This window comes from Pollicipes pollicipes, unplaced genomic scaffold (assembly GCF_011947565.3).
Source record: "Pollicipes pollicipes isolate AB1234 unplaced genomic scaffold, Ppol_2.1 Scaffold_4881;HRSCAF=5763_pilon_pilon_pilon, whole genome shotgun sequence".
NCBI classification, from domain to species: Eukaryota; Metazoa; Arthropoda; class Thecostraca; order Pollicipedomorpha; family Pollicipedidae; genus Pollicipes; species Pollicipes pollicipes.
Window position 1 is genome coordinate 20,436,106 of NW_023596576.1, and position 72,089 is coordinate 20,508,194.

The window sequence follows — 72,089 nt, forward strand, 5'->3', positions numbered from 1 at the left end:
CAGCCACCTTGGATCGGTGCCATATCAGTGAAGCATTACAGAAGGACGCCGTGGCTTACACTATCGAAGGCACGAATCAGGTCATTCGAGGTGACGGCGGCGCAATGCATGGTGCATTCCATTTTGAAGGTAGCAAGGGTAGTAGTGCGATAAAAGTACGCTGTTTTCTGGTTATGGGTGGTGTTACGGGCTGTGCAGGAGCCGTCTTATGTTGGCAGCTTTATCTTGATCGGCGGGGTAAGAATTTCAGTGAACTTCCGATATGAACCACGCGTCTTGCGTCACGCGTCGGGCGGCGCATCACTGACAGGCGTGTGCATGACAGCAGATGGTGATTGGTGATTTAGGAGAGGCGGAGAGCAGCCTCTCAGTGTTGGGCCAGCCGAGTGGCGCCGACCGTGACGAGTGCACGACGGTCTCGTTCGTGCGCGAGATTCTGCACGAGAGAGACGCATGTTAACTCTTGTTAGCAGTGGTCGTCCTGAGGCGGCCACACTCCATGAAAATGCACCAATGAAGGCCGCGATACATTATTGAATGCATACGAAAATCGCAGCCGAGAACTTTCACGCTAATGTGGCTTTATGCGCTGTCACCGACGAAATTGCACTAAAAAGCCTAATAACATTAGCGGTCATAGCTATCATAACTGTTGTTGCCCAGCAAATAAGGTGAAGCGAGCCGGTCTCTGCCTTATAAATTAAAGAAAGCGCGTCGCATCCGGCCAGTGCGCGAAAATAATGCACTGACAAAACATATTTTTCAAAAGAGAACCACTCTTCCCTGCGATGCTGCCCAATGCGTACCAGCAAGCATATGTAGTTGACTAACACGCGTTTGGGTAGAGCAGGTCAAGTTTACCCCAATCCGAAGGTTTTCCAGAAAGATTTCCGAACGGTTAACTCTGCACGACTGTAGGCACTGAACAACGAATCTTCTGGTTTACAAAATTAGGTATACCTTTTAAGGCTGCTGACCTATTGCAAGTCAAAGTCAGAACATGGCTGTCAGCGAATGCATCTAGGGAATCTTTAATTCCGACTCGACGGCAGAGTGTTAGATGAAGCCATGCATCTCTGAGATAGTTGTTTGGGCAATACAAAATTCAATTTAGAATCACAACAAATTTCGTTGATTTTAGGTCAGGTATGTAGGTCATCCCTAAGTCAAAACTAAGCTGCTTTTTCCTCTAAAACTACTGCAAAGGGTAGTTTCTGGTGGTCATTTAGAATATATTAATAACAGGGATCACAACAGACATGTTTCATAACCTTCTTAAGTCAAAGTAGGTCGCTAACCTAAACGATCCAGGCCAGCATTTTGCTTTTTTTTAGAAACATACCGCCTAGCGTTATTTCCGTTGTTTATTCAAATGAAAAATATAAATAATCTTATAGGTTTTGAATCGCCTTAACCTTCAACAGATAAAAAGGCTACTGAACTTAAATGAAGGTAGTGAGTTTTTGCCTGGAATAATTGTCTGGGTTCAAAGCGGCTGCATGGGAGGTCCAGGAGCATTTTGGACACCAACCTGGAGTGTGACCTCATTTGACCTTATTTAACCCCAATGACACGTCTTAGCAGATAACATTTTGAGACAAGTTAGTCCGCATACAGTGTAACCCATCCTGTGAATAAGGTCCATCTAGCTCTCCTAGTTTTTGACATCTTAGGGGTCAACCTGACCCTCCAATAGAGCGAGAGACACTTAACCGGCTACCCGGGTGCATGTTAAAACCAGAAACGGACAGAGCTGTGTTCAAAACCAAACCAGAAGCAGCCCTCTTTCACCGAAGTGAGGACATTCGAAACTTATCACGTTTTTGACAACTGAACCAGATTATGGGCGTGAGCACGTGCACGTGCGTTTAGAGTAGGCGAGCCAACTCATAATTTTAGGGAAGAGTTTTGATGGATATTAGATATTACGAATTACCATGGAGCTTTTCGTCGCACCATTTTCACAGCACGTGTAACACATTTGTGTTGTGCATTGTAAAGTTAAGTCATATTAGAAAGCAACACTTATTATGGCCGGGCTGAATTGCCACAAAACAATGACAAAAAACGCAGCCTAACACAAAAATCGACACTTTGTTACGCATTCAGACCAACAAGCCGAGCTCGGGCATTTTGAGTAGGGCTAACCCAGCCCAGCAACGTAGGCGTGTTGTTAAAATTCAACTTCGTTTGTCACAATTTCCCGTCCACCTGTTGCACACAGCACAGCGCAAACACATCCTAGCACTACCACACCGCATCAAATGCCGCGTGACCCTCGAAAGCCTTTAATCACTTCCATAATATGCCCAGTAGACCACATTGAAGGTAGCAAACAAGCAGGCGTAACAGCGAATGGACCACTTCTCAATGTTCCTGGCTAGTCTCTGGCTGTCCCAGGAGCAGGGCCTGACGCTCTGGCCCAGCGGCTGGACCTTGACCCCCCTGACACCGGTGGTGCTGGCACGGGCGGGCGCGGACGGAACTGCGAAACTCTCTTTCAGCTTCTCCTCCTGGCTCAGCCCCAGTCTGCGGTCAAGGGCATAACTCAGGCCCATTGGTGACACACTGCAAATGGGAGTCTAACCAGGGAAGCTTACAGGTGATGAACAGTATATCTGGATATGTCTACCCTAGTGGCCCTCAAGCAGTGGATCGCCATCCAGGCTCGGGTCGTTTGGCGTCTTTAGTGCGGCCGCGCGGGATTTAAACACATTACAGGAACAGCCATGGCAAAATGGTGTGTGCTATTGGCCTTTACAATGAAGTTTCCTGCTTCGCAACTTACCTGGAAGGGTGTGCACCGCGGAGAATCGAACACCGTGCCTTCGGTTCACGGGTGTCAATTTCTCAAAATGAGTGGGGCACACCTGCTGTCGGGTCGTCTGCACACCTGCTGTCGGGTTGTCTGTACACACGCTGTCGGGTCGTCTGTACACCTGCTGTCTGGTCGTCTGTACACCTGCTGTCTGTTCGTCTGTACACCTGCTGTCGGGTCGTCTGTACAACTGCTGTCTGGTCGTCTTTACACCTGCTGTCTGGTCGTCTGTACACCTGCTGTCGGGTCGTCTGTACACCTGCTGTCTGGTCGTCTGTACACCTGCTGTCTGGTCGTCTGTACACCTGCTGTCGGGTCGTCCGTACACCTGCTGTCTGGTCGTCTGTACACCCGCTGTCGGGTCGTCTGGACACCTGCTGTCGGGTCGTCCGTACACACACTGTCGGGTCTTCTGTGTGCCCGCTGTCGATAATCTGCACGTTTGCTGCTAGCGTCGCACCTGATGACCAAGGCGTATTCCACGGTGCTGTAGAAGCAGAACACCATGCAGCCGATCATCCACACATCCATGGCCTTGATGTAGCTAACGCGAGGGCCCGCCTGCCTGAAAACACGCCGCGTAACATGAGTTTTATGGAACCTCCAGTTGTGTTGCCCCTGCTCTGTCAACGAGTGTGAGCTGATGCGATCAGTTCAGGTGTGATATGTGAGCATAACGCATGTCCTTCAGGGCCTCAGGCTTGTGGCGCAGGATGGCTACAAAGTCACGTAGGTTCAGGGAGTGCGAAGGTAAGTTAACGCGCAAAGATGACTGCGTTTTAAATCACGTCTAGTTCCACACGACATGCTCGCAAGACGCTCAGTTAGAAGGACGATCACCACCCGGTTGCTAACGGGTGCACAAAAATGACCTTGATGTCTCCCCGTTGTGAGTGACGGGAGAAAGGCCTGTGCCACTGCCCAGAACAGCCAGAACAGTATTGGGCACAACGGACAACAGCAAAATCTACATATCTCCACTGCAGACGACAGTCATGGAAAACGTCACAACAGCCCATGGCACCGTGTTTCGTCTGTTTGATTGGAAATGGTATGCTGAAAACGCTTGAGGCCTCGCATGTGGGAAAACATGATTTAAAGACCGAGAGCCTTAAAGCATAACTCATTGGAATCCTGGAATACCATTAAGTCCGAATAATGATTGACGCAACTGCTATTAGATAATTCACCGCCACTAATCCTTTGGATATGCATTGCAGCGGGTGGCCGAATTTGACCTTCAATATGTATTATACTTCCCTATTATGTTTTAACACCTGCGTTAACGTCCTCCTACCCGAATTATTTTCTGCCCTGGCTCAACACAACTGCTGCTAATTAGCATGGATTAAAAGGACACATGAATTGTGTACGTTTGCAGATCGAGTGTTTTCCTGCCCTAGCACTTGAAATACGAGGGAATGTCTACTGTTACCATTACGGCTTTAAATCAAAGGCCGCATGCAACGCCAGTGTCCATAATTTATGACAATCGCCAGTCAGAAATGCGGAACAGCGGCTGAAATCCACTTACTGAGCCACACTGCCAGGTACAATTGCTTTCTGATTATGTAAAAGGGCCCCGCTTCTGCACGCTAGTTTAAGTAAAAAGGAATCGTAACAGAATGCATTAGATGACTGGCGCAGAAATTACATAGAGCAGGATGGAAACACTATCAGACAGCGTCGTTAGAACATCTGTATCCATGTATCACAACGGAATATCAAGAAATCATGAATGATCGTTTTATTGAAGGAAATGTTCCAATAGTTGAAGATATAGAAACAAACAATGTGATGTAATAACCTCAGTTATAACCAGTGGTTAACTATTTAGCTATTTTACTGACGTTTTCAGTTAAAAACCCAAACCACTATGGAACAATCTCTTTAACACATGTGGTCCTGTACCTCTCGGCGGCGAACATGGTGGTGACGGCGAGCAGGGTGGTGATACAGAGCACCATGCGGCCAGGCACTGCTGACGCCGGCACCAGGAACGACACGCCGGCCACAGCCACGAGCAGTGCCGACGGCAAGTACGTCTGCAGCAGGTAGAACTGCACCTTGCGCTGCAGATTAAGCCGGAATCCGACCGCCGCGTACGTGCCTGCAACAAGGTCGGACACGGGACGATCAATGCCTCATGTTCGGGAGCAACAACACGACGCTGAGCATGCGTGGCGAGAGGGTGAGTCATGTGTAAACATTTCGTTGTCGTAAGTAAACGGACAAAGCTTTAGTCCCGCCTCGTCCGCTCCATCGTCCGCGTATGGCTTAATATTCATGTCAAAGTCAGCCAACGCCTACTTGACGACGTTGCCTATCATGGCTGACGTACAGATCCATCGAAAATGTTTGATTTTGAACTGGCCGCCGCAGAGAATGAGCTGGAGTATTCGCTTATGTGAGCCAAACGATGGGCCTCGGTCGTAACAAAGAGAGTGAGCTGGAATATCCGTGTCCGCCCATGTGAGCCAAACGGTGGACCGCGGTCATAACATCCGGACATGAGATCATACCGACGGATGTCTTCAGAGGCTTCGCTAACATCAGATGATCTCCCAGATGCCCAAATGAGGCTATGGTAACATCAAGGCTCAACGAAAATGAAGACCTTCACGATATCAAAGGGAGTTTTCTTATTTATATGGGGTTTTGAAATGAAACAGCCGTCTTAAAAATCATTTGTTGCAGATCACAGCCCTGCCCCTCTTAAAACCTAAACCACTCTAGTTGTTCAGTTACACGACCGCGAACATGTGCTGACTATTTTGGGAGACTATTTCAGGGTCAGCCAGGCATCTATGACGCCATAATAACGTCATTCAAACTCTGAAATTTCATAAGCCTTGTGGCGACCATGGCCAAGAGAAATATAAGTGTTACTCGTTCATATCTGGCGTTCGTAAGCACGATTTCCAAACATAATGGCCGTCAATTAACTCTCAATCAATGTCGTGCAGGGTGCGATGACATAGCCAAGCAATGCTATATTGAAGAGCCCAGCCACAAAACGAAGAAATTTTGATGTCTGAAGCATCTTTTCAACTAAAAGTATATCAATAATTGTAAGTGAGCTTATTCATCATATCTGACGCTTGTGTCAATATCTTCAAAGGCAGAACATTGCCTTTATGTGTCAAACCACGCATACTGTCGTTAAGCCTGCAAACGAACTAAGTGCTTAGCTAAGTGAAGTGAGCGCCGTCCAATGTTCGCTTTAAGTAGTGCATTCCCGAGTGTGTGGGCCTTGCTGTGCTCACCACACACACACACGGCGCGTGATTACTCAGTGAGTGTCAAAAGCCAGTGGGCGAGGGCGACCGAGTCGCAGCCTTACAGCAGATTTCGCGCACGGCATAGACAAGAGCAGATTGCAATCACCAAGGGTCCATGGCAAAGGTGGCTTTAGGCCTGGAACATCATGATCATATAACACAGCAACTGGAAAGGCCTGGACATTGCCTCCGCCAAACGCGCCGTACACACGATGAATACGAGCACACATAAAACACTTCAGTGACACCTAGAAAATATTGCACTGTTACGGCTGACGCAAAATGACGGATTATGCGAATCAATATTGGAACGGCTGAACATTGCGACTCTGCCACTACGCAGTTGGCTTGCAGCCCACCGGCGCCGGCTAGAGCGCCAGGCTGCGATGAATGGTGCGTTTGCCGCATATTGTGGTCAAGTTCTGTTGTAATGGCATTGCAATGCACTGGTGGACTTGGGACCACCTGTCGCGAAACATGCCGCGCAACGCACACGGTATTCTACTAGTTCAGTCGCTTGCTCCCTACCGAAATGATTGGTAACAGCAGAGCTGTGGTCAAGGTGGCACCTACTGCGAACGATGTTGGCGCAAAATTTGGTGATGTTTTTGCACTTATAGGATTTAAGCAGAACTGCAGAACACATTTTATTCATTAATTCTAGCGTTTTCGCAGAAAAGGTGTCGGGTGAGACTGAGAGCGATAAGAATGTCTGCGCAATTTGTAGTCGTGAGATCTGTGGTGTCACTTTCTTTAATTGGTAAGGGGGGGGGGGGAACTAAACTGGGACGTCGACCTAGCTTACCCCCGCAACCTAATTCATCCCCGGATTTCGGCCGCCCTAATTTGCATCCTAAATGTAAATATCATTAAAACAAGCATTTGGTCGATTCTAAGATCGTTATGCTATTGAAAGCTTCCGTTTTAGGCCAATGGAAAGATGCATTAAGTGAAGGCTTATGATGGTGCATAATCACAGAAAAAAACGTCTTGGCAAATCGGCTGGCTGTGATCAGAGAAACGATAGTGTTTTTCATTCAATAATGGCGGCCAGAGGCGCAGAAAGGATGGTTTTATGCAGAATGACGTAACCTGGCCGTACATACTACGCACTATAGTAAACATTTCGTGAACACCACCAGGATGTTCTTATATATAAAAGTAAAAGTGGGCTTCCCTAAACCGACACAGAGCTATTCGCTATTGATGATTCCTAACCGACACAGACGACCTCATCGACTGAGGGGTCCAATGGGCGTAAAAGCTCCTCGATTGGCCTTGGAAGGCCCGATACCGCGAGCAGGGCGGCCCCTTACTACAACCTCCTGTCACCCTTTCGGGCCCTCAGGAACACTGCCCCTGGCCGACTCGGGGCTAATGCCAACACAGGACCCCTGTCAGGCACGATCAACAGAGGAGGTGTCTCATTGCCTCATTGGTCCTGACCACCGTAGATCGTGGGCTTCTTCCTTGCCCATACTTGTGAAATGGGCCTCAACACGCGGCCGGGTGACCGGCTAAATACCCTTTGCTCGGGTGGGGGGGGGGGGGGTCAGTTATACCCCCCTCAGGTCTCGGTGTACGTGAACTCACTTAGGTCAAAGTTTGAGATCACTAAGTCAGGACCTTTGGGTCAAATAAGGTCAAACAAGGTCAAATTTCAGGTTGGTCTCCAAAGTGACTCCAGAACCCAGATAACTGCTTCTTAGCAGGTCACAAGCTCATTTAATGTCAGTGACCTTTCTTGACTTTTTGAAGGTCATGGTGACCAAAATCATGCTAGACCGCTCTGAGTTTTGCATTTGAATAAGGGACAAAGATTACGCTCGGCAGTATGTTCTTTAAAAATGTTAACCTAGGTCATCTTAGGTCAATGACCTATTATGACATGTAAGAAGTCAACTGAATTTGTATAATGCGGTTCCTGCTATCAATGAATTCAAAATGAGCACCGGAAAATACCCCATACCGCAAGCCCTACAGCAATAAAACAGGTTGGTTTTTGCCTTAGTCTGACTTTCATACCTGACCTGAGGTCAACTTAATTTGCTCATTCAATGCCTGTGTTGCCTAATAAAGCACCTGAAAGATGTAAAACTTCGTCAAACACTCCGTTGTTGCATCAGATTGAACGATTCCTTAGAAATTGACTTTGCTGAAACCATCGCCTGATTTTGACCTGTCATAGGTTAGTGACCTTACAAGGTACACCTAAATTTATTACACCAAACGATCTGCTATTCAATTGTACATAGCTATGCAAACGTTGGTGCGGCTACACCGCACCATTCGGAAACCATTCTGGAAAAACTTTCGGGGGGGGGGGGGTCCCCACCCGAGCGCGTGTTAAGGCCCAGACCGACAGGAGCCGCTGGTCCGTGGTAGTGGTGCCTGACCGACAAAGACGCCCTCCCCGGCTCAGGTGGGCCCGGTTGGAAATGTCCCTGCGTTTGGTACTGGTAATGTCTGGCCAAGATAGAGGCCCTCATCGACTCAGGGCCCTGTCGGCGCAAAATGCCCTCTGTTAGGCATTTCAGGGTCAGGCCCCGCGGACCGGAGCCTCCTAATACGACCTCCGATCAGCCCTGCGGGCCCTTAAATCGGGCTCTTGATCGTCTTTCGTGCGGGACCGTTCAAAACCCTCGCGAACTGAGGGAAGGGGGCACTGCTCCTTGTGCCCCTCCCCCTGCCTGCGCCACTGGCTCAGAGACTTACATCACAACCGCTCTGATGACTCTCTGGACGGCCCCGAACCGACTCGACGCGATCGAACAGGACGGAGTGTGATTCCCGCAGAACGGGGGTGACGTCACGCACGGCACGGGCCGCATTGAATTGGTTGGAGGAGTATTCCCTTCGAATGCACGTGAGCATAAGACTGCCGTGTTTTGGCTTCTCACTCACCCGGCCTGTCGCCTCTGGGTTTAATGTTGTAGGGTAACCTAAAAACCCCCGTCCACGTGGATAAACCAGCGAGCCTTCAAGAGCTCAAGACCATCTTCTTCAGACTTGAGATGGGAGTCTCATCTTATCATGCCTCATCTCCCACGTGGTGCTTTTGTGTCTATCACTAGAGCTTGCCGTTTTGTCATGTTGTCGTGTGGGTTTTTGTCATTTGAACAGGTAGCCATTTTTCCATGTCGCCATTCATTCAATCAAGCCCCTGAAACAGATCTCCGTTTAACCGTTCATCAATTTGGCAGGTCGAATTTGTTATGTATCGCCATGCTGCAGTTCACCACGTAGCCGTTCAACGTTTCGGCATGTCGGCCTTTTGGAATATGGCCATTTTGCAATTCACCTTTCAGCTGTTTGCCACTCGTCCATGTCACCATTTTGCAGTTCGCCACTGGCCGATTCGACTGCTCCGGCCGGCACGCCAACTTTTTTACACGTCGCCAATGTGGAAGTTGTCAAACAGCAGTCGACAAAAAGGCATTTGACAAAATGCGAGTCGACTTTTTGGCCGGACATCTTCCGAGACCATTGATCTTCTTGGTGGCACCTGAATTACTTGTGCTACATCGCACGGATACCGAACACATCACTCCATCGAGACAGCCCCTAGCACCGTCACTGGTCACGTCCTCAGTAAAACATGACGGGATGTTGGCTCTTCTGAACCTTTCGTAATGTGTCAACGCCGTGCCTCATGACGACCGCGGTCAGACTGTGTAGTATTGATACCGCCTGGTTTGCTGGCTGTTTGGCAGGACACAGGCAACAGGTGCCAGTGCTAGGTGCTGATATTCCACACATTTTGTCTCGGCCGAAGGTGTGAAAAACTTCGCGATATTTCGAAGAGGGAGCCTGGACTGCATATTGTACGTGCTGTTTGTGAGCGACCCGAGTTTCCACAAGCCCGATGGCGTTCCATTGGTCAGTTGGCTGACGACACTCAGACTTGGTAACTGGTGAACAGCAGATAAGGACAAATATGCATCTTATGATAATAGAGCAGAATTTCCTCCCCAATGGTTTTCGCACAACGAAACGAAGGTCAGCATCACAGCAATCAAATGCTGGTACTTGACGCGTTAGCTACGTTGAGAAGCCCCCCGTCTCGTCCCCCCCCCCCCTCCCCCGCCATCCCGCACTGTAACTTTTGTGATACCGTGCCCGCAGAATCCCAAATGGCCAAGATTAAAGCCCTCCAAATGGATCGCCACCTCCATTACCAGTACACATTGATTTCGTCCAGTGCAGTGTCGCCTCTCAGATTTGATCAAGGAGAGGGGCACGCCATGTTGTGCCCTCCCCCCCCCCCCCGCCACCGCCACTGCCTGGAATTCGGGATCCCCACAAAAATCATCCTACTGTGACCATTCAACTTCAAGATTCTTATGTATGGTATTTGTGATACCGAAACCTACCTTCCTGTGCGCAGCCCAAGAAAACCATGCACGCTACGTATGTACAAGCATGGAGCATGCTCATTTTTTCCAGATGATGGCGGTTCCCGTCATTTTGTCCCGTCCCGTCCCGTCAATTCACTTCTGCTATTTTTCGATAAAGTCATGTTGTCGAAATATCAATTCAACTATATCTCAGTTCTCCTGGTTTTTCCCCGAGGAATAAGGCTAACACTACTGTCTTATCTATGTGAATAACGTAGGCCCTTTCATATAAGGGAAAAGTAAAGACTAATGGGGACGACACCTGAGCGATCGAGGGCGCCGCGGAAGACCAACAAAAAAGCTTCTGTGAACAGTGCAAGTTTTCAGTTAGCAATTGTTGGTCATTGGGTTTTAGGGGCGCGTCAACTGCATTGGTTATTTGTGCCAACGGCAAGTTTTCTCACAGCAAGCGGGAAGAGCACGAGACCAGTATAGTGGGGTCCCTGAACGATTGGGAGTTTAATAAGTGATAGGAGGTTTTTTAGGGTTCTAGATCAATGATCAAATGCCCACGGGCACATTGCGAGTGTAAGGGAAGGTTGACCGAGACCAATGTGAAAGGCCCCTGAGCGACCGTGATCATCCTGGCAGCCCCCGGGGCCCCGGGTTCAGCGTATAGGGCCTCTCGGACGGGGGGGGAAAAATCCGTGGATGACCTCTGGTCGATAAGTGTCCCAGTAACAGCGTTAGGCCTCTAGACAGTTAAATGGGCCTTAAAACCTCCCCAATCACCACCCTAACAATCAGCGAAAAATTGTTTTTGTCTGTTCATGTGACCTTTACCTGCGTTTGTGACTGTTCTTGGTCGTCTGGAGGCTCAAAGACGTCCAATGTGGTGGCATTTTGTGTAAAAAACTGCGTCTTTTCAGCCGGTTTTTGACCCCATCGGAGCCTACTATGGCCCCCTTCGGGACCCAAGGGGAGCCATGGCCCCGTGGTCAGGGCTCACACAACAAACACTTCTTAGTGTGAGCTCTGATCTTAGAAGTCCATCCGTCAAAAAGGGTGCGGAAAAACTCTTTGAAAACCTTTTCTAAGTATGCGTTGAAGAAATTTATCATTCTGCCTGACACCATTAAGGTAGGGTGCGCTTCGGCTCGGCCGCCTTAGTTTTCCCCTTGCCTTCGCCTTCGAAACTGTGTGGAAACACACCCTTTAGCTATTGGTATAGCTAAGGCGTGTTTCCACGCAGTTCAGACGAGCCGGGACTCATGCTGTTGTTCACAATGTCAAGAAGGGTGGTCGAAGCCGAGGTGGATTTTTTGCAGCTTTGTTATACTCATGCCATCTCACGCCGTTGGATACCGATGGCTTTATGCTAAGCAGTCACATAAAAATTGACATTATCTGTTGACTGATCTCAAAAAAGCACGTGGATACTGTAGCGGCCTGACTGCAACAGGTGCTATTGGCGCCGGTATTCTGGAGACCATGGTTGATCCTGTAATGACGCGTTAGTCACGAAGTGCATCAGTGGAACTCCCCCCTGGTGACCAGGCGCCATACCCCGCTCCCCTGGTGAGCAGGCGCCATATTCAGCTCCGCATGGTGAGCAGGCGCCATATTCAGCTCCCATGGTGAGCAGGCGCCATGGTCAGCTCTCCTGGTGAACAGACGTCCTGGCCGCTCCCCTGGTGACCCAGGCGCCATACTCCGCTCCCCTGGTGAGCAGGCGCCATATTCAGCTCCCATGGTGAGCAGGCGCCATATTCAGCTCCCATGGCGAGCGGGCGCCATGGTCAGCTCTCCTGGTGAACAGACGTCCTGGCCGCTCCCCTGGTGATCAGGCGCCATAGTCAGCTCCCCTGGTGAGCAGGCGCCATATTCAGCTCCCATGGTGAGCAGGCGCCATATTCAGCTCCCATGGTGAGCAGGCGCCATGGTCAGCTCCCCTGGTGAACAGACGTCCTGGCCGCTCCCCTGGTTATCAGGCGCCATAGTCAGCTCCCCTGGTGAGCAGGCGCCATATTCAGCTCCCATGGTGAGCAGGCGCCATGGTCAGCTCCCCTGGTGAACAGACCGTCCTGGCCGCTCCCCTGGTGATCAGGCGCGATAGTCCGTGCCAGTGGCCGCCCGGCACAGCCGTTTAACGCTTTGATACACGTCGCGTGACTCGTAAGCTAGCGTTTTGCGGCGGCTCCGCCGTAGTTCGCGTGTGTTAGCCGATACATGACGGTTGCCGTTAGATGTCCAGCCGCCATTCGACCCCCAGACGCAACAGTTCCAAATCGGCAGTCTGACCGTTGGTGTTGCATGTGCCTTTGACCTGACTGCGGATCTCTGAAGCCATACCGCAATAAACATGCCGATAGGCACGGTACCACGCCAAACATGTTGATGTTGCCATGGCGATCCGACCAGGGGAGGGGGCGTATAAGCGAAGCCCCGTCAAAGGAGTGGTAGAGCATCGAAGCCCAGTAGCGCGTGCATTTGTGTCCGACGCATGGAACGGGGCTCTGGCGAGTCTCGCGATCAATCTTGCTGGCGTCGGCTGCAGAACTGGCTTAGTAAGGTCGCTCGCGCGAGTCTTTAAATAAGGTCCAAGGAAACCGCTGTTCCTTGTTATCAACAGCATGAACATCTGGACCTCTTGAGAAGAACCTGACGGTGGCCGGCCACAGAATCAGATGTAACCATCAGGTGTGATTTTGTCAGGACTTGACAAGTCATTACGAAGCTTACTGAAAAATCCTCGTCCGTGAGGTATGAATAATTAACAGTACATCACTGTTTGCCGTCTCGCCAGTGTGGCAGCGATCAGTGAATTCTAAAACGAACACTAACGGCATGACAGCGATGACGTACGATACCCAACTGGTAACTGCAGAGACAGATCCAGCATGCCGTCAAGGGAGGGGCTACGCTTCATTGTGGTGCCGCCTGAAACTTGATGCACACCACAAAAAGTCCACGAATTTCAGCTCATTTACTGATAAATTTCCATTGTAAATCGGTCAACTATCTTCCGCTGGAATGGTCCGCCGGATTTGGCCCCTTTAGTCTTAAAAGGTGAGTTTCTTTTTATATTTATGTTGCACTTCTTTAACTGAAAGAGAAGCCAGACTAAAGCTACTAAAATGTATCGCTAATCGCGTATCAAGAAGGAATAAAATGAGATTAAGCAAGAATTAAATGATTGCATCAAGTAAACAGTGAACGTTATTCACCTTACAGTGGTTCATTCGTGCCTTTCTATCAACAATCATAGGCAGGGGCGCTGCTGGATTCTCTCTGGGTTTTCCAAAAATGTTGGGCGAGGGACGAAAGGGATGGATTATATGGATTAAATATATATAATAGGTAAATATAATGGATAAATTATATGGATTAAACTCCAGCATGCATAGAAACAGGGGGTCAAAGATGTTTGTTTAATATGCCCATCCCGTTTGCCTGGGGAAGTTCATCCTTTCTTTAGAATGCTTCAGCGAACAAAAATATACCAGTACCCAAAAAGCTCGAAAACGGCATGTGTGAAACCATTTCTGAAGCCAGGTGATCCAGCTGTACCGTCCAATAAAACGCCCATATCCCTGCTCAGTGTGCTCCCTCAGATGTTAGAAAAGTTAGCCTGCACACAGCTAACGGAATATTTGAACGCGACAGAGCTGTCTCATCCATCCTAGTGCGCCTGTAAGCCGCACCACTTCAACCGAGGATGCCGTGCTCACCGCTGTCGAACACCTGGTCACCAACACCGACGACGGTCTTTTATCGCCCGTGACGACGATCGATTTGCCAAAGGCGTTTGATAGCGTTGACCCAACAACCTCTCCACCAAACTGTCTGGGTATGGCGTTACCGATGCGGGATGGTTTAGGAGTTATTTGAGTGGTTGAGGCCACGTGGTGCATGAAGGCCGGCTCACTCTCCCCATGTCATGCCGTGTGCCCCGCGGCTCGACCATCCGTCCTTTTTTGATCATTTTGTTTACCAACATTTTGTATGGGTACTTGACTCATGGTTGCCTCATCCCCTACGCTGACAACATCGCGCACGGGTCTGTGTCTCGCCGACGTCAAAACCCGACTGGCGCTTACTATACGTGAGAGATTCAGGGCTGGTTCAGCGGCGATTCGCTCCAAATGAACGAACCAAAATACCCGACTGGCGCTTACTATACGTGAGATTCAGGGCTGTTTCAGTGGCGATTCTCTCCAAATGAACGAACCAAAAAACCCGACTGGCGCTTACTATACGTGAGATTCAGGGCTGGTTCAGTGGCGATTCGCTCCAAATGAACGAACCAAAAACCCGGCTGGCGCTTACTATACGTGAGATTCAGGGCTGGTTCAGTGGCGATTCTCTCCAAATGAACGAACCAAAAAACCCGACTGGCGCCTACTATACGTGAGATTCAGGGCTGGTTCAGTGGCGATTCGCTCCAAATGAACGAACCAAAAACTGCTTTAAGCTCGTTGGGTCAAAGTAGAATTTAACAAGTCATTTGACTTCCACTTTGGAATAGCGGTTCGATTGTGCATGCCTAAAGTGACATCAAAATTATTGGCGCCATGGTTGATTCTATTCTGCTCTGGCGTGCCCATGCTTCAAGCGTCGTGAAAAGTGCAGTATCCTTGTTTTGTTGCACAAAATTCGTCATTACTTCACTTCAGACCTTCTCAGATTCATCCAGGCGTATGTTTTCCCTCATATCACGCACTGTTTGTGCGTATGGGGTGGGTGACCGATAGCCAACCACGCGCAGTTAAAACAGCAATCAGCTTTACTGCTTAGGTCATTGCCGGCCCTAAAAAGCACCATCACATAACTCCGGCACTAAATTCCCTTGGGTAGCCGAAGGTCAAGGTCGCGGTGGCGCACCGCGACGTAATTAAAGTGTTTAGTAAAGTGTGTAAACACTGAACGTAATTTAAGAGTTTATGACGCTGAGGGAAGCAGGCGCGCCTCACGATTGTGCGCGCGCTTTTTGCCCCACGCGCCGCTATTTCGACCCGTGAAACGCGCGCCTCGGACAGAGGTAGTCTGCACCTGCGCAAACACCGATTGACCGCCACGCAGCAGACGTTATCGCTTCGGGCCGCAGCTGTCTGGAACCGTCTGGGCATCGCACGCCGATGATGCCATAACAATGAGGGCGTTTTAGCACCATGCGTGATGTGATTTTGACACACTGACTACTGACTACTGACCACATGACCACCGACCACTGACCACTGACCACTGACCACTGGCCGCTGATATGATCCGACTCATAGTGCATAGATAGGCCTGTTTTAACCCTTTTACCATTGCTCGCACCATTTCATCGCATGCTTCTGGTTTGTACCTTTGTATACTGCATCTTTCTGGTGGATGGTTTTTTAATATACCGATACTGATACTGATGCTTTTACGCATGTGCGCCCCGCCGTAGACGGAACATCGATGCTCGGCGTTGCAATCTCCATGGGCCGCGCGGTGTGGGTCACATAGCCACACCTAGCGGCGGTCAGTGAACGGACGACAATGGCTACGCATTGGAGCGTGGCACTTCTCACTGCTTTCTGAAATCCATTGCGATGCGTGTAGAAGAAGAAGAAGAAGAAGGTACCCCGGTCCGCGCTTTTTCACCTGTGCGGCCTTCAGACTGACACTCGGAGGTATTACCACGTACAGCACCACAAACTCATTACGCAATGGCGTAATGTTTCATGCTCGTGTTACTGCATCTGCTAATTTCGTTCAGAGCATCAACTTCGAAATTACGTCGGAAGCACGCTCTGACCTGTAGCTGAAGTTCGTTTTGTCTCATCCCGGGGATCCCCAGAGACTATCATCCTCGCAGGACGGGAACTGCGGCCCGTGGTTGGTTGGAGACTCTCAGAGGGATGCATCTCACACCGGCCCTCTCCCTGATGTGGCAGGCCCTCTGACTTGGACATATGGCGCCTAATCGACGCAAAAAGCCCTCACTGAAGCCGAAGGATCCCTCACCGGCGCGGGGAGTCCAATGATTAGTGCTGAGACACCAGCTCGGCTCATCGGCCCCTGGTTGTAGCGGTGCAGAAGCCCTCCTCCAATACTGGTGCCTCTGACTGACGCGGGGCCTTCCCGCCGTCTCATTGTGAATGTGAGCCCTTGCATCGTCATTTCCTTTCCCTTCATTGCCAAGAGGGTCCCGACCTGCGCAACAGGCCCTTCGACATTTGGGATCCCATATCTGTCCCTATTCTGCAAATGTGCTCCTAGACGACCTGGGGCTCATTGCCGACACAGGATCCCCTGTCAGGCACTACGGACCTTGACCGACACATGGGGTCGTTCACTGTTTCAGGGGTCCAAGTCAATACAAGAGGCCTTCTGCTTGAGCTCTGCATGCCCAGCTTTGCCCCTGCTTGGGAAAGAGGCCCCCTAAGGCCCAGACCGGCACGAAACGGTTGGCCCCAAGGGGCCCAAAGTACCACCCAGGACTTTCGGGCCTAAGGGACGGGGGAGGAGACGGGCTTGTGTGTCCCTGTGCCCCCCGCCCCCGCCCTCTACGTGCGCCCGTTATGGTGACGCCCTTGAAATTTTGTTCCTTGTGAAAATAAAAATATTGAGATCATTCGGGTGCCCCGGAATTTACAGCTTTTTTAAATCAAGGTTTGGAGTTATATGTGGTCCCGCCTCCACCACATGTAATTTGTTGCCGCCTGAAAACCAATATTATGACGCCCCGAAATGGAAGTTTTTGTGCTCTATTACCCCAGAGTCCGATCCAGGACTTCATCAATATGAGAAGATTTCATTTCGAATGTATAAAAATCAACGTTTGTGTAGCGTCATGTTACCAACAAGGTCTTCATACATTTTCGCATGGAGTGCTGTACCTGAAATGTCCATAAATCACAAATTTACGAAGGCACATGCCACTTAAGAGCACCTGCTTAGAAGCGTGTAATGTGTTGTTGCTTGAGGCAGGGCATGCTGAGATTCTAAGATTCCCGACGACCAATAAAGAAGCCGTCAATGGCTCCCCGGCGAAATGAGACGTCAAGCAGCGAGCCGAAAGCAGGCAAGACACCTCCAAAATTTCCCCATCTGTGCAAAACGGACTCGTCCAAGCGATCTGACGGCAGTGGTCGAGCTAAACAACCTATGAGCGAGCTCTGATAGTTTCTCAATACTGGAAAAAGCCATGACTTGGGAGCTACAACATAGATGTGCTGCTTAAGTTCATGTCCATTAAAATGAAGGCTCGGAACCGTTTGTGTACTCTCTAGCATTAGGTGCTTGCTGAAAATAAAGGATGTGGCCCCCGAAATAAAGAGTTTGGTGCTACCTCGTCGAATAGACAAATCCAGGATTTCGTCACGGTACATGGAAAGGACGTTGTGGGCTTCTAAGACTTGGGGAGTCAGAATGAGGATTTGGGGCCATTTGTAGTGTCCCTTAGATTTAATGCTTCATGAAATAAAGGTTATGTAGTTCCAAAATGAAGGTTTTTAGCGTCCCTTTACTCTTTGGTGCTTATTCCTGCCACCATATCCCCATGGGGCCCAAACGGGAGGGAAGGCCCTTTGTCTACCCTCTGGATCCACCCGTTTTTGGTGCCCCTGGAGTTGGGCCTCCGGAAAAAAGCGTTTGTTATGCCCTGAAATGAACGCCTTGGTGGCCTTTCCGGTAACGGGCCGATCTGCAATGTCATCAGGTTAAAAGGTATATAGAAATTGTGGTGCCCCTGGATTTTGGCCCCCTTTAAAAATCAAGGCTTTTGGCCCTTTAAATGACCCGTTAGGATACAGTGTCTCTTCAAAGTAAAGCTTCCGGTGCGCCAGAATGAAGGTTTTTCGCGCTCCTTAGCCCAGTGGAGCTGATTCAGGATTTGGTCAGGATGGGAGACACAACATTGTCTGCGGGATATAATGCCCGTTGAGGATGAAGGTGTGAGGCCATTGTGGTGCCCTGAACTTCGGCACCTCTCAAAAATAAGGATTTAGGCCATTTGTGGTGGCCTGAATTTTAGGGCTGTGGAGAGATGAAAGTTATTTAGATCCAAAAGGAGGATTTTCGATGTCCCTTCGCCCTGAGATTTTGGAGCCCCTTTTGCCCAAGGCAAGGGCATGGCCCCATGCCGCCTTTCTGATTCCACCACTAGGTAAGTGGCACGCTGCTGAAAACGGGCACTTGATAGACAATTATTCGCAAAGTACACAACTTCCTCGCGTTTACTAGCATTTCCGTATGGATATCCTGAGCTCAATTATCTTATTCGTAGACAAGGAAACGGAAAAATCGAAAACTGAGTGGGTAACGCAGAGAAAACAAGACAAAATAAGGCGACCCTTGTGAAATGAGCGCTATGTAATGATATCAAATGAAAAAAATTGGGAGAGAGAGTAGTACACTAGCTAGCCAAGTCAGGAGGCTGTTTTAAGGCTCAGCGGGCGGACAGCAGCCGCTTCAGCGGTATGGGCTAGTGGGTCCGCAGCGCTGACAGGCGGTCGACGGCCGACTGCGGGCCCGCGGCCCCGTACCCTGACGGGTATGCCGTCTGGCTGTTGTAGCCGCTGCTGACCGAGACACCGCGAAATGATGCTGAGGAAGTCAGACGGCAGACGCACGCCGGCCGGGTGCCAGCTGACGTTGAGCCGCTCGGACGGGTAGCCGCTCTGAGGGTCAGCGGACGGCCGGCTCTGTCACACACCGCCCGCGCCCCTGCGGCCCCGCTCCGCTGCAGTTTAGTACGGCGATGGCACGACCCTTCCTTGTGCTGCCCCCGCTCGCTAGTGCACTACTCTGGACATCACTTTGTAAGCGGGGAACAGAAGCAGGAGGTGTGCAGCAGGGGCGCTCGTCCTCCATTTTCTTTTGAACTAGAGGATACTGCCCTCCTCTCCGCAACTTTGACGGGATCAACCTTAAGGATGAGATGTTTAAAAAGGTGATCGTCTGACTCCTCGCGACGCCCCGCTTTTCCGAGGTAGGCTGCATTCGCCAGTTACGAGTGAGCCGAGAGATCTCCTGGAGGGAGACTCAGAAGGAAAACTTGTGCCGAATGTTATGACTAGCCGTTCCACGATCGGTTAATACACTGAAAAGTTTTAGCATGCTTTTATACAGGGAGCTAGAATCGCTTTTGAACTATTGTGGGAGTGAAAAATTTCCCCTAAAAAAGACCGTGCAGGAGCGAAAGAATGAAACCACAAAAGATGCAACTTATGAGCTTGTGATTGATGCTTCGGCAACAAAGGCATTTATTTCAAGTTGGCATGGATGTAATATCCTAAACCTGACAAAACTGTTTTATTTCTTAGCATCTTAGGCGATTAAAGTGAAACAATACATACACGCATAACAATTTTCATGACAGTGTAATGGGCATAACAGTTATTTAACACCAATAATTTGATGCTGCACTTTGCACTTCCATTCCACAGCATTTTTAACACAAAACAAAGCAAAGGAATTCGACAACAGAATAACAACAGAAAATTCGAAAAGCATGAAGCATTCAAACAAAACATTGGACTCCTACACATCAGCATATCACCAAGTCAAACACAATAGATACACCTCTGGCTTCTGTTAAGATGGAGTCAAGGAAAACAAGCATTTTGTCATTGTTTCTTCCAAAATGCCAATGTTTATTTTCATGAAAGTAGCACTTTGAAAAACACTTTCAATAACTTTGAACAACTTATTTTGATTGTCATGGTTAACCTATGTCAATGGCAAAAATGTGTAGAATATGCTCAACAAATATGTTCCACAAAACAATCTCTCTTCTCCAAAAGTAACATAACCTTTGAATGACCATGCCAGTATTGCTGCTTGCCTTTTCAGCTGCAGCAAAGGCATCTATTTAGGCCTTGTGGCAACATAATTTGTACTATGCCGAGAATCGATGGGTTAAGACAGAAAATGGATAACTCCGGTCATAAATAATGTGCTGAAGTAGGTAAGGTAAGCAATTACTTGCTCCATAAAATACTTACTGGCTTTTTTCAGGGCACACCTCCTTCCTCCCCCCAAAACGAACTCAGTATCTTTCGCACAGTTTGCTGACAGACAGTCATCCCACTCACCCCCAAATATAAATATCAATCATGTCTACCAACCTACGAGATTAAAATGCGAAACAAGTAAGAGGTGTGCATGATAAACATTTCCGGAGGACAGAATTTTGCCATCAAACATTTCTGTAGTAGCTGCGTCAGGTCTGTCCCCAAAGCTCTATATGGCAGCATGAGGACAGCCTTGTCAGGTAGCCTGGTGAGTTAGACACCCGGAAGGCTAGATTTATAAATATCAAGCACCGCCATGAACCAAGAAAACGACTAACCGAGGGCTTAACAGGGCAAAATGGCGGTAAAAGTAAGTTTCGTGGTTCAAATTGTCTTCTTCATTTCCTGTAAATTGTTCACCCTTGGGTGCATTTCAAACATTTTTGGGCGGTTGGCGAATTGATCCAATTCATGTATGAAATACGTGCAAGTCTGCCGTTGGAACATCTTGCACAGAAGTTGGTCCACATTTTAAGCAACAATGGTACCTCTAAAGGGGATGGGAAAGGAGGGAAGAATAAAGTGGTATCACACTCGTATGATACCAAGAAAAACAAAACTTGTTAAATAAATATATAAACTCATACTTTTTGGAAACACTTGTTATCAGCTGATTTGACTTAAAATCTATTAACATGAGTGCTCAAATCGTGATATTCATCTTTTAAACTTCATTTAGAAGACAATTCTTGAATTTTTCACTCCTACATTTCGGGAGTGATGCAATTTAGTGGACAAGTTTCCTCAGGAAAGAAGAAATACGTGGAGCAAAATTCTCTAATAAGCCTTCCTGGTGTTTGCACCAGGCTCCGCTTTCGTGGTGTGGTGGTGAGACAAAAAAAAAAATATATATATATATATGGGATCCGGGAAAACCTTGCATTTGGCATACAGCTGCCCATCGTAATGCATTTTGTAAACAAGCAAAACTTAATGCGTCCAAGCGGCTGGAGTCGCTGGGGTTCTTGGGCTTGAGAGGGACCTGGCGCCCTTGCTCTGTTGTAGGTGAGGCAGGACCTAGCCCCAGGTGTCCAGGTTCTGTGGAGCCTCGTTTATTCTTGGTGGTTTCAAGTAAGCTAGGTTTTGGATGACATCTGAAAACCTCGGAAAGGGAAATAGGGGTTTTGACATGTGTGATAAGGCAATGCCAGGCAGAAGTGTAAAATCACATCAAATATGGGGAAAAGGAGTGAAAAGTTCCTCCTCACAGGGTATTGCTTTGCACCCAAAGTTGTAATATGTTTTATGAAGTTTTAGTGGATGACAAACACTCCGACAAGGGATCGTGTTCTCATGCAGTTCCATTAGCATGCAATAGATAATCCATTAGGCAACCCACGCATATCCAACCAAGAACAAGCTTGTGGCATTAGGAAATACCCGTGTAACAGCTCTTCAGCCCATGCCTTTTAGTTCAACCAAATTGTAGGAAAATACTAGGCTTGGCAATCAGCAATGTAAATCAGTCGAGGGCGCTGAATGCTGGCTGCACCATTATTGTTTACATCGGTACTGTACGCAGCGAGGCAGCTTAAGTGGGTTTTGAAATATTTCGGAAGGGAGAGGCCTTTCATCATACCTATCCACACAAGCCGACCTTGCTTACAGACAGCCAACCGGAATTTTATCAAGTTATGCGTCTTTATAAACATGTTTTTAAGTATCTGCTACACATTTCTAGCCGAAAATCGCTTATAAGAAGCGTGCGGTAAAACAGAAACGACGAAAGTGTTTTTTAAAAGCTTTGAAAAGTTTTGCGCGGTAATTTTTCGTGTAAACTGCCATTACAACTAGGTTGTGAAATTTGCTAACATCCGCATTGTGTTCTAAAGTGACACCAGTCACGCATAAGTAATATGGCTGGTAAAGCTATTGAACATAATTAATGTACCGTGCTGCCGGCGTGCGCAATTATCTTAGGCATTGGGCTTTACAGAGAGTCATCGGAATATACGACTGATGCTGTGTGCAGCAACACGGCCAAGACAAAACACGAACCGTTGTAAAAATTATCGGACTGTTTGTAATTGCATCCATTTATTCAGGCTCCTACCAGCCGAAAATATCGGGTGGCACGTGTAGTTGGATACATGTCTGTTTTGTGTTGTTTGTCTCAACTTTGTCATTGTTTAAAATATTTGTTAGCAAGTGTGTTTGGACAAGATGGTGATGAAGAACGGCAAACGGGCTCCGTTTCTCGACCGCAAACCCCACTGCATACAGTTATGTCTGCGTAGGAAACAAGCAGGAAACCCACACGTCATCTGTATGGTACTAACCTCCCGGTTAGCGACGCCACGAGCGCTCCAATAGCGAGCCGCCCCTGGATCTGAGGCGTAAGGGACTTGCGTTGAATCCCGCGGTCAAAGTAGCGCAGGCCCTGACTGACCCTCGACATGACGCGTCGTTCCCGCGTTCGCTCATTCGCTCCTTTTTGTGAGCGGAAGCGCTGATCGTGGCCGATATGTCTGCGCATGGGAGACTGGCTTCGGGAGACTGACGTATGACGACATTGTCCCAGATTAGCATCAAACATCGTGGAAACTCGCACGGTCAGCGGACAACCTCAACCCACGCCAGTACAACATATCATCCGCACCCGAGGTGGAATTTGTGCAGCACGCCGCGGAACGAATCTCCTTGTGCGACGGCTCTCTGAAGATTTTCACGGATGTTTCGAATGTCACTGCTGGGACTGGGTGCGCTTGCGTCTCTAGTGACGTCACTCAGAAACTTTGTCTACATACTTTAATGACTGTGATTTCGACTTGGCTGTTTGCAATTCCTGCAGTGTTACAGTTCTTGCAATGTGGTTGCAAAAACCCTCTGATCCAACCTGGCTCCATGACCTCAGCACATTATCTCTACACCCATTCCTCGAGTCAAGCGGCCACTCCCATCTGGTCTGTCCAGCCTGGGACGAGTTCCGACTTGCGAGCGATCGCGGTATTTGTGTTACGTTTATGTGAATTGCCATTCATGCTGGAATTTCCATTCAGTTCCCGAAACGAAAGCGCAGCCGCGGTAGCAAAGGTGACGGCTCGCCACGGCTGCCCTCTTCCTATCGAAACACAAGCCCGTGGCTTCCAGCAAGCCCTTCAGAGTGTGCGCGTAGAGGACGACAGAGGCGAAGCTCTATAAGACGGAGGAGATGGGATGCCATGAATAGCTCTTTCGTCGAGCTGAAACGTCCCATTTGTAAGTGAAAGGTGTTACAGCGTAAGGACAGGTGGGAAGATGCTGCTGTTCGGATGCTGCGACTGGGTCATACGCACGCAACCCACTCGTTTCTCCTGGCTGCCCAGCGTGCCTCAGCGTGTAATGAGTGCGGAAAGAGCTGACGGTCGAGCCCATACTGGTTCAAGCTTATTTGTTGTGAATACGATGAAATTGGAATTACATGCTTCCAGGCAGCGACCTTTCCACAGCTGGTTGGAGAAACTCAATGCTGCCAAGAGCAACGTCTCATAGTATTTCTAGTCAGCGTTGACTTCCTCTTGACTTACAGGCATCCAGCATCATTGTCCCCATAATTTCATATGCGTGTAGCTGCATTCCCGCATTAGAGCGCTTAATTATTATCTCAATCGTACTTGTCATTTATCCCCCTAACGTGACTTAACTTTATCGCGTGATTTTACTCACAGTATGTTGACTATTTCTTGATGACGCAAAAGGATCAGTATAGTCGACTATCCTTACGTCACGAATTCCAATAAAAAAAATGGCAGGCAGCGTGGACGCAGCGCCGAATGGAACCCGCACCCGTTGTCTTCAACATGTACGGCTTTACCACCGCACTGCAAGCGCCCAGTATGCTGGCATTAGGGGCAATATCGCTAAGTGGCCGGAGCACTAAGCTGGCGCGACGCTCCAAGGCATGTCTTACGGTGTTACATTTGGATGCAAGGCATGCGAATGCAGCGAATGAATGGGCAGGTAATGGGCGTGTGCTGTCATTTCATTTCATTTCAAGCCTCTCAGGGGTCTCTATGTTGAAGAGTCTCTATACAGTGAATATTGATAAGATTACACTTGGCCTTTGTTGCCTACTCAGTCTAAGCACTGCATGCCACTCACGTGTCCGCGCAGGCCCGACAGCTTACTGAAATTGTTAGGTCTTGGTGCACAGTATATTGACTTCACAGGTGAACACGTCACACACTCACTGCTCTCCATGAAGACGTCGCAGGATTGCCGGTCCAGAGGATAGGACATGTACTTCATAGGGCAAGTATACTCCACCAGCATCCTGGAAGCAGAGCCCAACAAGTCAGGGGCACTGCAGGTGTGGTGTCAGGTACGCACTCATGTAGGTGGTGATGCACCAGTAATTAAGGTGCACACAGCGCATTGGTAAACAATTGTCAGCGGTTTGATGCACGCAGCAACTCACTCTCTCCCCAAAACTAGCATAAAGGACATCACGTCTCACGTCTCAAAACCGATAAAGGTAATTTGGAAATGCTCAGACCATTATAGATTGTAACCCTACATCTCGAAGACATTTCGAGGATTCTGCTTTACGTAGAGCGCCAAGATCAAGTGAATGGTCGGGGAAACTCGTATGCTTCGGCTATTCAGAGCGCCAAGCAACATGGCATTCGAAAGCGAGGCGGCCTGACGCGTCGCACGAGCTTGACCTACAGCGAGGACAGAAAGACGGTGTTGTTGGCGTAGATTTGCAGAGCCTCGCTGGGGGTGTACAGCTGCAGCTGGCGGATGGAGGTGGCGTGGACGAAGAGTAGGTCGGGCACCCATAGTCGCTCACGCAGCAGCGGCGAGAACGAGAGGTGCGCGTCCCCCGCCATGCCTGCGATCCAGTCACTGTTAGTGGCTGGTTGTCCCTCGCGGTGCACGGGCGAGACCAACCCGTGCTAACTTTATTTGGAAAAGGCAGGAGCTGTCGGGTTCTCAGGCTGTAATTATCATTTATTATATAATCTCATCCCAATTTAATATCAACGCGTCGTCATGGCACCGTAGAAGGATTGCCGTATCCCTGGTGCGTGCGACTTCCCCTAGCTGTTCGACCCGCCATTTCCTCTCAGCGTTTGCACGCCGTGTTGCAGCATTTTTGAAACGTCAGAATGGCGTGGCGCGAAAACTGAAGCCGCACTGTGCTGGTGTAAAGAATTTCCGCATGGAGACGAGGTTAGCTTCCAGTCTGCGTCAAGGTATAGTTAGGGCAGCATTATCGTTAACCGGCATTTTAACTAAAGGTCTCCGGGTTGTTTCTACCGCGGGGAGAAACAATCAGGTCTCCTGGTTGTTTCTACCACCAGAACTTAAGGTCTCTTGGTTGTTTCTACCACCAGAACTAAAGGTCTCCTGGTTGTTTCTCCCACAGGGAGTTCACGCTGATGGTGTGCTAATGTATACACACGCCTGATGAGCACGACCATGACTAACCTTTGGGCAATAAGATGCGGGGATCCGTCCAAATTGAACGTATCAGGAGAGACATGTGAATAGACTGAAAAAGAAACGTTATGCATTACGATGCCACACGAGCATGAACCCGAACTCCCATGTGCGCACCTTCAAAATCGCTGTAGTGGGGAAGGCACTTAAAATATAATTCCATATGTCATCGCACAACTCCATGAGGTAAGGAGCTTGACGCCCCACCTGGTTGCGTGTCTTCCCCAAACGGCGTAAAGTCAAAATGTTCAGGTCGCCTCACATTCCATGTTCAATAGAGCAGTCACAAGTTACGGTGGGACAAGCAAAATGTTGAGGAGAAGTTGTAACCCCTAACCTCCCCCCCCCCTCACCAACCCGCCTCCCTGAACTGTTAAAAAACCGCTCTGTGGGGAAACCGTATACCAGTCAGAGAAGAAACCATCAGCAAGTTATCAATTTAAAGAGACCATTTACAACACTTCGCTGCCTTGTATGCGCAAGCTGCCAGTCGCCCGGTGCTATAATAGTTCCGTCATTTACATCCGAACACTTGCTTCAGTTTTGTTAACGACTATAAACTATATGGTGTTTTATGTACCAGCTGTGACGCGGACTCAACACGAAACGCTCTTCGCCTATGAATACCTGGGTCCGTTCAGCATGGCAATACACTCACCGACTTTTCCTCGTCGATCGTAGAGATGCTCACGATGGTGAGGTAGACCTTGATGTCCAGCGTGCCCTCGTAGCCTGGGAACACGAACACCAGGTCAGTTGGTCCGGAATGTCGCGCCGAGGCCGCACCGCGCTACAGTTTTGTTACAGGGCCTTTCGATGGCTTATGTCAGCTGTGTGTTGTCTCAGTGCGTGATAACCTTTGAACACTTAAGTCAGTGCATGGTCATTTTCCAAAAAAGACTAACCAAAGGTTTCCAAAAAGCAATTAAAATGTACCTCCCAAAAAACATTGCAATTATATTTTTCTTTGAACAAGAAAACGTCATGATTCCCAAAGATGAACGTCTGGAGTGCCGTCAGTTCCAGCGTTATCTTTAGCCGGAGCGAAATTGTCTAAAAGGGTATCACCAGTTGGTACTCGCCTCCCACCACGCACGGGCAAACACCGAAGGTTACAAAATTATCGCTGAGCAAGGACAAAACTCGTCACAAAGTAAATGTGTCATCGCAATGACACATTTACAAAGCGCAATGAAATGTTGAGAATTTCAGCTGCCCATGTTTTCAGTTGCAGGCACGATCCTTTAAAACTTCACAGACTGACTCAAGCATTGTCTATATAAGTTCTGATCCCTCGATTAGCTGATTCATACGTGACCCTACACAAAACACCTTGACTTCAGACTCCTACAGACCAAAATGATGTCACCTTTATCTTGGATGACAATACGCCGTTGGGTGAACACCAACTGCCGATCGGGTCTATGAGACACATCATAAATCGCGACCGCGGCGTAAATTATGTAAACATCATCAACAACAGAGCATATGTTGACTGTGGACGTTAAGAAATGCTTAAATACACACTACACAAGATCACGGAACATTTGTGGACATAAGAAAAAATACTCAACTCCACACTACATCACAGCACAGAACAGTTATGATGGCCAGATTGAGAGATAATCAACTGGCTATGTTCCTTAGAAAGTCAGGCCCTGAGTGGAATGCCCTTGAGTGCGCTGTCCCTAAGCATTTTCCCCACTGCCTTGCCGGACTGTGTTGGAGTAAAGCTTTTATGGGTAGCCGTCGTTGCGAAATGTATGAATGATGCTGCTGATGCGTGTGTCTGCTTGCAGTGCAAATGAGAAGTGAGAGGCTCGACGGAGTTGGTTTCTGAGTTTTCTTTCGTGAGGCGAGGATGGACGGACTGAAACTGCATTCATGCCCCAGCGTGTGTGTCTTTTGCGCGCAGGTCTGTACTGTAAACGCTGTTTGGTGAGTTAAAAGTCCGGAAAGGGAATAAAACCGTAGCCGTCTTGCAGTGCCACAGGAACATCTCACAGGGGCTAACGAACCAACCCGACGACCAAGTTCTTTTTACAAGCATTGGCTGCATTGGTAGCGGGGTGTTCGGCAGCTGATGTCCGTACTGAGGTACCGTAGTTCACTGGTCCAGGGATGCAACTCTCGGGAGAAGTTAGAGGGAAGGACGTACTGAGGATGCTCACCAACACTGGTCCAGGGGTGGAACTCTCAGGATAAGTTAGAGGGAATGACGCACTGACGATGCTCACCTTCACTGTTCCAAAGATAGAACTCCCGGGAATAGTTAGAGGGAAGGACGCACTGACGATCCTCACCTTTACTGGTCCAGGGGTAGAACTCCCGGGAATAGTTAGGTGGAGGGACGCACTGATAGGACGCACTGAAGGATGCGCTGAAGGACGCACTGATGATAAATACTCACATTGACTAGTCCAGGGGTGGAAACTCTCGGGAATAATTGGCGGGAAGCACATCGAGCTCCTCGTCATAGAGTGCCCAGGCAACGTGCATAAACCTGAAAACACAGCTTGAGTCACATGAATGTTCACAATGGAAGCGAGTGAATGCAGAAATATCTCAACCCTGGATGGAAAACATGTGAAATGGCGTCTCTCGACTGCAGTCACAAATAGGTATGCGTGCAAATTGGCACCAGCTCTCACCAGAATTCTCCACAAAGTCTTCACTTTTGAACAAAGCACGCTACATCGGCGTGTACTTAAGTTCGCAAAAGTAAAAAAAATGTAGAGTGCATACCGTGTGAATACGGTCGTTCTGCATAAACATAATTTTAAATTCGTGACAGGTCCAATTGTGGAGAAAGTAAATTGGCATGGTGAAGAAATGGGTTTACGTAGATGCTTCACCACTGACATGACAAAAACTAAATATTCTATAATAAATCGCGCTACGTGGTTTACCAAACTACTGGCTCACCTAAAGAAATCCCACCAAAGCAGTGTTAGCACTCCCAAGCCAAACGATTTCCCGCCTGTGGTACCTTCTGATAATGCCGTCTTCCTGTTCATTAGAGCTAAAAGTCTTATGTACGCATGCATTCAAACGCCTAAAGTTCTTTCCCTTTAGCACGAATGACTGCCTTTTGTTCTAACACTTGAGCCAGAGCTCCGTTCGTGAAATTATAGCCACGGCCATGTTGGTCGCGCGGTCAGTACGCAGAATGGTTATACTTGAACGCAAAATATAACCATTCTGCGCAGAATGGTTATATAATGACCAGTAATTGAATGGTAATATCGCGGTTGTACTTTGCACTGTGCAAAGGTTTGACGGCGATATGCGTTCCCACCAGGTGGAGAAGCGCTAAACCCGGTGCCCGGCCGGCCGCAGCCGGAACACCAATGAAAAGACACCGTCTGCAGCCGGGCCACCAGGAGGGCAGACCCGTCCGCCCCTCGGCTGCGGGGCGGCCACATGGACTCACACATCAGATAGAGGCGCTCGCGCCGGGGCAGAGAGCCATACAGACCAGCACATGTCACTGACGGCTGACACAATCAAACACAAAAGGCGCTTATCAGTCAAGTGTCTTATTTCAATACAGGGTGCTCGGTGACAAACTTCCCTTTCTTCAGTCCAAACATTTTTTGTTCTTAAAAGATGTTGACTTTCAAGTCACTTTCACACTACACTAGTAAAATAAAAACACCGTTATTGGCGAAAAATGAGCAATGTACTTGACGCACCCGAAAACACCAATAAACAGCAACAACGACCGCATCACATTAAGTAATGGGGCAAGTCACACAGCACTCAAAAGCTTATTCACAGCCAGTCACGTCATGCAAAATGCGAAACATACGATGCGAAGTCATCGTCGTGCGAAACATAAGCTAAAATGCTTCCCAAATAGTCTGGAGAAGAGGCGCTTCGGTCGTTATATATTGGACTCGACACATCCTCCAGACGTCCAGAGCATGGTCTGCACATGTCGTGTTTAGTCTTTAAATGTTATTTACTTGCCTAACCCCGCTCATTCGTGACCGGGTATGAATCGTGACCAGCTTGATGGCCGGCCTCGAAGCGTTGAATTCTCTCAATGTTGTCAATGCAAGATAGACGGCCTGGACAGACCGGGCAGACGCTTTATTCTGGAACTGCAGGGGCTTGGCAGGGGCCCAATTACCAAGGAAGAAGAAGGCAGGGGCTGGCGATTACATTGGTTGGGTCCCTTATGTCGGTTTTGTCGGCCAGGAGCCTAGAGTACCAACAGGGGATCCTGCGTTAGCAAAAAGCTTCAAGTCAGCGAGGGCCAACGTCCGAGGAGACATAAAGAGGGACCCGAAGGACGTTTTGGGAACGACGACCTGGGGTTCGATTCGAAGGCTGAAAGGCCTAAAGTTCCGGCAGTGGGTCACATTAAGGTAAGTGGCCCGTAGAGCCATAACCTCGAATACCTGTCAGATGGCCTCTTGCACTTATTAAGAACCCCGGGAAAATGCGAACCTCCATCCAGGTCAGAGACCACCGACATGGCGCAGTTGGCTCTGTGCCGGTCTGAGCCCTGATGGCCCATTTCCCAAGTAGGGACGAAGCTTGGGCCGGCGACTGACGCTGGTCCCGGCCCCTTTGACGATGGGGGCCTGCGTGAGGTACGAGACCACATTGCCTAACAAGAAGTCCTCTGTCGGTAAAAGATCCCGAGACATTCAGGAACACACTTCCTGAACATGAGGAGCTAGTGGACGCCGAATGACAGAAGGCCTCTGGTATTTCCCGGGGGCATCAGTCAATGAAAGGCGATATGAGAGCTTGTGATGACGGTCCGCAAAAGGCAATGGAGGGGTCAGAGGAAGGGGTGTCAGTCAGAGCCTCGAGGCCCGGGTTCAGGGTACTCTTGGCCCGAGTCAAACTAAGGGCCAATTCATCCGAACTGGGAAACCTGTGCCAATTAGTAGACCGGCGATATGAGATCTTTTTGCGTCATTGAGGGCCCCTGCGTCTCTCTGCAGCCAACTGCCCGGTCAGGGAGCTTGCCCGTCAGGGAAAGGACCACTGCATGATGCATCCATGTGAGGACCTTCGGATCGACCAGGAGATCTCGCTCCCTGTCGCCAGACCGGCGGTCGGTACGTACCCTGCGCTGCGACAAAATGGCCTTTGAATTGAACATGCGACCACGCATGACCCTTGAGTCTGAGCTTGCGGGCGCGCGTATTCAGCATTATGCTTTATGTGTTTACAGTAATCGCTCGGACGTCAGGCTGAGCAGTCCCTAGACGAATGTGGGTTGGCCATGCTGATGCAATTTCCTATGCCTGATTTCGATCTAAGGCCAACGTTCACGGGGTCTGTCTGTCCTCAATGTCTGTAAAACCCAGAACAATATCTGGAAAAGCCTCTGGGTTTTATCTGTTAAGTAAAAGTCCATTTTAACAATGTATAATTAGTAGCACCGTCCGGTTTAATACATGCAGCCATTTAACAACCGTTTGCTAATGCTATTGACTTCGAAATACAAACATAACGGCATCTTCCCCTTGCTTCTCTGGCTTCTGTTTCAATCAAAGAAGCCATGAATAACAACATAGCGGAGAAAACCGTGTCCTCTCGAAATCAAATCGGTCAAGCCGATGATCTTTTTCGAGGGGAGGGGAGCTTTCACCACCAGTGGCATCATCATCATCATCATCGTCGTCGTCGTCGTCGTCGTCGTCGTCATCATCATGATTTTAAAACAGCACGTGCAATAGAAAGATAGCGTAAATCAGAAAGGCGCAAAGCAAAAGCTTAAATCGCACCACCTTATCTAAGGCACACACAAATAAATGTTAAACTGTGACCGTCGCCACAGTACAGCTTACTCCGCCACTTAATTAGGCTGGATGATCAGCCATCACACGCCTCATCAGGGATATCACGTCCATATAGTAAAGTGAGAGGATAACTAACAGCACTAAAGGTCGATAAATCGTCTAGATTTGGGCAGAAAAGTTCGTAAATGGTGAACCACCACTGGACCATCGTCGTCAGCTGAGATCTGCGCCATGTAATAGAGTTTTTAGCTGATGTGGAGGTAACTACAAGCGATGTGTAACGTTTGAGATATGCTGTCAAACAGATCGTGTCATTGTTCTACGTACCTTTGGCACAGAGCACAAAATGGCAAATGCTTTCAATTTGGTATCCACACTAGCGCGCCGACGAGGCTATTTTTGAACAAGAAATAAATGAGAATTCCAGTGGGACATGTTCATTCTTAGTCTGGCATGTAAAACGTTTGCTGCATCTTGATCGCACCACGTAGCAGCGGGGTGGATCGAGCAAAGCTGTCGCTTGCAAAGCTGCTTTTGAAGGCGGAGTGGGGAGGTGTCGTGTGGTATCGTGCAGATCATTCCATTGCTCACTAGTTCTTGGATTAAATGATTTGTGGTACGATAATGCACGATTGGTGGTTGTCGTGTGCTTGCTCGCATTTATGACATCTCCGTTTGTGTTTTGAGTGCGGGCATTAGGCATGATTGCTGTGATATTGTTCAGTGGACGTTGCCCAAGGTTGTTGAGCTCATGATAGAGCGTCAGTCGGTGTATATGTCGCCTCGTTGTTAGTCTATCCCACGTCAAGCCAGCTCGCAGTTTATCCGATGGTGTTCTGAATGGTGCCCCGGTCACCAGCTTCACGACTGTTTTGTTGTGTCTCATGTCCGATAGTGTCTTGTATTGCGATGCGTCCGTCGTAAATGGCGTCGCGGATGCTCAAAACGATATTTGATGTACACTGTAGATTTGGTCGAGAATGGGCTCTGCTGTGCTATCTGATGCAGAGATCTGAGGGTTTTGTTCATTTTTTGGCATGTTTTGTTTATGTGTTGGGGAAAACAAAGATCTTTGGAAAATGTCATGCCAACGTGTGTGTGTGTGTGTGTGTGTGTGTGTGTGTGTGTGTGTGTGTGTGTGTGTGTGTGTGTGTGTGTGTGTGTGTGTGTGTGTGTGTGTGTGTGTGTGTGTGTGTGTGTGTGTGTGTGTGTGTGTGTGTGTGTGTGTGTGTGTGTGTGTGTGTGTGTGTGTGTGTGTGTGTGTGTGTGTGTGTGCGTGTGTGTGTGTGTGTGTGTGTGTGTGTGTGTGTGTGTGTGTGCGTGTGCGTATGCGTGTGTGCGCGTGTGTGTGTGGCGTGGATTGGTATTATTGGGTCACCTCAGAATGTAAGCGCTGGTGACAGATGTTTGCGTTTATATGAGAATGTATGTTGGATCGTTTTTGTGAAATTGAATGCGTTGGCCCCTTCTCGACCATGTTTGTGTATTTCGTCGAGGTCGTGTTGGAGTGAACGTTCGGTCGCGCGTAAGCCAGCCGTTGTGTGCGGGGTGTAGAGAGGTGTCGTTAGCGAAGAAAACAGCATCATTCTGTGTCCGATTTGAGAGTCGTCGAGATAGGTGAGTGCTAGTTAAGGTCCGAGTACAGAGCTCTGCGGACAGCCCGCGTTTATGGTTTGGGTCGTCGAAAAAGTGTTACGCATCCGTGCTCTCTGTCGTCTGTCTTGTAAGTACGATTTAAGTCAGTCTAGAAGTCGTCTTGTGATTCCAAACTCGCTTTCGCTCTTGTGCAACAGACCTTTCCGCCATATCTTGTCAAAGGTATCTAGATATGTCGAAGTGCATTGCCGTAGAGCTTACGTCCCATGTCAAGCGATTTGCGTAGGTTGTGCGTCAAGTACAATAGCTACTGTTGAGTGCTGTGGCTCTGCCAGTATCCTCTTTGGTTGTCCGAGAGAAGAAGTTTTCGCTGAAATGGTCTTACGTATTTTCATACACTACTTTATCGAAGACTTTTGAGAGCACCCGAAAGGATGCTTATTGGTCGATAGCAGGAATAATCCGATGGCGAGCCTTTGTTTTTAAATACTGGTTTGATGTCTGCTCCTCCAAACTTACGAGGAAACATTCCTGACGGTATTGATTAATTAAACAACTATGCTAATGGTTTGAAGATGAGAGGCGCAATAAGCTCGAGTAATTTAACATGTATGTGGTCCAAGCCAGCATGCATTCCGAAAAGCGAATATACAACCATACCCAGTATGTAATAACCGTCCGTGTATCAGCCAGGCAATCATCATGTCGAGCATGTAATACTCATCCTTGTATCACTAATGTAGGATGTCATTCGTGATGGCAGCAAATAAACTAAAGCTTCCAGAGCAAATGCATGCATTCCGTTTACAGCTGCACGCAGGTGCTGAAGGGTTCCCAGAGGAGGAGGACTTTGCAACGGTGGCAGGGGACTGCACTGCTACAGCTCAAAACAGTGACTGCAAGCCGTATAAAGGTGGTAAAACCGCCGGTGATTATCACCTCATCTCTCCTTAAAGAGAGTGTGCCACCTTTTCATGGTTTTCACTGACTGTTAGATCAGAGGTGTCCGATTGTATCAGTAAGTACAGTTTTTTTTCGAAATCCCGCTGAAAAGCCCAGAATTTCAATAAGAAGTCGCTTCTGCAGGTAAAAATCTCATTGGACTCCTCTCTCACCACTATGAAATTAGTACATTTAAACACATAACATATTTCATTTGCCTCGCTTTTTTGCCTCGTTCGTGTTCTGTAATGTTTGCAACGCACTAAATTGTCATAATGCTTGCGTAATAGATGCCGCGAAAGCTCAAAACACTTCAGAGAAAATACTCAAGCATTAGGTTATTATCCCGAAAATTCAACGAAACGTCATCTTATGGCTTTGATTTCTCCACTAGGCGTTAACCATAGTGGCTCTTTTTGAGGCCCCCTTTGGCTTTGGGAAACGAAGCATGACATGGTCTATAGTAACGCACTGGTTCAAACTTCAACCAACGCACTTCTTGGTAACTAACCGCTGCCGCTCGCTGTGCCAATTACAAACGTTTATTTGCATTGACGTCAGTCATATCAGTGAGGGTACCACTTTTAAGCCCGTATGCCCTAAATGTGTGGCTCAAAATAGCCCAAAAGTGGTACCTCTAAATTATAACAGCTGAAAGCAGCCTTCAGCAGATTCTTTCGTCATGACGACGACGGTCACGACAGCTGCGGTTGTCGCGGGCTCGGCAACGCGACGAAGAAGTGTAATGCTGCTACATGACGTTGCCGTAGTGGTTTTAGCGTGAAAATAATCCAAATTTATATCCTTATGATGTATTGATGGTGCTGCAGTGGCCCTACCCAGTGCTCCTACCAGACTAAATAGTCCTAAGGATTCACTTGAGTGCTTTTTTTGAAAATATGCCCCTAGGGTGGGACGCTCCCTTTAACGTCAGCGTGATGCTACTGATGTCGAGCCTTCAGTAGGCCGCTAGGCGCCGGACGTCATGCTGGGAGGGTATTCGGAACGACGAAAAATTCGTGCAGATTATGGAACCAGCGAGCCGGTTACGCATAATTTTATGACAATCAGATGTGCTTTGTGGCCTGATAAGCAGACCATTAAGATGCAAAAGCCTAGAAAGTGAAGACGTACACACAAGACTGACTCGCCATGGAGCGGCAAAAACATCGGGTTATTCTCTTACCGGTACCGAACCGATTGTTAGTGGTAGATACATATGACCAGCTAGCCGACTGCGTACCATTTAGCGACGAGTAAAATGGTGTACGTGGCAACCTGAAGCGGCAGGCCATGCACTTTGATCTCACGCGACCTTGCACCCTGCGGTCGCATCGCCGCCGGTGGCGCGAGTGAGCGGTGAACTGGTGAGTCTGTCGTCTGCTACAGTGGATTTTTCTTTCATACGACATGGGCCAAATATGACGGGATAGATATCTACCTATCTACGTGGCGCCGTGCTTGGTCTGTACCTGTCTACGGGGCCGGCTGTGTTCGGTCCGTGCCTGCCCAAAATTTTGGCCCGCTCGGTCTGCCTGTCTGTGAGGCCGGTCATGCTTGGTCCGTGCCTGTGCCTGGGGCCGACAGTGCTTTGTCCTTGTCTGTCTCATTACTCACTCAGTCACTCAGACACTCAGTCAACGCTGTGCGGTATAAAACTAATAAAGATGGACAGTCTCAGAAAGGGTCTACAATCGTTAGATTAGACTTTAGGTCACTTCGTCGAAATTCAAAATGGTCAGGTTCCAAAAGTGACACTTCCTTGAATGAGTTGGCAGGGAATAGCTATGATATAGAGTGCATCAGATTCCAGAGAGAAAGATGCACTAGCTGGACACGTTTTCATGCACCCTCTTTGTGAATGACCTTGTTCGCACCCGACTAAAGATTGCCAGAGAGAAGTATTCCTAAACCATATGCAGGATAGGTAGGAATAACTCACTCGTGTTCATATCTGACACAATTCCCGGAAATCCACAATCCACCGAATTTGAAGAGATGCTGGTGAATGATTTGGTACACTGGTGGTCGTGCTGGCCTGGAAAGTCTTCATAAAAGTGTCACCCACCAACTTGATGACAATTTTCTACATGCATCGCCATCGGCTTTTACAGGCGCCAAAGGCTACAGGTTCACCATTCTCGGAAAGGGAAGCGCACGCACAACCATCGCTCATGCCTATGCTGCTCACAAACCTTTGCATCCGCAGCTTTTCAAACCAGCTTTCTCCACTCCGAACAGTGCGCACAGGCATTCATAACGAGCAATTGGGTACTAACTTTGTGCATACGAAGTTTGCCCTGATGAACTATAACCAATGCAAACATTTTCCAGGCATGGTCTAAAAAACCGGCATATGACGTAGGCACGCAAGTTTTCCGAAGCGGCTTGTTCAGTCGCCTTGAAACCTTCACCAATCGATTCAGTGCATTGAGGTGGGCCATGGGAAGGCAATATGGAGACCTGGCCTGAAGTCGAACACCTAAAACGCGAAGCAAAAATTTTACTTGCAAATGCAAGACAACTCAGAACTCGGAGCCTACTGGACCGATCACTGTGGGACCTTCACCATTGGATGCCCCATACCTGATACTCTATTGCAGTTCCGAATGTGGTGACCCTAGGTCAGATCAAAGATTATGAAATTTCACAAAGTCCAGAATTTTTGCTTGCAGACTACATATAGCTCAGAATCCACCACGCCGATGGCTGCCAAACCTTACCATTCAGTACGCCATTTACCCTAATTCTCTGTTAAAGCTGCAAGTATGGGGCACTTTGTAATTATGCCTTTTCCTTAATGTTTGTTCCCAAGGAAAAGTACAGCTTGCTTAGGCTGGCGATATTCAGTTGACTCTGTTTTTAACGGGGTGTTAATCGTGGCGACACCATGCACAATTCAGCGCGTGATTTTCAGCACAACAGCTCCGCTAGGGACAAATTCAACCCAATAACTCGGCCTGACCAAGGTGCACTTTTTCTTGGGAGCAAACATAAAGAAAACGCATAATTATAAATGGCGCCATACTTGCAGCTTCGACAGATAATTAGGATAAATGGCGTACTGAATGATAAAATTGGCAGTCATCGCCGTGGTACATTCTGAGCTATAAGTAGTCCACAAGCAAAAATTTTGGACTTTGTGAAATTTACGACTTTTAACCTGACCTGGGGTCACCAAATCTGGAACCGCAAGTGGGAATCAGGTACGTGGCATCTACTGGTGAAAGTTTGGCAGTGATGTGTTTGGTAGGTTCTGAACCATTACCTGTCTGCAAGCAAGAACTTTGGCATTTGTGAAATTTGACGACTTTTGACCTGACCTAGGGTCATCACACCTAGAACTGCAAGAGGGAATCAGGTCTGGGGCATACAATGGTGAAGGTTTCATAGTGATCAGTCTAGTAGGCTCTGAGATCTGAGTTGTCTGCATTTGCATGCAAAATGTTTGCTTCGCGTTTTCGAGGCGTTGGACCTCAGATCAGGTCTCCATATTGCCTCACCATGTCTCACCTCAATGTACGGAATCGATTAGTGGAGGTTTCAAGGCGATCAGACGAGCCGTTTCGGAAAAGTTGCGTGCCTTGCGTCATATTCCGGTTTTTAGATCCTACCTATTTTCCATTCGAACATTTGCATATCAATTATTGCTTGCGAACAGTCGCAACGTACTTTTTGCATACGTACTGTGTTTAGTGCTCAGAATGGGCATTATGCGAACTTCAAGGGGTTGGAGTTTCTGTGGATTTGCTCGATGTTTCCGGTAGATGGAGATTAACCCGAAGGAACAAACAGTCTCGATGAGCTAACGCTAGCCAGCGTGAGCCCAGTACGTTTATGTGTGCCGCCCTGCTTTGTGCATGGCGTCTGACGACATTGGCAACTGCGTGGAGATGGAAGACGGACATTTGGACCGTCAGGCAGATGTGATCACGTAGAAAGTCTGATCTCATTCAAGAGGGAGGGGCAGCCGGTCAGAGGAGATATCACAGTACAGGAACGGTGTCCAGAAGACTTCCTGGAAGGTGCGACTCGGCGAAGTCGCCACAAGTTTCTCGTAAACACGTCTAGGAAATATGTCGTTCTCGCGCGAAGACGGCATAATATTCCAGTCGGAAATCTCTGAGAGGTTGGCATTGGGAAGGCAAGCCTTTCTTAAATACAAGGACGCTAACTGGGCGATACTGAGGATGAAGAGTCACCCCAGGCCACAGGAAAACAACGTATAAGCTGTGCGCTGCTTGCCCCGCTTTTTGCTAGTTGAAGCCAGGATTTACAGTCTGGGTGGCCCTCCTAAACAGAAACAATGCCCATAAGACGTTGCTGAAAGTGCTACCCGGCAGTCATCACATGTTTCTTATAGAGGCGTTCACAAAAGATGCCGTGCTCTCGCGAAGACGGCATAAAATCCCAGCCCGAAATCCCTGACGTGTCAAGATAAGGAGGAATTAACATCGCAAACGTGCGTTCAAGGCTCCGATATCCCCGCTTTTAGCAGTATATTGAGTAATGGTACTCTACCTTGACTCTGTGTGCAACTGGAGAGTACAAGAGGGTTAACATTGTTGGGGCCAAAGTTGACTAGGGGTGCGACGAATGAATGTAGCGTGTGGCCATAGTGGAAACAATTTATGGAATTAAATAAAAACCAGTAAATTACAGGGACCTGTGGAGGCACCGGCCGCTCAGCAGAGGAAATGGATAGACGAATATAATAATTTCTAATGGCATCAAAGCCAACTTATGTTGAAGCTGAAGACAAACTAGGGAGAATAGGCGAGATGCCGGCGGGGCGTTTCGTAACCCAAGACGCGTTAAGCGGGTGTAGCAGGGAAAGAACCACTCTTCGGACTCGTCCCAATATTATCGTGTTCCTAATCTTAACCTAAGCCTCCACGCTAAGCAGTAAAGTAAATGTGTGCCTGACAAGGAATTGGCCAGTCTTACACTTGTCTACACTTCTGAAAGGAGCACAGGGTGCAGCACATTTTTGACCGCAGTTTTCGTTGCAAGATTGCATCTTCACATGAGGACACCATTAGTACTGAATGAGATTGGCATGCAGGAAAGGAACGTCATCACCGACCTCGCAAGATTTCAAAGTTCAGGAGTTCAACTATCAAAATAAGTGCAAAAGGCTGCAGACTGTTGCAGAAGCAGTTTATGACCAAACAAATTTAACGCCTTGGAACAACCTTCAGTGGTTCCACAAGGCACAAGAACTACTGAAGGTGAATTTTGGAATTTGTTGCAAGGTATTGCATCATGTTGCAAAGACGACTTACGACAAAATGAAGCAAGGTAGCGCTTCAGAACCACCTTCAGTGTTCTCGCAAGACACAAGAGCTTTTAAAGGAAAGTTGTTGAAACTGTTGCAAGAAATTCCAGGATGTTGCTAGAGCAAGTTACAGCAAAACGGAGCATCGTAGAGTTCTAGAACCACCTCCATTATCCATGTAAGGCCCGAGAGCACCAAACAAGTGATTAATAAAACGTTGGAAGATTAAGGATAACATTTGTGCGCAATGCGCACTCCGTCGCGGCGCTACAACAGGCTTCTTGATTAGCTGATACGTGTCTTGAGCGACGGGTCAAATATCTTACAGTCATATGCTTCAGTGATCATAGCGCCTATGTGAGTGTTTCAGATGATCATAGCACTTATCTAAAAGACTACACCAACATAACGCAGACATGTGAACACTAGAACAATGGCCTTTTATGATTTCCTTGTGCCGAACAGTAACACAAAGCAATGCTTTCTTGTCATCTTTTTTAAATGGCAGTTTTGTGAACTCCGCGGCTATCTCTTGAATATGCTCAGAGTAAAAGACCAGTCATTAACTGACGCGGCTTTGTTTTTCTCGAATCAGAGCGAATCCTCTGACCCTTGGATTGAGAAATCGTGAGCATGGCTGAGAAAATGTGCCGTTGCTCGATATAATCTTTACAGCTGCAGCATTGAGCTTATTAGCACCAACCCCGCATTACTGAAAAGATGGGTAGGCGATGCTGTGACGTCATCACGGAACTACATCACATCGCACCAACGCTACAGTCTGTGTAAAAGAGTACGGCATACAACAACATTGGGTGGGGATGAGAAACGGCGGGCCAGACGGGCTCGTAACACCGTGAGACGCGCACTGAGAGGTTGGAATGCACATCCTATAGCCTTAGGAGAGGCGTTGTCAGAGTAAATGCAGGGTTGGTCTGCTCTAATGGGGTTAATGGCTGGTGAACCTGGTAAGGCGTAAATGCAATGCGTGCTATTTCAGTTCAAGATAGCAGATTTTCCTGTAAAATGGGACGATTTCTGGCAAGTTTTGCAATTTCTGCCATTAAAAGGGTCGTGGCCCATATTTCACGTGGGAAATGGCCTTGGGGATGCATAAGGGCAGGCGTAATATTATTCCCTGCGCACCGTTTTCACCTAAACCATCCGACATTGTCGATCTGTAAGTCAACCAACGCCTAGGAAGATCGTAAGAAATCATAGCACAGTAACAGCAAAATTATTGGCATCTGCCCTTCCCTCCCCCACGTTAACTTATTTTTGCATTTTACTCCCTATAGCTACTGCAGTGCGATTATAAATATGCAAATTTCGCCCGTAGATAAATTATATAAAGCATTGCATGTTTTTTGTATATATATGAGTATAATTTCACCACCACTTATCTTTATCCATGCCTCATTTGTTTTCATTGTTTTAGAGCAATCCTTTCACTGCAGTCCGTTGAGCTGGGCGACTTTTATGACTGATGACCCCTGGACTGCATAATCCTTTGTCACACCTATCACTTTCCCCGTAACTAGCTCTTTCATCCTTCACCCACCCAGTACCTCAAGCTGCCTTCCCTTTCCACCTCATCGTCTTGTTTTTCGTCTCCTTGACGGCCGCATTAAAAGTCACCAATCAGTTGTATATGCCATCTCATAGTGTAACAGCAAGATACACAAGATACGCGCCCTATGTAAACATGGAAAGAAAAAGCAGAGATAACAAAAGATGTACTTAGAAGCTCCGTTTTTTTCGAATATACCTTCATGCCACATGCAGTAAGATTCCAAATAATCATAACTACATGTTTCCACGCTCCATTCATGATTTTCGTTCTGCTGCACCATCCATGGAAGCTTTCATAACAAAGTGACCTGTCAGAAACATTTTTCGGAACAAATACGCCATTACGGCTACACAACTCCTACGCAAACCCTCAAGCAGCTAAAACTCACAGTTCACATATCACAGTCAGCTTATATAGCCTGTCGGCTGCGCAACTGCTACGCAAACCCTCAAACCACTCATACTCACAGTTCGCATATCACAGTCAACTTACATAGCCTGTTGGCTTTCATTTATAATATCAGCTGACCAAGAATCCAATAACCAACGTAACACACCCTGTGCAAAATTTGGCGGACCGTCCGCTTTGCCAGCCCTCTGTACTCACAGCGTCAGCACGGTGGGCACTAACGGCCGCATCACGGCACTCCTGTTGAATGGACGCAGGGCTGAACTATACTCGAGCCTGGCCACACTGCACGCGAGCCTGGTCAGACTGCACGCGAGCCTGGTCAGGCTGCACGCGAGCCTGGTCAGACTGCACGCGAGCCTGGTCAGACTGCACGCGAGCCTGGTCAGACTGCACGCGAGCCTGGTCAGACTGCACGCGAGCCTGGTCAGACTGCACGCGAGCCTGGTCAGACTGCACGCGAGCCTGGTTAGACTGCACGCGAGCCTGGTCAGACTGCACGCGAGCGGGGCCGAACTGCCGTCGTGACGAGTCAGATTGCACGCAAAACGAATCGGACTACACGCGAACCGGGTCAGACTGCACGCGAGCCGGGTCGGACTGTCGTCGTGACGGGTCAGACTGCACACGGGCAGGGCCAAACCGTCGTCGTGACGGGTCAGACTGCACGCGGGTCCGGGTCAGACTGCACACGAGCCGGCTCGAGCTGCACGCGAGCCGCGGGCCGCCGGCTGACTGCAGCAGGTGCCGCCAGGTCGGGGCCCGTCATCGGCATGGGCTCTGATGGCCATGTACCTGGCCGCTCGATGTACCACGGTGCAATACTCACCAGACAGTCGACCGACCAACAGCGGAGCGCCGAAACCAGCGATTAAGGCCGTGCAGGTCCGACTGGCCCGGTTCGTTTCATGGAGAACAATCCGTGTGCTCACAACAATCTAACGGCGCTTGTTTGCGATACCCATCGCGGCATACAAGCCTTTTTCTGAATTATATTTGGCTGGGTTTGCATCAGGCGCCATCATCATTTAGAACCGCGAGCAATAGATCCGGTAAATTGTGGTTCTTTGTCCCCATGTTGACATACTATAACACAAATGGTGCAGGAGGTGCAAGTCAAACAAGATAAGGATGTATTGTTTTGCCGCTCGAGACGGGTCAATGAGCAAAATACCTACCGCAGTGGCATGCTGCCCCGGGCACCACGGTCACGATCCGTGACAACTCTGCTGCCTCCCGGCGCGGGAGGGTGACGTGATCAGCGAACTCACGGTCACGAAGCCATTATTAACCCCTACGTAGGCAGGCGAACAACCACGCCACCGGTGGTTCCGCTCGGTGACTTTGTTCCGTGGAGTGACGCGTCGAGCCGTTGTGTTAAAACAACTGCGTCGACACATTGCGCGAGCTGTCTCCGCCTGCCGTGGACTGGGCTGTCTGTCTGTCTGTCTGTCCGTCTGTCTGTCTGTCTGTCCGTCTGTCTGTCTGTCTGTCTGTCTGTCTGTCTGTCTGGCGTCTGTCCTGTCTGATGGGGCTGGCCCGCTACGCTGCTTTGCAATTGTCTGATGTGAGCCATCTACGTTGCTAAAATGGACATAAATGTGATCCATCTGGTGTTGGGGGTCCCAACGAATGGTCTGAAGATGGCGGCTTAGATAGCTGCTTTCCATGCCAGCAAACCGTAGCTTTCAACTTGTAAATATACTTTTAACTTGCTCCCTTGTAAGAGCAGCTGAACGAGTTTTAGCATTTCGATGAGAATAAATACAAAGGTGACGATGCTGATGTCCGGTAGTTAAGTAAATACCTGAACAATTGGGTTTGTACCCGGCTTCTTTCCTTTTGATCTCCTTTTTCTCTTTCTCTCACTCTCTCTCTTTCACCCTCTTATTTCTTCTCTCTTACTTTATTTAAGGATATCCGCGTTTTTCATTAGAGCGGGGGTGAGTGGATGCAGATTGAACGGCTCAGGCTGCATTTTGGTAAGGACGGTTTTTGAACCAAATTTTGCAACCTCATCAGCTTTCGACGGAAACCCATATCTAACCGAAACATGCCATGTTCTCTTACCCCACCTGATTTGTTAGTACATTGTACGCAGTGATGACACCTGCTGTCAGGTGTACAGTTACACAACATGAGTTTGAGAAAGGTTAAGTAAAAAATCATTTAACTTTCCACGGACACGCGTAATCTTATTGATGCTCCCGGATTTTTTGATTTTCCATTCATGTAAAACTGCTCGCACATCATGTTTTTTGACCTGAATTCAAAAGAGCCAGTCGCGTCCAATCTACTAAAGCCTTCAGGTGTGCATTGGACCTCTACAGCCTCCTAAATTGAATGGTGGAAGCTGTATTACTTGCATGAAGCACGGTAGTGGTCAAAAACCATAGATTGTGAAAAATTAATGGTTCTCCGGCGACTCTTTTCAGTCAAACAGTCGCCCACGAAGATATCAATAGTGCCTTTGTTTACTAAGGTTCAGCCTTGGGAAAATTAGCTAGCTGACGCTTGATACCGAACCGCATCTAGAAGAACCATGGTTCAAGCCACTCATAAAGAATCAATAAAGTCCTGTCACACTGCAATTTTATGTCGTATTCCTTTTCACCAGGCATTCGCTTTTCTGCTGCGGTATTTCTGCACAGGTTCGAATCGACCATGTGTCTGCGAGAGCCTGGTATGTGATAGCCATAGCAGCATGCCGGCAACTTATTCATGAGATGGCTGTACGCCGCAGCGAGTCGGGCTCACGTCGCACCCGGTGTCCTGGAAGCTGTGTCGTCATGCTCGCAACTTAGGACAAAGATTAACAGATAGCACCACGTCCTTGTAAATGGCATCCGTGATATGATGCGCTGCCAAAAAGTGAACGGACGGCATTTATTTGTATGGTAAGAAATCCTTTGACAGCGGCGAAGACTAGTGAACACGGAATAAGGCGCGCCTGCACCGCGGAACGAGTTCTATGGTTTGTTACTTCCGTTATTCCGAACAGCTTAGCAGGCAAACGCGCTCACTGATTAACGACAACAAGCTAGTTTACGATCCAGTTTCCGTGGAAGCTGACTGGTAATGACCCTAATCATTTCAGCTTACGAAAGTGGCGAGCTTGCATTAATTAACGTTTGCGCTTCCACGTCACGCTAACAAAATGGCATGTTAGAAATGTCGCCAGGTTAGCATGACACTTCAGCGAGCAAAGCATCCTCTATAACAACGGTTTGTGTGTCTTGACTGGAAGGATGCGTAGGCGTAGTTTTAACTCGCCTACGCCTTTTCTATAAATTTTTCATTTGCCACACTTTCCCGACGTAAGGTAAGACGCGAGGTGGCAATAGGGAGACTTGACCTGAGCTCAGACACCTGAAACATGTGAAAGGAATATTTCACATGCAAAAGCAGACAACTCAGACCTTAAAACCTACTGTACCGCTCGCCGTGAAGCCTTCACCATTGGATGCGCTGTACCTGATTCCACCTTGGAGTTGCAAATTTGGTGACGCTAGGTCAGGTCAAAAGTCATCAAATTTTGCAACTTCCATTTTGTTTCCTGCAGGCAACTCACATAGGCCTCATTGCTCAGATGGTCTCCAAACCTTTACCATTCGATGAGATATATCTAGCATTTACGATGCGTGCTATGAAGCCATACGCTATTCTTTGTGGTGCCCAAGTGCGCAGGCATTTGTATTTTTGCGCTCGTGCACATTTAGTAACAACATTTCGACATATTTTGTGCGCAAATGCAAGGCCATCTTCTTCTTTTTTGGTGACCAAAGGCACGCAACATACACTGTGCAAGACATATCCAATTTTCGACACATCGGGACAGTCGTAATCATCGAACCACTCATTGACACGGCTGTGCATGACATGCGCGGTGGAGCTCACGGTTGACCAAAGCAGTGACGTACTTTCCGTCATTTTTACCACCGCTTGCTTCTGGGACTTGTACCTAGATGACAAGCTACACACGGAGTGCAGAAAGGAAATCATGGACCTGCCACAGCAGGACACTGATTAAACCGGTTTGTTTCGGTCAGGTCCACTGGGTCTGCCCTCACAACCGGCACACGCCAAATCTGCAACATCCGTCACGGCCTTTGGATCAAGCTCATTTAGATTCGGCGGACTTCGGAAGGACGTGGAGCCAGCAACCAATAAAAGGATGCTGAGCAGGCATGTACAAAGTTACGGCGGAGCGGTATTCGCACACCACACACATTGACCAGTCCACGCACCCCATGTTCACCATGGCCATGGCGTGGATATGGCTACGGTTTTTTTATCGCGGCGACACCATGCACAACTTAGCACGTGACCTTCAGCAGAACACCTCCGCTAAGGTGAAATTCAAGTAACAAATGACATCGCTAACCTAATAGGGCCAGCCCAGCCAAGCTGCGCATTTTCTTGAGATTACACGTAAAAAGAAAATAATAATTGTAAATAACACCATACTTGCAGCCTCAACAGAGAATCGGTTACGGCTGCATGCCTGGTAAGGTTTCGCAGAAGTCTAACAATAAAGGAAGACATTGTGGATGGCGCCATATTTTAACGAAGATTAAAAGGAAAAGACAATCGTAACTGGCGCTATGCCTGCAGCTTCAACAGGGGATGAAGTGTGGCGTACTAGATGACAAGGTTTTGTAGCCATCGGTGTGGTAGGTTTTGAGAACTGGGTTTCCTACAAGCAAGAATTTTGGAATTTGAGAAATTTGATGACATTTGTCCTGACCAAGGGTTGCCAAATTTTCAGCTGTAGCAGGGAATCACACAAGGTGCACCCAGTGGTGAAGGTTTGGCAGCGATCGGCTCGGTAGGTTCTAAGAACTGAGTTGTCCGGAAACAATAATTTTGGAACTTGTGAAATTTGATGACATTTGACCTGGCCTTGGGTAACCAAATTTTCCATTTCAAGATGGAATCCGGTACGGTTGCATCCAGTGGTGAAAGTTTTACATCGAGCGGCAGAGTGGGTTCTGAGATCTGAGTTGTCTGTCCATACGAAATTCTCCCTTTGCGTTTTTGAGTGTGTGATCACAGGTCAGATCTCGATATTACCCCCCTATGACTCCACTCATTGCACTGAATCGATTGGTGAATGTTCCAAGGCTATCGGAAGGGCCGTTTCAGAAAACGAGCATGTCTGCTTCATATGTCGGTTTTTAGATTCTACCCCAAATGTCTCCTACCGGCCTCGGTCTCTGGACAAGGCAGGCGACAAAGTATCTCCTGCCGACTGAGTTGCACCCGACAAAGTCTCTCCTGCCGACTGAGTCGCACACGTGTGTCGCGGCTTATCACAAACATGGCCCCCAGAATGTCAGGCTCGCCGGGCAGCAGCATCTTTTGAGCCAGGAAGACCACTTGGTCTGCCATGTGTCAAGGCGACATCCATCGAAGTGGCTCACGCAGGTCAGACACATGGTCAAATCTACATCGGCCAAGAATCACTCCGGCAGCGAAGTTTAGGTTCTTTTGAATATAACCAAAGTTTTTCTGTGTACAATTGCCATAGACCATGAGGCAAAATCTGACCTGCGTGAGCACCAACGATGCTGGTAGAATTTTGATGACGTCATCTGAAGGTAGTGTCGCGCATGGAACAGGCCTATCTACACGCCCATACACCGGCGGCTGAGCTCGGACACGTGCGAATCGCAGGACAGGGCGCAGTGAAAGACAGCGCCTCGGTTCTGCGCCTCCGCACACGGTCGCAGCGCAGCGCCATGAAAGCTTACGGCAAAGTCCGGAGGGGCGCGTAAATTTTGACGACTGCCGAAAGCATAAGTTGCGTTTGGCTGCGTTCACTTTAAGGGCATGCGAACGCATCCAATAGCTAAGTGATACAAGCGATACTTGCATGTGGGAGTTACGTTTTCTAAGGTCGTCCTTCGGACCGCTCACCAAAACCTGGGTGTCGTGTGCATATTGAAAAACGTGTGCGCTTCTGCGTACAAAGGCAGATAAGTTGTTCAGTGCATTAGCGAGGAACATTATTCACATAGATGAGACAGTGGCAATAACCCTATTCCTAGGAGAAAAACCAGGAGAATGGGGATATGGATGGTTTGCTAGAGTTTTGATATCTCTATTCTCCTGTTTTTTCTCCGAGGAATAAGGCTATTACTACTGTCTTGTATATGACAGACCGTTTAAGAAAACTCCCAAAATAAGTGGGCTTAATGCTGGACCTTGGAAGACACCCATGTTGTCGGCACGCAACCGTGACAACATCCTAAGTCTGGACATATCACTCAGGCACAGATTCTGGATGAGCTCCTGAGGATAGGCAGGAAACCAGGTCTCAATACCATGCATCCATATCTCCTAAATCCAAAATTTGTTGATCAATAATATCAAAAGTTTAATGAAACCAATGCAGCACAGAAGCGAGCCTCCCCCTATGTGTGTCACCAAGAATGCCGTCTGAGACCGACGCCAGCGCGGTTTCCGTCGAGTGACTAGGATGGACGAGTGAGAGTGACGAGTGACGACTGCATGAAAGTGGCAAAGCTGCCGTTGGAGGACCCGCTCGACCACTTTGGTGACAACAGGAGCGAGGGATATAGGATAAAATACAAATGAGTCAGATGGGCTACCAGCCTTAACTGGGATAGACCTGGGATTGTTTCTAAGTACTGACATCTGAATGGGTAAGGCAAGAGTTAGCAATTGCGAAGGGTCGACGCCATCGATAGCTGGAGAAGTCACCGGTGACGTTGGAATTCACCGGTGAGCTCCAGAAGTTTGGAGCTTAAGATTTTGATATCTAGAGCTCCGATGTGCAGGTTGGCGTCGACCGTCTTCCATCTACCGCTGTGACACCTCCGTCCGCGGCGCTGGGTCGCGGGGTGTCGGCAGTGTAGTGGTTAACGCGCCTGCGTTAAAGGGAGCATCCCGCCTTTTTAGTGTTTTTCACTTATGATTAGATCAGACGCGTACGATTTGAACAGCGATACTGGCCTTCTCGAAATCCCTTTGAATAGCTCAAAACTTCGATTTGAAGTACCCGATCCTGCAGGAGAAATCTGTTTGGACTCCCCTGCTCATCGCCATGAAAGCAATGCATTTCATTTGCCTTGCTTTTCCAACGTGTGGTCTCTGCGATGTTTGAAACGCATTAATGTGTGAATATGCTCGTGCCATAAATACGACGAAGGCTTGTAAACCTCTGCTTCGACAAAACGACATGCAAGCATGAAGCTATCATCTCGCAAATTCAACGAAATCTCATACTGTGGCTTTGTTTCCCCACTATGACGTTAACCGCAGTGGCTCTTTTCGTCATGGACAAGGGATATCATAATTTCTGGTAAAATGACTTTCCGTCTCATTCCGGGGAGATGTATTGCTAAGTGACGAGTCGCATACAGGTCTGAATGCGTGCTGCTTTGTCTTTGTAACAGACGGCGCGTTCAAAGCTGTCAAAATCCTGCTATTTTTTTTGCTATTTGCCCCTAACAAAGGGACAGTGCGTTTATTACAGTCCAAAAATCACGGTAGCAGTACTGGTGGTTGTACATTTTGCTGATAAACTTTGGCCAGTGCGTTCCCAAAAGGTTATGGCAGGTACCTATTTGTGCAAATGTTTTGGCACAGTGTTCCTTTGGTTCTTGGTGTCATGCATAATACATGGGAACAGCTTGGTGTTTGCAAAGTGGATATTTGTTGTTGTTTTTTGTGCTTTCTAGCACTAGTGACAGAAGAAAGCAGTCGTTGCTGTCAAAAATATGGTCGTCTGAGTACTGATCATTACTTGGGACTGGAAGCGGAACCAAATGGCATGGAGGCCAGTTTGAACCACTCGCCCACACTGTTACCTCCCACCACCTAGATGGGTTAGTATTATACGCACTACACAACCCACTCTCTTTTCCATTGCCAAGACAAGCCTGCCATCTCCCAGTTAACAGAATTGACTATTTACTTTATTTGTCATTTTTCAGTGCTTGCTTGTTACTGCACTATTCTCTATTTTAGTCGCAAATTTAAAGTTGCAAGTAGAAGTTGTCATGCTTCAGACGTCTATGTCAGTGATTTGAATATTTGGATTGTTTTAAATCTTTGTTACGAATGTTTTAATTATGGATTTTGTATTGCAAATAAAACTGCCCTTAGGCTTGACACGGTTTCTTTCATTAATTTGAACATGGTTTATTAGTCCTGGTTTCATCTCCAAACCGCGTTGTTGCAATCACCAGGCTGCAAGTAAAAATTTCATGCTTCAAAGGTCTATTTCAGTTTTTTGAACATTTGGATTGCTTTAATAATTTGAACACAGGTGTTTGAGTTATGGATTCTATATTGCAATTAGAGCTGCTCTTAGACTCTAACTTTTTCAATAATCTGAACATGGTTCATCAGTCCTGGTTTCATCTCCAAATCGCCTGGGATATTATTTGGTCAACCATAACGCAAATTATCTTCCTGTACATTAATGCACATAACATGTATGTAACTTTTAAGTAGTATCCAGTAAAGCTACAGTTTTGGTGTTCCCTGTAGCATTTTCCCCCGCTTTCAGCCACAAGCATTGGTGCGAACAACACATAGTGGCAAAACTGTGTAAAAATGAGTCACCAACATTGCCTTGGGTCGCTGATGCATTTTCACTTAAGATCCATGGCCACTAAATGAATGATTATAGTAATGAGCTCCATTGCTTCACTGTTCACTACCAGCGGTGACCTGTATGAGCAACCCCCTAAAAGATCATTGACTGGAGTGAAACTTTATTTGGCATGTGGTTTTCATCTGTTTCAGAATATCTGCACCAATTTTTTTCTAACAAGTGCCCCGGTGTCTTAAAGCCTAGAGATGAACCCCAAATTCTGACATCGAGCTCAACGATTCTTTTGAGCTCGTTACCATCCATTCATGGTTTCTCAAGTGGATGTAACAACAGCCCGAGCGCCAACCAGTTCGTCGCTACATTCCGGCACTCGCACGGGACGCAGCAGGAACATCACAAGGCTGGGTCCCATCCATCCTGGCTGTGGGTCCCAAGCCCAGTCAGCTTGGCGCCAAGGGCACGCGTAACACCGACAGCACCGAGGTGCTCGATATACTGGACGGTCGTGACCACCAGGCCGGGGCTGTCCTTCGTGGTCACCAGAGCAGTTTGCTATGTCACCGTGTTCGTCGTCCTAAGGGCACTGGACAGGAGAAGGCTGTGTCACCTGCCAGGAAGCACTGGTGAGCCGCCTGGAGCCCGACGATTCCACACCTTTATGCCACCGTCTGTGACTGAAAAATCGCGGTGGACTGGTGAATCGCTCCGCAGAAGCAGTCAAGAGGTGGTTCTGAGTGCTGGGAAGGAGCTCCACCGTTACATGGTGCAGCTGGACGCGGCTTACCATGCCGTACCTGAAGCGGATGCTGAAGGGCGCGGTGGTGTGCTGCATCGGCACCGATGACGTTGGAGATCCGGGCCACCACCTCCTGGGAACTCAGTGTGGCTTAGCAAACCACTGCACCGAGCTGATCAGGATTCTGGTGGTAACCTACCGACGCTGGTCTTCATCACCAAACGAAGCTGCACAATGCACGTCTGCAATGGGACAGGATCCTAAGAAAAATGACTAAAACAGTGCTGTTTAGGGAACATTAGGCAACCCGTAGGCTCTGATATTCTGTCTTCATTTGTCCGGTGACATATCCAGCAGATACCCTTTCCTGCAATAATCTCACACCTCTCGGATCGTCGGATTCGTCCGGCCTACTCCCTGCTATCTGTTTAAGCTCTGTTATACTTGAGCTGAGCTTTCTTAGAAAAAAATGTCTGTGTTTTGATGTGCGGTGTTGAAGTATCTAAATTTTTGTGCGACGTTTGATCAATGTTTGGTACCAGTTAGCTGTATAGTTGTCAGTAACTTAATACAGTTTTATCGTGAGTTCCCAGAAAAAGTGTGGGTGAAGTTCAAACATCATTCTTGGAACATGTTTTTGGCGCTTCGAGACGGTCCGGTTGGTTGGATAAAGTATTCATGTTAATGCCGTGATAATCATCGTTGTGTAAGTAGCGAGCTGGTCTTGAGGGCTCATAAGTCTTCAATCCAATTAGATTGCCTTTAGATTAGATCCGATTAGAAACAGGGTAATCAGTCCCTGACGCTGCCCGGGTGCCTGCTCGCGCGCTCAATATACCTGAATATGGCAAATACCTCTGCTCTTGACCTGTCTGTGAGGACCATTAGAGGGCCAAGCCAGCGGAAGGCAACATCACGACCCCGCACGATGCAGATTCCGTAGCGACTCTTACGTCGGCGCCTTCACTCGCGGCTGCCGACCAGTGGACACCGGCAGCATCACCGAGATACCAGATGTGCCGACGTGCACCCCACGGCAGTATCGAATATTGCGCCCCTGGATGCCCACCACGGAATCTGGCACAACAGCAGGGTAAACCCTGCAGCACTTGCCCTATGGACGCCAGGTAGAACGGTAGTCCCCGCCGATGCTTGTCGAGAGCGCAGCGGAAGCCGTCCGAGCCATCGGCGGTGGCGCGGCGCTTGTCATCAAGGTTGGGTCCACGCTCGGCAGGCTTTCCTAACGGATGTCGCCCGTACATATTGGATACGACTGCAGCCGACTCCCGCGGAATTCTGGAGTAAACAGGTAGATAGGGATATAGTGGCCCCACCATCGCTCAGTGTGAGCATGGCGGACCATCCGCGCAAGCAGCGGTCGTGGAGGTCGGCGGCAGGGATTTCTTTACACGCGGGTGGGGGATTTCTCCGCACATTGACCATTGAAATACAAGACATAGATGATTCAGGATCGTTGCCCTATGGCCATATCCCTGCTTAAGCCCTTCAAAATCGGTTCTAGGCTTTGATATTTGCTTCTTCGATCTTACACAGCGGCCTTCTCGTCCCATGCCTTGCGATGGCTCGGTCACAGCGAGTCTATGATTTTTGTCTTTACCAGTGTAGCGACTGGGTCCACCTACCAGCAAGCGAACCACTCCATTGACCTGTCTTATCTGGCCTGCACATCTATGCATGTGGTGCACTAGTTCGAACTTCAACCAGTATGTTCCTCTGTAACAGATCTTTGCCGCATGCTGGGCCAAATACAAACATTCTTTTATTCGTACCAGCAGATGTGCGCACGTCGGTTGTCATGACGACGGTGGTCGGGGTGCGTAGCGCATTGCTGACGTAATTTATTCATAACATGAATAAAACCACGCGTTGGTATGCACCAGAATATCTATATACTTGTCTTTGATTGCTCTGTGGTATTCGTAACAAACAGAGCCGATGAACGCAGCAGGAAGGTACTATTGTGGGTGATCATCAGGAACGTGCAGAATTGATTGTACGCAGCCATGCTGCTCTCCATTTAAATCACCTTTGAAGCTTTACCTGACATGTACAGCGACCTTTCCACAGGGCTGTTTAACGTTAAAATGACAGTGTCATTGGTGGTTTGTATACAGCAGTATTGTGTGACGAGAAAATGAGGTAAATGTGTGAATGAATATGTGCGCATATTTTTATTGATCTTGGGTGCTTGGGCTAGACTTATTAGTAAATGCTCTATCACAAGGAAATGCTGGTTCCACCCCTGGGCTGTGTGGCTCTCAATTTTTGACATCACAAGCTTGGGCATGTTTAGATTTATGTGTGATGCAGATATTGGAAGTGAAAAACAAAACTCTGGCAATGTTCTGGTGTGTTTAGTTCCTGAGAAAAGTTGAGTGCTATGTAAAGGCCAAATGTTTTCCATTCTGTCTAACATATCTGCGAGTTTGGACCGCACAACATGAGCAGGTGGTTTTGAGTTACAGTCCTTGTCAGAGCTGATGTCCAAATCAGCTTTGATTTTTAATAAATATGCTTAATTTACCAACGGCTTTGCCAACTGAAAAAGGAGTGTTCCCAAATTGTCAACCAGGTAGTGTGGTAACATGGAATTTGAAAACTATGTACAAATTATTACCAATCCTTTTGTCTTGCATTTAACCCAAAAAAACGGAGTTAAGATTGTTAGACTACTGCCAATATTCTGACATGGTTGGCATGATGCAAGATGACGTGCCTGCAACAAGAACATAGTTTTTTTGTCAGACTATGTCGCTGTTTATGGGGGGGGGGGACTGAACAATGAAAAACAACGGAGCCTAGCCTCAAGATATTCTAACAAATGGGTTTCTCTCCAGATTTTGTTCATTTTTTCTGAAATTGGGTGGGCCTGGTGCCCAAGCTGGGAACCAAAGTATTCCACTCCCTCAACTGAAAGGAATTACACACCTGGGTTGCAATAAGACTAGCGATTTCATTTGTGTTTTTAAGGTATGAGAGTGGCACAAAGGGAGGGGGTGCTAAGCTGCTTCCTGAAGATTATCAAGTATCTAACTGACCCAGTATCACTTAGTCCGTCTCAATGACCCAGTTGGTTAGAGCGCCTGCCTTCTGGTCCGCCTGCTGGTGGCGGATTGGGTTCGAGTCGGTTCTGGCGGTTGTCGCTTTTCCTTAGCAGGTATGGTCTACGGCTGGTGGCAGCAGCCACGCGAAAGGTCAGGTGACGTGAGACAGCAGGACGGACCGTGCCGCACATTGCGGCACGTTGAACTTTCCACCATCAAATTCTGTCGTTGACATATCATTGGGCAATGCGATGGTAGGGATCAGGGTTCGCTCAGCAAGCACTGCTTAGCGTGAGCTCTGATACCAGAAATCCATTGATTCAAAAGGCTCGGATTAAATCTTTAAAAACGAGTTGCTAATTCGGCGGCATGATTGTTGACCGCATTCAAAACTCTTCCAGCCAAAATCACATGAAACCAATTATATTTTAAGAGGATGATGTATTTTCAAATCAAACGTTTGAACGGCAGCAAAAGGTTTGGTTACAAAATCAGTGGTGGTTGCAGAACACTACTGTATCTAGCTGATGTGACGGCTACGTGCACGCTAGGAAACATGAAAGATGCTCAAATATGGGTATGATTGCAGGCAAAAGTATGCATCATGCGTTTAAATAGCGTATAAAGCTGACCGTGCAATGCTACGTTTCCCAGCATTCACAGCCATCCAATCAGGCATTGGGCCTGGTCATCACTAGACCTGATAACAATGTCAGAGTGTCACAGACTAACACTACCGCAATTGGTCAGTGGTAGCAAAAACGGCTACAGAACCCGAACTGTGCATCCACACACCTACGCACCCAGCGGTGATACTGAGCCAAGCCCGTTCGCACCGTGCGGCTACAGTGCGTTCTGTCAAACGACAAGGGTGATACCTACTGGAATGTAGTACACAATTTTTCCCAGGAGGCCGGGCAGACCTTGGTTATCTATGTACCGTCAACGTCAATAGCAGCAATACTACATATTCTTAAAATTGGAGTTAAGACGCCCTAGCCCCTGCTCTCTCCCCCTTCCACTCCTAATTCCTGAGCTCCTGGCTACTGATGCACTCAGCAATGTGATATACCACCTTTTTACCTAATCCATGGGTGCTGATTCACACAACTCACCGGAGTGTAAGCGTCCGCGTAAGTTACTCGATTATCCTAGACCACAAGTTATGTGAAGAGCGTTTTTGAAAGAAACATTACACCAATTGTCTGGAGCTCTTTCCAACACCATTACTTAGAATTACACAGCAAGGAGCGGCCAGCCAGCTAATCATTCATTTTGGGTGGTCATATGACCGTCCATGGAGCAGTGCTCCGGCTCCGGGCGTCTACGCAACAGCCCGTTCTGGCTGACGCGATGAGCCACCAGGCCGTCCTCGTCGCGCATCACGATACTGTCCGTACGAGCACTTTCACCTGCCCGGTCGTGACATTGAGCCGCGGCAATGGATATGCGGCACTCGATGAACGGAAGAAGACACTGGAAAGAGACGGCTGGCTGGCCGAGGCGCGCGCAAACCCTAGCGCACTCCGAGTCGATCTGCACCGGCACCATAGTGAGGTGGTCGCGCAGCAGGTGCTGGCACACCTCGTGGGCCTTTCGGCCGCCGCGCACGAAGTCCGGGGCAGCAGCGGCAGCAGCAGTCTAGAGCCGCTGCATCGCCACCGAGGTGACGGGCAGCAGCCGGTCGGGCAGGTGCCGGCGGCGGCGGCAACGGCAGCCAGCTGGCGTCGGTGGGGCGCACCAGCTAAGCCAACCCGGTGGACCCACCGCGCGCTGGTTAAGCGCGTTGGTGAAGCAGGACGGGACAGCTACCGCTGACTCCTGCCGAACTGGGCCGACCAGAACCAGAGAGACCAGCAGTACAGCTGGTGATCATGTTCCTGCGACCAGACGCACGCCGACTGTTGAAAACTCACGAGATCACAAACTGCCCAAACCCTCAGTATGGCTTTTTAAACATGCATGCTCTTCTTCAATTCACTCGCGAAACAGCTGATTCGTTGCCAGTGCCGTCAACGGGCTTTTGCAACGAGCAAGGCAAAATACGCGCAGAGCAGAGGCAAAAAAAGTTTGAAATAGGAACTCCTAAGACCGCTCTGGCTGGCAGCACCTGAAAACCTTCACGTGTCTGCTATCTTTCCTTGGTACCCTGTTTTTGTGCCATAATGGCTGATGTGAAGTGTGTGAAATGTGTGTGAAATCACAATGGTCTTGTGAGGAGTGGTCCGATCTTGAGGTACATCTGGAAGAACTCTCATGACGACTCTGGGTAGCGACACCCGAGGACTTTCACATGTCTGCTACCTTTCCTTGATACCCTGTCTTTTGTGTCATAATGGTTGATATAAGATGCGCTGTTTCCAGGCATCATTCATTATTTACCCAATGCATTGGGCCAACAGGGCTCTGCACACAGATGAGATGCGAAGGCCTTCAAAATGTGGTATTAAAGTCATAAAAAGTATCATATATCGAGGGGGTGTTTCCTCTTTTTGAAAGCTACAGAGTGGAATGGTCAGCAGCTGCAAATATCTAATCAAAATTAACATCACATCAATTGCAGCACATCACTGCCACAGGAAAAATATTAACACATCCGAAGGGCAGAGGCAAAACAGTTTTAAAATTACCTGCTTTTTACCAGATCGGAACAGATATCACCTACCACAATGATCTTTCCTTTCATAGCAAACGAATCTCAGCCCTTTAGAAATACTACCTTACCATGATGTTAGTTACACTCGTTTTTTACAGCTCATGATTGGCACCGGTTTCGTTCCTTGGAAGTAGCATTGGATGCGCGCAGCAGATTTTAGAATTAATGAAATTTTCAGGATGTATGTGTGAATTATCATAATTACCTAGACCATTTGACAACCAAACTGAACTTTCAAAGCGCAGTTGGGAGAGGGCTTCTTAAATATTTCTGTCTGTGGTGCAAGTTCAATCATTTTCTGAGAATAAAAGTAGTGCCTGTTACTATTACAGAATAGTTCATGCCTATCTGACTAACATGTTAGTCTTTATTGCCTATTGATGAAAGCTTCAGCAAGGCGGTTATGACAAAAATGCGAAGGCCCCATGTACATTCCCCTCAAATACGTTAATACGCTATTTACGCCAAGTATCGCTGGAAAAGACGTCAATAGTGCGCCAGATTAGAGTCATTGCCAAATCTTCCCTGTGATGTTACCTGTTTTGATAGTTTCACAAAGCAATTAAAATGCCCTCGAGTTCAGAGAACACTGAAAGACTCAAGCCGCACCCCGGTGGTCGCAATTGTAGGGAAGAAGCGTAATGCTGTTAAAATACGTTGACAGCGTAATTTGGAGTAAAAAGTAATTTAAAGCCATATCCTTATTATGTCCTGACGGTGCTGCAGTGGCACTACCCAGTGTCATCATTAGGCGTAAATAGTACTGCGATTTCACTAGAGTATGCTTTGGAAATATGTCCCAAAGGTGGGACACTCCCTTGCACCACCGTGCGTCTGGGAAACCGGAGATATGGGGTTCGATTTCCGCGGTGTCTGCCGTCCCTGCCAGGGTGAGAGGCAGGCGACACCACGTAGTCCCAGCAGCTGAGTGCATTGCAAAGCCCCAGTGCCGAAGGTGGACAACGTTGTTGGGACCGCCGGGCCGTGCCGCGGGGCCGCCGTGACCCGGCGCGTTCGCTGGGCGAACTGGCCCGTCGAACCGGCAGCCGCGCCGGCGCGCAGCACAGAGGCGCTGTGTGGCGGCGCGGCTGCCTGGCTGTTATTCAAGGGGACACTATAGGAATTATTTCTGTTTCAGTGGTCTGTGTGCTGTCTAGCATCAAACATTAATTTTTGTTAGGCGTTAAATGTAATGGGATGTGGTAGAATTTCAAAAACGACTGAACACAACTAAAGTTATCTAGTAGAATCGCATCATTTTTAAACTATATATTGAATTACAAAAATCGGCAGAGCTCTTCACCGGCGGTGTAACGTGGGGTGGGGTGCTGCTCGCTCTCGACCTGCCTGGCCTTGTATCCGCAGATGGACATCGTGCCTCTCGTCAGCGGCGTTTTATGTACTCACAGAGCCGTCACACCGTCCGCGGGGGCTTTTAGGGCTCATCGACTGCACGGTCATACAGTGAACGCCTGTCCGCGGCTACGGGCCAGAATACGGGTGTCCATGCGCCACAGGGAGGTCGTCCGTCCAGCTTCATATCCCCGGGTGGGTGGTTGAAGGGAGTGTTCCACATTTGAGGATTACAAGCCAAGCATCAGCTCTAATGGAAAAGCTCACTTCTGGCTATCGCTACACTTTAAGTGCAAAAGACTGCTCAAGCTTACACATTTTACGATTTAGTAACTCTGCTTCTGAGTATTTCCTTGTTTTCTTACGTCGTGGAACGTCTTCTTGACGTTAGCATCATTGCCAGATTGGCCGTGTCAGAAATACCACCAGGCGGCATGCTGGTAATGCCTAATGGCTTAAGTGTCGAGGCCAGCACATGACCACGCAACTCAAACATCACCTAAGCTCGGTCCATAAACCAACGGGATACTCGTCCAGCATTGGCAAAAAGGAGCACAATCAAAGGCGTGCATTTCAATTCCTGAAAACTGAATTGCCTTGATGGGCACATCTTGAGTATGTCAGTTTTGACACATCTTGAGTATGTCAGGGAAGAAAAGCTATTGCCTGTAAATTTCCTCCCCCAAACACAGATAGGCTGTATGACTTCGCAATGCGTGGGTTACTGGGCACGAGCACGCGCGTGTACTGTCACTTTTGTCAACACGCGTGTGCTAGCAGCAAACTAATAATTAGAAGCTCTATAAGTGCTGTTAGTGCTGGAGTAAGTATCATCATATTGCCCATCATCTATCTTCTGGGCATATGGAGTGATAAAGTGACCAGTGGAATGTTTCGTATGTGTTGCGGCGTAAAGAACAAGAGCCTCATCCACATGCACCGTCTGCTGATCCATACTGCTGATTTCGGTGGCAGCATGGGTCAGAACACGAAATCATAGGTTTCCAACAAGCCCTTCATAAGATGTGGTGGACCCTGAGACGAAAGACATCCTTTTTAGATACTGAAAATGATTTGTTAGGTACTGCTCATCGGGGACCAAGAGTTTCTTTTTATCCCGATGCAACTCCTTTCTAGATATCGCTACAGCAATATGCATGATTATCAAAAGCCCATTCCGCCATGTCCTGAGTGTCCATAGAGGTAAGAGGGAATCGGATTTTGTGTGTTCACAATCAACCAACAGGACTGACTGCCTTGCCTTTCTTTTGCCAAGCACCGGCACTTCGGGGCGCTATTGATATCCATGACGTCCCTGACTTACCACGTGATGGCATTTTCGCTTCCAATGCATGCCTTAAAACCGCTTGGCACTTGACGACAGTTCGTGCGATGGTTTTGTCGTCGGCGGGTGCCATAAACGTATGTTTGGCTGCGATTTTACAGGTTTTACAATGGGCCACGGGCTGAATAACTGGCGCGGTTCAGCTGCGCTGCGTGCCCGTTGTATGCCCACCGAATGGTGAGACATCCGCTTCAGAAGTGCGCTGACGTCCATTGAAATGGTATAAAACAGCTGCTTGGTTCGACGTATTCTTGGAAAGTAATAGACAATAGAAAGTAGTAGACAATATTGCGACCAGTGCTCCCCTGTTTGAAAGTAACTCTTTGCTCCCATAACACCGGGTGAAAGGCCGAAGTTCCCAGAATTATGACAGCACCAATAGCGAACGGCTATCAAAAGGACGAATAACATGGACCACGAGGAGATAACGTTTTTTTCCATGTGTTCCACCCACATTGTTTGGTGTCCCATTTCCACAAAATACGACTTTAATCAGTGTTACTTTTAGGAAAAAGATGAAGCAAGAAATGTTTGTGCGTTTACAGAACTTATGGCGACCCTTATATCGCTATCAGGTCCAAGGAAATGTTCCACGTTTGGAGATATGGTGGCAAGCACCAGACATGATGAATTGCAAAAGGCTGCTCTGCACAACCGACTTCAACTATTAAAACATGTGTTCCTCGATGCGTCATCATCTGATTGGGTTGTCATACATTTATATGGCTACGGGATGACTGCCAAACTGGCTGTGCGAAATTGCCACACTGGAGGACGGGCTGACTTGCTTTTAATATTTCGACTTGCGGAGATGTATCGTACTGATCATTGCTATTTTAGCAAAGCCAAATGTCATTATGTGCACGTGCTTGGCCCGTTATCGTGGTGTCCTTGCACGTTTGTCTACTATATGGAAGAACACCGCAAGGAAGGGCTAAGCACGCCCACATAGCGATGTTTTATTTCTAGAAACACCGCATCCACTAGGGGGGGGGGGGGGGGGGGGAAGGGAAGTGACGTACCCTGTCCGCATCGTGTGGTTAGCGCGTCTGCGTTAATTACTGCGCGTCTGGGAATCCAGAGATACGGGGTTCGATTCCTCGCCCGCCCTCCCTGCCAGGGTGAGAGGCGGGTGACGCCATATAGCCTTAGCAGCTTAGTGCGTCGTAAAGCCCCAATGACGACGACGACGCCCCCCCCCCCCCCCCCCGTCCTCGCCATCTCGGCTGCACATATGCTTGTACGTCACATTTAAGTGGTTTCGATTAGGATCGTGAAAAATGGTGCTTTGTGTTTGGACCACTTGGCAGCCTTGCTAACACCCACAGGAACAACGCCCTTTATTCCTATAGCGCGGGATTGGCGTTAAATTCGCCATTTGGGTCGTATCGGACGAAAGTCTTTTGGTGGAAGCTGTAAATCAAACATGCGACCATCTTGGGCACTTAAGCATCATGACATTCGCGAGGTCATGCATAGGTCGAGCGTACCCAGCATAAACGTTGGACGCGTTAGTAAGCGTCAACATAATAAATTATTATTATTGGGGTTCGCTAGATCTCAACAAATTAGCTACGTGATAAAGTGGACAGTAATATAGCTCGACGCTGATGCCATTGGTTCGCGCATAAATTTCCGGCATCTCTTTTATACGCAAGACAACGCGAATAAGGCAAAGCTGTTTTAAAGAAATTGGACCCACCAGTATTGCTCTTCCCAGCGTTGTCGATTTATTTTCTTTTGTGAGTACCCTATCCCTAACGTGGATTTGAGTTTTAGGTTTTGGTTTAGGCAACGCCCTTTTCTGGAAGATTGAAAATTTCACAATCAGTACAAATAAGTACCGAAAGTTCAAAACCTTTTTTCCTGAACATTTTCCCTAGCTCCTTTATGAGGAGTTTCCTGACATATTACCACTGCAAATCTGCTCTTTCCTTTTGTATTTGTGCCTAGTTCTCTCGCAAGGAATTTTCTAGAATGCTGCTCCAAAAATCCTCGACCATCAAGGGAAGCCTGTGTCTCATACAGGGTAAATTCTTTTCGCATGATTTGAAGGACGTGAGTACTATGTCACTCAAACAAGTTCAAGCGTCACTCAAGTTACGCTGTCAACGCATTTTAACAGTATTACGCTTCCTCGCTACAATTGCGACCACCGGGGTGCGGCTTGAGTCTTTCCATGTTCTCTGGACTCGAGGGCATTTTAACTGATTTGTGAAAATATCAAAACAGGTGATATCACAGGGAAGATTTGACAATGACTCTAATCTGGCAAATATCTGGCAATAATCTGACACTAATCTGGCAAATATCTGGCAATAATCTGACACTAATCTGGCAATAATCTGACACTATTGACGTCTTTTCCAGCGATACTTGGCGTAAATAACGGATTAGCGTATTTGAGGGGAATGTGCGTGGGGCCTTCGCGTTTTTGTCATAACCGGGTTGCTGAAGCTTTCATCAATAGCTAACAACGACTAACGAGTTAGTCAGATAGGCATGAACTATTCTGTGATAGTAACAGGGAACTATTTTTATTATCAGAAAATGATTGAACTTGCACCACACACAGAAATATTTAAGAGGCCCTCTCCCAACTGCGCTTTGAAAGTTCAGGTTGGTTTGTCAAATGGTCTAGGTCAATCTCATTGTGCCAGTGATTTTGTGGGAGTAAGGTCTGTGTCACCATGTGTGTAACTACTGGTGAGATGGAGTGGTGACCTCCAATTTTCACCGGTCATTTTGTCTGCAATAAGTTGCTCATGGATACATGCTAGTTATGGTTTCCCTTCCCAAACATTATTCTCAGGTTGACTTGCCCCCTCTATAATATAGTTGCCACCCAAGTTTTCTTTATTTCCAATTTCAGTGGATAGCTATGCACTATCCGTGATACAGATCTATGTATTTTGTTTTGCTTACAAACGTAACATTTAATTGCAATGGTTCACTTCAGGTGTGCATCCATCCGAGCTGAAATCTGGTTCCCTTCCAAGAACAGCTGTGACCAGCATGCAAATGACAGCATAACAAGTATTGGCAATTGTGTTATCGATGATGCTCATTGTAAATAAAAGAAAGCTGTAATGAAGCCAGATTAAGGATATCTTCGTGTTTCTGAAGGCATGGCAATGGAACATATTATGCTTAATTTTCTCAATATCCACATGAGTCTGCCACATACTCTCCGTCAAGGGGTAGGCTTTAAATGATCTGACACGCTAATAAGGCCCGCAGATGTTACTTGCCTGTTTGACCATGGTGCCCACTATCTATGGTAAGCAGGAAGGGTCATCCTTCATAAAACAAAAACGCAATTCTGAACTACTCACGCCCAGGCAATCTTAAGTGATAATTCACACATACATCCTGAAAGTTTCACTAATTCTAAAATCTGCTGCGTGCATCCAATGCTACTTCCAAGGAACCAAACCGGTGCTAATCATGAGCTGTAAAAAAACGATTGTAACTAACATCATGGTGAGGTAGTATTTCTAAAGGGCTGAGATTCGTTTGCTACGAAAGGAAAGATCATTGTGGTAAGTGATCTCTGGTCCGATCTGGTAAAAAGCAGGTAATTTTAAAACTGTTTTGCCTCTGCTTTTCGCATGTGTTAATATTTTTCATGTGGCAGCTATGTGCTGCAATTGATGTGATGTTAATTTTGATTAGATCTTTGCGGCTACTGACCATTGCACTCTGTAGCTTTCAAAAACAGGTAACACCCCCTTGATATATGATACTTGTTGACTTAAATGCCACATTTTTAAGGCCTTCGCATCTCATCTGTGTGCAAAGCCCTGTTGGCCCAATGCATTGGGTGAAGAATGAATGATGCCAGGAAACAGCACATCTTATATCGACCATTATGACACAAAAGACAGGGTATCAAGGAAAGGTAGCAGACATGTGAAGGTCCTCGGGTGCCGCTACCCAGAGTCGTCATGAGAGTTCTTCCAGATGTACCTCAAGATCGGACCACTCCTCACAAGACCATTGTGATTTCACACACATTTCGCTCACTTCACATCAACCACTATGGCACGAAAACAGGGTAACAACGAGAAACAGCAAATATGTGAAGGTATTCAGGTTCTGCCAGCCAGAGCGGTCTTAGGAGTTCTCCCGGATACACCTCAAGGTCAGACCGCTCCTCACAAAATTCCCGTGTGCGCTCCTTTTCACTGCACGGAAATGAGGCAATGAACCAGCTATTTTAAAATTTTGGTTTTGCCTCCCTGCCCTGTGCGTTTTTTCCCTTGCTCTGTATGCATGCAAAAGCCCGTTGACGGCACTGGCAACGAACCAGTTGTTTCGAGAGTGAATTGAAGAAGAGCATGCATTTTTAAAAAGCCATACTGAGGTTTTGGGCAGTTTGTGATCTCGTGAGCTTTCAACAGTCGGCGTGCGTGTGGTCGCAGGAGCGCGACCACCAGCTGTACTGCTGGTCTCTCTGGTTCTGGTCGGCCCAGTTTGGCAAAAGTCAGCGGTAGCTGTCCCGTCCTGCTTCACCAACGCGCTTAACCAGCGTGCGGTGGGCCCACCGAGCTGGCTTAGCTGGTGCGCCCCACCGACGCCAGCTGGCTGCCGTTGCCGCCTCCGCCGGCACCTGCCCGACCGGCTGCTGCCCGTCACCTCGGTGGCGATGCAGCGGCTCTAGACTGCTGCTGCCGCTGCTGCCCCGGACTTGTTGTTCATTGGTGTTTTCGGGCGCGTCGACTGCAGTGGTCATTTTGCGCCCATAACGACGCTTTTGCTTAATTAGTATGGCGTGGAAACGACTTCAAAATCAATATGTTTTAAGAACGAAAAGAGCTGTTTGGAATCAAGAAAGGAGGAACTGTCACCGAGCACATCTTTGATGGTCAGGGGCGAAGCCTGCGGACCGAAGTGACGTCGTCGTTCTTCGAAGAGGCACGGACATGATACAATGGCATGGTGGACAGTGAGGACGGCACCACACCGCCGGCATAGGGGTCTGTCGGCTCCATGCAGCAGATTGCCATGGGTGGCATACGTATGAACTCTCTTTCCAACTCGATTCAACTGTGTCAGGCGTGATAAAATGTCCTGTATAAGGGGACACAATGGATAAAAGACTTCAGTGCAGAGAGACTGCTCAGTGAATCTGTAAAATGGCGTGTGACGATTCTTCACTCACTTCTATGAAACATATCGCCTTGGTGATTGCAATTGATTCCGCTGTGAAAACTGACGAATGGGCCGGTAACGAGAACGACCGAGTGACGGAACCGCTGACGAAAGCACAACCCACGCCATCCGAGGTTTTGGATCCGTCTGTGTACGTCAGGTGCCGGCGGTCGTGTGTACGTCAGTATCGTGATCCTTCATAACACGCCAGAAGCTCAAGTGCCCTGGATCTCATTAGGTGTGGTGTGACGTCTTTTTTCCTAATTTCGGCAAGCGAGGTGTCAATGAAGGGTGTGGTCATTTGCCAAGGAGGAGAAGCCAGGTGGTTTACTTGCTTTACACCTCGAAAAGGAATGCCGCTCTCGAGCAATCTGCCCCAGACTTGGTGTGCGGTGGCCGAAAGGCCCACGAGGTGTGCCAGCACCTGCTGCGCGACCACCTCAGTACGGTGCCGGTACAGCTCGACTCGGAGTGCGCTAGGGTTTGCGCGCGCCTCGGCCAGCGAGCCGTCTCTTTCCAGTGTCTTCTTCCGTTCATCGAGTGCCGCATATCCATTGCCGCGGCTCAATGTCACGATCGGGCTGGTGAAAGTGCTCGTACGGAACAATATTGTGAAGCGCGACGAGGACGGCCTGGTGGCTCATCGCGTCAGCCAGAACGGGCTGTTGCGTAGACGCCCGGAGCCAGAGCACTGCTCCATGGACGGTCATATGACCACCCAAAATAAATGATTAGCTGGCTGGCCGCTCCTTGCTGTGTGATTCTAGGTGATGGCTTTGGAATGAGCTCCAGACAAATGGTGTAATGTTTCTTTCAAAAACGCTCTTCACACAACTTGTGGTCTAGGATAATCAACTAACTCATGCGGACGCTTACACTCCGCTGAGCTGTGTAAATTAGCACACCCATGGATTAGGTAAAAAGTTGGTATATCACATTGCTGAGTGCATCAGTAGACGGGAGCTCAGGAATTAGGGGTAAAGATATCATTCCAGAAGATATCATCCTTGTCGTTTGACAGAACGCGTTGCACTGTAGCCGCACGGTGCGAACGGGCTTGGCTCAGTATCACCGCTGGGTGCGTAGGTGTGTGGATGCACAGTTCGGGTTCTGTAACCTTTTTTGCTACCACTGGTCAATTGCGGTAGTGTTAGTCTGTGACACTCTGACATTGTTATCAGGTCTAGTGATGACCAGGCCCAATGCCTGACTGGATGGCTGTGAATGCTGGGAAACGTAGCATCGCACGATCAGCTTTGCATGCTATTTAAACGCATGATGCGTACCTTTGCCTGTAATAATACCCATATTTGAGCATCTTTTATGTTTCCTAGCGTGCACGTAGCCGTCACATCAGCTGGATACAGCAGTGTTCTGCAACCACCACTGGTTTTTAACCACGATTTTTTCATTTTAGAATACAAGGGCGTGGTCCATTTAGTGTGTAAGTGCAGCGGCAAGTGTTTCTGTGCATGCAAACAGTTTCTGCAGCAGTTGCAAAATCTGCATCGAGCGCTGTTTGAGAGTGCTCTTTCGAAAAACTTAGAAACTATACATCGTTAATTTTTTAAGTTACGCCATCGTGTTCGCCGTGCGATTACGCGCTGAATGACCTCTATTTAAATATTAATGCACGGCTGGAAACGTACAGTATTCTTGATGTAACAAAATTTCCATTGTTTTGTTCCTGAGACTAAAAATTGAAAATTTTCCAAACGCGAATTTGTCATGTTAGAATGAAAGGGCATGGCCCATTTAGTGTGTAAATGCAGCAGCAAGTGTTCCTGTGCATGCAAACAGTTCCTGCAACAATTGCAACATCTGCATCGAGCGCTGTTTGAGTGTTCTTTCGAATAACTTAGAAACTATACATGCGTTAATTTTTTAAGTTACACGATCGTGTTTGCCGTGCGACTACGCGTCGAATAACCTATAATAGGACATTAATGCAGAGCTTGAAACATACAGTATTCTTAATGCGCGCAAATTTCCATCGTTTTGTTTCTGAGACTAAAAATTGAAAGTTTCCCAAACGCGATTTATTCATTTTAGATTGAAAGTTCCTAGTCCAACGAGTGCGGAGACTTCTGCACCTCCAGCAAGTGGCGATCGTTGCTGCATTCTTGCAACGACATGAAGGCACCCAGCACCGCCGTGATGTCTTCGTCAGCATCTTTGCCTGAAACCGCGATGGAATTTACGTTGGGATTATTTTGAATCAGCACAGCGGGTAAAGGCTATCTGCAATCACTATGTCGATGAGGCGACAAACCCGATCTTCCTCGCGAACCCTGGACGTATGCTGCCCACATAACGGCGGTGTGCATCGAGCAATATTAAGCATGAACGGGTAATACCTACCAATTATGTCGAGAACGACATCATCCAGCTCATCCAGCTGGTCGTCGCCTCCGGCGCCACTTCGTCTCAGACGACCGCGCTTTTCTGTGGACAGCAAATTGACGCAGTGGAGTATTCCTGTTTAACGCCTAGTGCAGTTCAGCTAGCCGTCCTGACCTCAGCTTTCATGGGGTCAGGAAGACCTGTTAAATGGATTCATTTATGAGGCAGTCGGTGTCTTCCTTCGTGTCTCCGCTTCTTAGCTAGATAGGGACCTGGAGCAGTCTTGGCCCTGTAGTGAAGTCAAGCAATCAGGGTTCAGCTGTGCCAATGACCAGATGCAATCGTCACTTATATGTGCTAACCAAGGCAACAGTGATGCGCACATATCCCATGGAGGTTTTTTGAATCTACGCAGCAAGCAGTTTGTGCAGGTCTTACCTCGCGTGGACCGCAACTGGTTGGCATAGAGCCCGTGACGGAAGCCACGGGCGTCCATGCTGCCCTTCACAAGGCCTAAGTGCTTGGCCAGGTCCAGCACGGCGTCCCAGCCAGTCTGCCGCCTGGCCTGGCCACTGCAGGACTGGAATCGTCCAAGGGTATGGGGACACCGCGTGTTTATTGAGCAATCCGGGCTAATAAAGCAATTACAATGGGAACTTGAAGCAGTTAAAACGGGAAATGGCCAAAGCGTAACGTAATTCACGGCGATCACCTTTTGGGTGTATCAGGATTAGACCAGGCTTTTGTTCGACCCTCCCCACCCAGAATTAAAAAGCAATGTTGGACAGGTACGCCGCCGGTAAAAGTTTGCCTCGGAACATTTCTGAATGTGCGTGCCAATTTGTCCTTGACAAGATGTTCGATGAGAACGCAACATAACGCACACATTTCCACGATATCCATTATTACATATTTAGGAGTACTTGTGCGACGAATGTATTTAACCCAAAATGGCACGAATGTATTTCAGCCTCAGTATCTGCAAAAAGAACTTACGTCCTTCTTGTCCCGAATTTCTCTAAAAAGCTGGGCCTTCTTGCGTAGAATCACCCGCGAACTCATCTTCAACACACTATAAACTCGTGACGACTGTGCCGAAAATAGATGAGTCACTATAAAACACTTGGCATTTCATTCATTGCCTGGCGCCAGCGTTGCCACGGCAACGGACGTCGTAGCTATGGCAACGAACTTCGGGATGCAGGGAGGAAAACTACGCCAGTTGACAACTTACAAACTACGACAAAGGTCACGTGACAGCTTTGAGAAACTAGCTTAATGTGTAGTTTGTAAATTCAAACATAAGATTGAAAGCGTAAGATTGTACTTTCGGTTTGAGAAACTGGCTACTACAGTATTCTTGATGCACGCAAATTTCCATGGCTTAGATTCTGAGGCTTAAAATTGGAAACTTTCCAAACGCGATTTTTCCTTTTTAGAAAGAAAGAGCATGGTCCATTTCTTGTGTTAATGCAGCGGCAAGTGTTTATTTGCATGCAAAAAGTTTCTGCAGCAGTTGCAAAATCTGCATCGAGTGCTGTTTGAGAGTGTTCTTTCGAATAACTTGGAAACTATGCATGCGTTAATTTTTTAAGTTACACCATCGTGTTCGCCGTGCGATTACGCGTCGAATGACCTATGACAAAACATTAATGCACCGCTAGAAACATACAGTATTCTTGATGCGCGCAAATTTCCATGGTTTTGTTTCTGAGACTAGAAATTCAAAATATTCCAAGCGCGATTGGTTGTTGTTATAGTGGAAGGGCATGGTCCATTTAGTGTATAAATGCAGCAACAAGTGTTCCTGTGCATGCGAGCAGTTTCTGCAGCAATTGCAAAATCTGCATCGAGCGCTGTTTGAGAGTGAATTCGAATAGCCTAGAAACTGTACATGCGTAATTTTTTAAGCTACGCTATCGTGTTTGCCGTGCACTTACGCGTCGAATAACCTATAATAAGACATTAATGCTTGGCTGGAAATATGAAGTATTCTTGATGCGCGCAAATTTCCATGGTTCCGTTTCTGAGAACACAAATGGAAAATTTTCCAAACACCATTTTTTAAATTTTAGGATGAAAGGGCATGGTCCATTTAGTGTGTAAATGAAGTGGCAAGTGTTTCTGTGCGTGCAAACAGTTTCTGCAGCAAGTGGAATATCTGCATCGAAAGCTGTTTCAGAGTGTTCTTTGGAATAACTTTGAAATTATGCGTGCATTAATTTTTTAAAAGCTTTAAACCATCATGTTTGCCGTGCGATTACGCGTCGAATGACCTATAGTAAAACATTAATGCACGGCTGGAAACATACAGTATTCTTGATGCGTGCAAATTTCCATGGTGTTGTTTCTGAGCCTAAAAATTGAAAATTTTCCCAAGGCGATTGTTTTAGCTTAGAACGAAAGGGCATGGTCCATTTAGTGTGTACATGTAGCAGCAAGTGTTTCTATGCGTGCAAACAGTTTCTGCAGCACGTACAAAATCCGCATCAAGCGCTGTTTGGGAGTGTTCGTTCGAATAACTTAGAACTTATACATGTGTAAATTTTTTAAGTTAGATCATCGTGTTCGCCGTGCGATTACGCCTCGAATGACCTATAATAAAACATTAATGCACGGCTGGAAACATACAGTATTCTTGATGCGCGCAAATTCCCATAATTTTGTTTCTGAAACGAAAAATTGAAAATTTTCCAAACGCGATTTTTTGCATCTTAGAATGAAAGGGCATGGTCAATTTAGTGTGTAAATACCGCGGCAAGTACTTCTGTGCGGGCAAACAGTTTCTCCAACAATTGCAAAATTTGCATCGAGCGCCGTTTGGGAGTGTTCTTTTGAATAATTTAGAAACTATACATGCGTTAATTTTTTATGTTAACCATCGTGTTTGCCGTGCGATTACGCGTCGAATGACCTATAATAAAACATGAATGCACTGCTGGAAACATACACTATTCTTGATGCGCGCAAATTTCCATGGTTTTGTTTCTGAGACTAAAAATTGAAATTTTCCAAACGCGATTTTTTTTAGAAGGAAAGTGCAAGGTCTATTTAGTGTGCAAATGCAGCGGGAGGTGCTTGTGTGTATGCAAACAGTTTCTGTAGCAATTGCAAAATCTGCATCGAGCGCTGTTTGAGTGGTCTTTCGAATAACTTAGAAAGTATGCATGCGTTAATCTTTTAAGCTGCACCACCGTGTTCGCCGTCCGATTGCGCGTTGAATGATCTATAATTAAACATTAATGCACGGCGGGAAACATACAGTATTCTTGATGCGCGCAAACTTCCTTGGATTTCTTTCTAAGACTAAAAATTGAAAATTGTCCGAACGCGACTTTTTCAGTTTAGAATTAAAGGGCGTGGTCCATTTAGTGTGCAAGTGCAGCGGCAAATGTTTCTGTGCATGCAAACAGTTTCTGCAGGAATCGCAAAATCTGCATCAAGCGTTGTTTGAGTGTTCTTTTCACTAACTTGGAAACTATACATGCGTTAAATTTTTAAGTTAGACCATCGTGTTCGCCGTGCGATTAGGCGTCGAATGACCTATAATAAAACATTAATGCATGGCTGGGAACATTCAGTATTCTTGATGCGCTCAAATTTCCCTAGTTTTGTTTCTGAAACGAAAACTTGAACATTTTCCAACCGCGATTTTTTATTTTAGAATGAAAGGGCATGGTCCATTTAGTGTGTAAATGCAGCGGCAAGTGTTTCTGTGCATGCAAACAGTTTCTGCAGCAATTGCAAAATTTGCATCTGGCGCTGTTTGATATTGTTGTTTCGAAAAACTTAGAAACTATACATGCATTAATTTTTTAAGTTACACAATGGTGTTCGTCGTGCGATTACGCGTTGAAGGACTTATTACTAAATGACCTATACAAATTTTTCCGAACGCGATTTTTGGTATTTTAGAAAGAAAGGGCCTGGTCCCTGAAGTGTGTAAATGCAGCGGCAAGTGTTTCTGTGCAGGCAAACAGTTCCTGCAGCAATTGCAAATCAGTGTCGGGCGCTGTTTGGGAGTGTTCTTTCGAGTAACTTAGAAACTGTACATGTGTTAAATTTCTAAGTTACACCATCGTGTTCGCCGTGCGATTACGCGTCGAATGACCTATAATAAAACATTAATGCACGGCTGGAAACAGCATTCTTGATGCGCACAAAATTCCATCGTTTTTCGATGACTAAAAAATGAAAATTTTTCAAATGCAATTTATTCACGTTAGAATAAAAAGCGTGGTCCATTTCGTGTGTAAATGCAGCGGCAAGTGTTTCCGCGCATGCAACCAGTTTCTGCAGCAATTGCAAAAACTGCATCGACCGCTGTTTCAGTGTGTACTTTGGAATAAGATAGAAACTATACATGCGTTAATTTTTTGGGTTACACCATAGTGTTCACCGTGCGATTACGTGTTGAATGACCCATAACTCAACGTTAATGCACGGCTGGTAGCATACAGTGTTATTGATGCGCGCAAATCTCACTGGTTTTATTTCTAAGACTAAAAATTGAAAAGCTTCGAAACGAGAATTTTTCATGTTAGATTTAAAGGCCATGGTCCATTTAGTGTGCAACTGCAGCGGCAAGTGTTTCTGTGCACGCAAACAGATTCTGCAGCAATTGCAAAATCTGTATCGAGCGCTGTTTGAGAGTGTTCTTTCGAATAACTTACGGGGCCTAAAAACTGAAAATTTTTCAAACGCGATTTTTTCATCTTAGAAAGAAAGTTCCTAGTCCGTTTAGTGTGTAAATGCAGCGGCAAGAGTTTCTGTGCATGCAAACGGTTTCTCCAACAATTGCAAAATTTGCATCGAGCGCTGTTTGAGAGTGTTCTTTTGAATAATTTAGAAACTGTACATGCGTTAATTTTTTAAGTTAAACCATCGTGTTTGCCGTGCGATTATGCGTCGAATGACGTATAATAAAACATGAATGCACTGCTGGAAACATACAATATTCTTGATGCGCGCAAATTTCCATGTTTTTGTTTCTGAGACTAAAAATGGAAATTTTCCAAACGCGATTTATTCTTGGAAGGAAAGTGCAAGATCTATTTCGTGTGTAAATGCAGCGGGAGGTGCTTGTGTGCATGCAAACGGTTTCTGTAGCAATTGCAAAATCTGGATCGAGCGCTGTTTGAGAGTGTTCTTGCGAATAACTTAGATAGCATACATGCCTTATTCTCTTAAGTTGCACCACCGTGTTCGCGGTCCGATTACGCGTTGAATAACCTATAATTAAACATTAACGCACGGCTGGAAACATTAAGTATTCTTGATGCGTGGAAGTTTCCTTTGTTTTGTTTTTGAGACTACAAATTGGAAATTTTCGAAACGCGACTTTTTCAGTTCAGAATGAAAGGGCATGGACCATTTAGT

The 72,089-nt window shown here is 47.6% G+C and overlaps 1 protein-coding gene across 1 annotated transcript; it reads right to left on the bottom strand.

Moving 5' to 3' along the window:
• Positions 1-2,193: 2,193 nt before the first annotated feature.
• On the bottom strand, positions 2,194-57,888 carry LOC119100104 (glycine receptor subunit alpha-3-like). Its single transcript, XM_037223218.1, has 9 exons — positions 57,859-57,888; positions 55,188-55,452; positions 26,568-26,641; positions 25,133-25,332; positions 24,655-24,737; positions 4,730-4,928; positions 3,279-3,383; positions 2,415-2,529; positions 2,194-2,211 (listed from the first exon to the last, which is right to left on the bottom strand). Exons 1-9 carry the CDS (start codon positions 57,886-57,888, stop codon positions 2,194-2,196), a joined length of 1,089 nt encoding a protein of 362 aa, XP_037079113.1.
• Between the last annotated feature and the right edge of the window lie 14,201 nt (positions 57,889-72,089).

Coding starts and splice junctions, on each gene's coding strand:
- LOC119100104 (XM_037223218.1), bottom strand. CDS start 57,888: ATGTCCATCTGCGGATACAAGGCCAGGCAG. Junction 25,333..26,567: donor CGATCGACGAGGAAAAGTCG/GTGAGTGTATTG, acceptor GTGCACCGCGAG/GGACAACCAGCCACTAACAG. Junction 3,384..4,729: donor ACCATGTTCGCCGCCGAGAG/GTACAGGACCAC, acceptor GCGTGTTTTCAG/GCAGGCGGGCCCTCGCGTTA.